Below are 63,399 nucleotides of genomic sequence, written 5' to 3' on the forward strand. Positions count from 1 at the left end.
CAAACGAGTGAACAGTCTTCACTCTCTCGACGGAGCAGGTCGGGGCTGCTTGGCAGTGTCTGTTTGTAGACGCGGTTACGTGTGTTTTACAATTTAAATTTAATTTTTCTTGTATCCATCAATGTAAGTTTTTGTGTCCATTGCTCCCGATGCGATCTCTATAACATTGGGGAGACAGGAGAGTCAAGTCACATCTGCGGGACTCTCCTGCGCGCATTTATAGGAAGAGAAACCTACCCAAGGTTAGCTTGCGCTACACCAGCTTCCGGGTCCACTCCGCGCTTTTTTGCAATAAAGGCGCGCAGGAGAGTCCCGGAGATGTGACTTGACTCTAAGTCTCCCCAATGTTATAGAGATCGCATCGGGAGCAATGGACACAAAAAAGTTACATTGCTGGATGCACCGGTGATTGTCTTCTGACTGCTTCAGCCCGGGTTCGATTCCCGGGCAGCGAGGCCATTTTCAGCAGAGCTACAAGGGCGGCTTTGTGTCTCCCTGGTGGTCTAGAGGTTAGGATTTGGCGCTCTCACCTCCCCGGCCCGGGTTCGATTCCCGGTCAGGGAAGCTGTTTTTAGCTGGCCTACGGGCTGTCCATTCTTCTGAAATGCGCTTTACAGTTGTTTATTGATCTTCACCGTACCTGGGTGCTGCAGTGTGATGTAGCTCGTTCAAATCGCATCCTGATGCAGATTTGTTTGCATGTGTTGGGATGATTGCTTCTGCAGCTACAAACGAGTGAACAGTCTTCACTCTCTCGACGGAGCAGGTCGGGGCTGCTTGGTAGTGTCTGTTTGTAGACGCGGTTACGTGTGTTTTACAGTTTAAATTTAATTTTTTCTTGTATCCATCAATGTAAGTTTTTGTGTCCATTGCTCCCGATGCGATCTCTATAACATTGGGGAGACAGGAGAGTCAAGTCACATCTGCGGGACTCTCCTGCGCGCATTTATAGGAAGAGAAACCTACCCAAGGTTAGCTTGCGCTACACCAGCTTCCGGGTCCACTCCGCGCTTTTTTGCAATAAAGGCGCGCAGGAGAGTCCCGGAGATGTGACTTGACTCTAAGTCTCCCCAATGTTATAGAGATCGCATCGGGAGCAATGGACACAAAAAAGTTACATTGCTGGATGCACCGGTGATAGTCTTCTGACTGCTGCAGCCCGGGTTCGATTCCCGGGCAGCGAGGCCATTTTCAGCAGAGCTACAAGGGTGGCTTTGTGTCGCCCTAGTGGTTAGGATTTGGCGCTCTCACCGCCGCGGCCCGGGTTCGATTCCCGGTCAGGGAAGCTGTTTTTAGCTGGCCTACGGGCTGTCCATTCTTCTGAAATGCGCTTTACAGTTGTTTATTGATCTTCACCGTACCTGGGTGCTGCAGTGTGATCCTGATGCAGATTTGTTTGCATGTGTTGGGATGATTGCTTCTGCAGCTACAAACGAGTGAACAGTCTTCACTCTCTCGACGGAGCAGGTCGGGGCTGCTTGGCAGTGTTTGTTTGTAGACGCGGTTACGTGTGTTTTACAATTTAAATTTAATTTTTCTTGTATCCATCAATGTAAGTTTTTGTGTCCATTGCTCCCGATGCGATCTCTATAACATTGGGGAGACAGGAGAGTCAAGTCACATCTGCGGGACTCTCCTGCGCGCATTTATAGGAAGAGAAACCTACCCAAGGTTAGCTTGCGCTACACCAGCTTCCGGGTCCACTCCGCGCTTTTTTGCAATAAAGGCGCGCAGGAGAGTCCCGGAGATGTGACTTGACTCTAAGTCTCCCCAATGTTATAGAGATCGCATCGGGAGCAATGGACACCAAAAAGTTACATTGCTGGATGCACCGGTGATTGTCTTCTGACTGCTTCAGCCCGGGTTCGATTCCCGGCAGCGAGGCCATTTTCAGCAGAGCTACAAGGGCGGCTTTGTGTCTCCCTGGTGGTCTAGAGGTTAGGATTTGGCGCTCTCACCTCCCCGGCCCGGGTTCGATTCCCGGTCAGGGAAGCTGTTTTTAGCTGGCCTACGGGCTGTCCATTCTTCTGAAATGCGCTTTACAGTTGTTTATTGATCTTCACCGTACCTGGGTGCTGCAGTGTGATGTAGCTCGTTCAAATCGCATCCTGATGCAGATTTGTTTGCATGTGTTGGGATGATTGCTTCTGCAGCTACAAACGAGTGAACAGTCTTCACTCTCTCGACGGAGCAGGTCGGGGCTGCTTGGTAGTGTCTGTTTGTAGACGCGGTTACGTGTGTTTTACAGTTTAAATTTAATTTTTTCTTGTATCCATCAATGTAAGTTTTTGTGTCCATTGCTCCCGATGCGATCTCTATAACATTGGGGAGACAGGAGAGTCAAGTCACATCTGCGGGACTCTCCTGCGCGCATTTATAGGAAGAGAAACCTACCCAAGGTTAGCTTGCGCTACACCAGCTTCCGGGTCCACTCCGCGCTTTTTTGCAATAAAGGCGCGCAGGAGAGTCCCGGAGATGTGACTTGACTCTAAGTCTCCCCAATGTTATAGCGATCGCATCGGGAGCAATGGACACAAAAAAGTTACATTGCTGGCTGCACCGGTGATAGTCTTCTGACTGCTGCAGCCCGGGTTCGATTCCCGGGTTCGATTCCCGGGCAGCGAGGCCATTTTCAGCAGAGCTACAGGGGTGGCTTTGTGTCGCCCTAGTGGTTAGGGTTTGGCGCTCTCACCGCCGCGGCCCGGGTTCGATTCCCGGTCAGGGAAGCTGTTTTTAGCTGGCCTACGGGCTGTCCATTCTTCTGAAATGCGCTTTACAGTTGTTTATTGATCTTCACCGTACCTGGGTGCTGCAGTGTGATCCTGATGCAGATTTGTTTGCATGTGTTGGGATGATTGCTTCTGCAGCTACAAACGAGTGAACAGTCTTCACTCTCTCGACGGAGCAGGTCGGGGCTGCTTGGCAGTGTCTGTTTGTAGACGCGGTTACGTGTGTTTTACAATTTAAATTTAATTTTTCTTGTATCCATCAATGTAAGTTTTTGTGTCCATTGCTCCCGATGCGATCTCTATAACATTGGGGAGACAGGAGAGTCAAGTCACATCTGCGGGACTCTCCTGCGCGCATTTATAGGAAGAGAAACCTACCCAAGGTTAGCTTGCGCTACACCAGCTTCCGGGTCCACTCCGCGCTTTTTTGCAATAAAGGCGCGCAGGAGAGTCCCGGAGATGTGACTTGACTCTAAGTCTCCCCAATGTTATAGAGATCGCATCGGGAGCAATGGACACCAAAAAGTTACATTGCTGGATGCACCGGTGATTGTCTTCTGACTGCTTCAGCCCGGGTTCGATTCCCGGGCAGCGAGGCCATTTTCAGCAGAGCTACAAGGGCGGCTTTGTGTCTCCCTGGTGGTCTAGAGGTTAGGATTTGGCGCTCTCACCTCCCCGCCCGGGTTCGATTCCCGGTCAGGGAAGCTGTTTTTAGCTGGCCTACGGGCTGTCCATTCTTCTGAAATGCGCTTTACAGTTGTTTATTGATCTTCACCGTACCTGGGTGCTGCAGTGTGATGTAGCTCGTTCAAATCGCATCCTGATGCAGATTTGTTTGCATGTGTTGGGATGATTGCTTCTGCAGCTACAAACGAGTGAACAGTCTTCACTCTCTCGACGGAGCAGGTCGGGGCTGCTTGGTAGTGTCTGTTTGTAGACGCGGTTACGTGTGTTTTACAGTTTAAATTTAATTTTTTCTTGTATCCATCAATGTAAGTTTTTGTGTCCATTGCTCCCGATGCGATCTCTATAACATTGGGGAGACAGGAGAGTCAAGTCACATCTGCGGGACTCTCCTGCGCGCATTTATAGGAAGAGAAACCTACCCAAGGTTAGCTTGCGCTACACCAGCTTCCGGGTCCACTCCGCGCTTTTTTGCAATAAAGGCGCGCAGGAGAGTCCCGGAGATGTGACTTGACTCTAAGTCTCCCCAATGTTATAGAGATCGCATCGGGAGCAATGGACACAAAAAAGTTACATTGCTGGATGCACCGGTGATAGTCTTCTGACTGCTGCAGCCCGGGTTCGATTCCCGGGCAGCGAGGCCATTTTCAGCAGAGCTACAGGGGTGGCTTTGTGTCGCCCTAGTGGTTAGGGTTTGGCGCTCTCACCGCCGCGGCCCGGGTTCGATTCCCGGTCAGGGAAGCTGTTTTTAGCTGGCCTACGGGCTGTCCATTCTTCTGAAATGCGCTTTACAGTTGTTTATTGATCTTCACCGTACCTGGGTGCTGCAGTGTGATCCTGATGCAGATTTGTTTGCATGTGTTGGGATGATTGCTTCTGCAGCTACAAACGAGTGAACAGTCTTCACTCTCTCGACGGAGCAGGTCGGGGCTGCTTGGCAGTGTCTGTTTGTAGACGCGGTTACGTGTGTTTTACAATTTAAATTTAATTTTTCTTGTATCCATCAATGTAAGTTTTTGTGTCCATTGCTCCCGATGCGATCTCTATAACATTGGGGAGACAGGAGAGTCAAGTCACATCTGCGGGACTCTCCTGCGCGCCTTTATTGCAAAGAAGCGCGGAGTGGACCCGGAAGCTGGTGTAGCGCAAGCTAACCTGGGTAGGTTTCTCTTCCTATAAATGCGCGCAGGTGAGTAACCCGAGGCACTACAGGGGTAGTCCCTCCCACCCGCCCTCCTCCTCTAACCTTATAATAAGATCCGTTATGGTAAGCAGGTAAGTGCTGCATTTTGCTTGTTCTATTCTTCAGATCTAGTTTTTTTTAAAGCTTACTTTTAGAGGGATGGCAGCGAAGACAGTGCAATGTTCCACTGCAACATGTTTGAGGTGAGGGATGCCATGGTCGTTCCTGCTGATTACACTTGCCATTAGTGCACCCATCTCCAGCTCCTCCAAGTCCGTGTTCGGGAACGGGAGCTGGAGTTGGATGAAATTAGAATCATTCGGGAGGCAGAGGGGGTCATAGATCGCAGCTTGAGGGAAGTAGCAACTCCAAAGATTGCAGACAGATGGGTGATAGTGAGGGGTACTTGGAGATAGCAGCCCGTGCAGCGACCCCTTGCGGTCATTCCCCTGAAGAACAAGTGTATCATTTTGGATACTTGTAGGGGGGACGATTTACCAGGGGTAAGCAGTGGGGTTCAGGCCTCTGGCACGGAGCCTGTTCCCAATGCTCAGAAGGGAAGGTTGGAAAAGGGCAGAGCAAGAGTTATTGGGGACTCGATAGTTTGGGGCACAGATATGTGGTTTTGTGGGGGCGAGAGAGACTCACGATTGGTATGTTGCCTCCAGGTGCAAGGGTACGTGATGTCTCTGATCGTGTTTTCCGGGTCCTTAAGGGGGTCGGAGAGCAGCCCGAAGTCATGGTCCACATTGGCACCAACGACATAGGTAGGAAGAGGGATGAGGATGTTATGCATACTTTCAGGGAGTTAGGTTGGAAGCGCAGAGTTGGAACAAACAGAGTTGTTGTCTCTGGTTTGTTACCCATGCCACTTGATCGCGAGTTGAGGAATAGTGAGAGAGAACAGATAAATGCGTGGCTACAGGGATGGTGCAGGAGGAAGGGATTCCGGTATCTGGATAACTGGGGTTCTTTCTGGGGAAGGTTGGACCTCTATAAACAGGATGGTCTACACCTGAACCTGAGGGGCACCAGTATCCTTGGTGGGACGTTTGCTAGTGCTCTTTGGGGGTGGGGGGGGAGTTTAAACTAATTCTGCAGGGGCATGGGAACCGAGACCGTAGCTTTAGGGTGCAGGAACTTGAGTGTAGGCAGGTTAGGAACATGGCATCAATCTCGAAGGAGGGTGCCTCTAAACAGGAATGTGACTTGAAGTGTATGTACTTCAATGTGAGAAGTGTATGAAATAAGATAGGTGAACGTGCAGCGTGGGTTGGTACCTGGGATTTCAATGTTGTGGCTATTACGGAGACATGGGTAGAACAGGGACAGGATTGGTTGTTGCAGGTTCCAGTATTTAAATGTTTTAGTAGGGTCAGAGGTGGGGGTAAAAGAAGGGGAGGTGTGGCATTGCTTGTCGTCCCTGCTGATTACGCTTGCCGGAAGTGCACCCATCTCCAGCTCCTCCAAGACCGTGTTCGGGAACTGGAGCTGGAGTTGGATGAGCTTAGAATCATTCGGGAGGCAGAGTGGTCACAGATCGGAGCTTTAGGGAAGTAGGAACTCCAAAGATTGCAGACAGATAGGTGACAGTGAGGGGGACTTGGCGAAAGCAGCCAGTGCAGCGACCCCCTGCGGTCTTCCCCTCAAGAACAAGTATACCATTTTGGATACTTGTTGGGGGGATCACTTACCAGGGGTAAGCAATGGGGTTCAGGCCTCTGGCACGACTGATTTTTCTACATCCGACTGCAATATAAATACAGATCATTGTTTCCAGTTTTGGTGGAACAAAAGACATTGTATTGGTGGATAATTACAGTTAGTGCAAACACAGCTAGCCATCGATAAATATTAATCCTGTTCACTTCAATGGCCAATTTCAATTCAGAAACCAAGTGCACTCGGCTGCATGTAACATAGACAACATGACAAAATGGCTGATAGGAGGAGAAACGGGGCATTGAGGAGGAGTGAAATGTTTGCTTTTGGTCACCTCCACAATTGTTAGAAAAACAGGTTGAAAGGATTCTTAAAAGGTGGCTGAAGTAGTGGTGTGGCTTAACACTTCAGACAGCGCAAAGTGGAAGACCACTTTCTAGTGGAAGAAAAAGACATTTCTTATTTCTGAAAGAACTGGGAAACAGAAGAGGGGATGAAATCTGACTTGGGAGCTATTTCCTATTTGTTGAGGATGTTGCTTCATCACAGTCTTGGTTTAGAGCCTAAGCTCTTCATCAGGAATAAAGGGTGGCCCAAAGGGGCTGACAGATAAATGGGAAGGACGTAGGGCTGGGGGAAAGGCAGCTGGGAGTGTAATAGGTAGATGGAGGTAGGGATTGGTGATGATAGGTCAGAGATGAGGGTGAAGCAAATAAGTGAGAAGCAAGGTGGACAGGTATGACAGGTCAAGAGGTTGATGTCGAATTGGAAGGTTGGATCTGAGACAAAGTACGGGAGAGGAAATGAGGAAAGTGATGAAATGTACATTGATCCCATGTAATTGGAGGGTCCCAAGGCAGAAGATGATGTTTTTCCGACAAGCGTCGGGTAGCAAGAGTTTGGCAGTGGAGGAGGCCCAGGACTTGCATGTCCTTGATGGAAGGGGAGGGGGAGATAAAGTGTTCAGCACAGGCGTTTAGTTTCTGTGACCCAGAGCTGTTCCCTCAAACATTCCGCTAGTTGGCGTCCAGTTTCCTAAATGTGGATGAGACCATATTGCGAGCAATGGACATAATCTTATAAATAGATTGCATAAATCTTAGCCTGCTGGAGTTATTTTCTTTTACTAAGTTAAAGAAAACTTTAATTAAATTGGGTGACTGCATGAAACGGTTTGATGGTCAGATTTGAATCATCACACTCAAATGAGACAATGCAATGAATATCAGTGAACTGCTCTTTTTGTTAAAAAACACAAGTTCTTGATTTATTTTCACAACTTACTGGTATTCACACCTGCACATTCAATGTCAAACTCTGACATCAGAAATGAAATTACAGCATTAATTTTGACTTACAATATTCGAACAAACAAATTAATAGCACACAGTGAATACCAAGTCTGATTCATATGATATTAATTTGACCAAAAAAACATAAAATCAAGCTGGGAGATAAGAAATGGGGGAAGGGCAGAAGGCAAGAAATGCAGCATCATAGAAGGTGCTCCTCCAGGGAGTGTATTTTACCAACTACAGCTGCTAAATATAAACAAGCACTCTGACATGATCCTCCGGTTTTAATGTGAACCATACCCCCATACAGTAGGTACCATTTAAATGAGTTAATAGATACAAGTCTTACCCCCCGCTTCTTGGAGCTCGGGCCTTCCTCCAGCTCCGGGGGATTGCTGCCACTGCCACTCCGCCACTGAAGAAGCCTTGGGAAGCAGGTGTAAAGGCAAGATACAGAACAGAGCACCTTTGCAAATGAAAGCAGCTTATAGAGACATTAAGCAACAGCATCACAGGGTTTTGACCCATCGACCTCCGGCTTATGTGCCCAGCACGCTCCCGCTGCACTACTCTGCTTCTGGACACCCAACAGCTGGATTGTGGATCAGATTAAAGTAGGTCCTAAACTCTGATTACATCGATACACAAGGCAGTGAAGAAAGGTTTCAGCACACTGGCCTTCATCAGTTAGGGAATTGAGTATAGATGTTGGCAAGTTATGTTGTAGTTATACAGGACGTGGATGAAGCTGCACCTGGAATATTGTGATCAGTTTTGGTCCCCTTGATGTTCTGACTTCTGACTTCTTCAACTCTGGGTTCGTGTTGAACTTGATGGGATACTTTGCCCAACTCAGCATTTTTAAACAGTATCGTTCTGAGGGATTCATTTAAAACTTTTCAGGAGGTGAGCTCAACAAGACTGAAAAATTCAATGTTACTTGGACTCTACTTTAAACTTACATCAGGACCAGTAGTCAGAGACATGTACAGCATTGAAACAAACCCTCCGGTCCAACTTGTCCATGCTGACCTGATATCCTAAAATAATCTAGTCCCATTTGACAGCAACTGACCCATATACTCTGGCAGCTCATTTCATATGTGTACCACCCTCTGCATGAAGAAGTTGTCACTTTAATTTCGCCTTTCACCCTAAATGTCTACTCTCTAGTTCTGGACTCCCCCATCCCAGGGAAAGGACCTTGTTTATTACACTGTCCATGCCCCTCATAATTTTGTAACCTCTATTAGGTCACTCCTCTGCCTCCGATGCTCCACTGAAAACAGCCCCAGCCTATTCAGCCTCTCCCTGTAGCTCAAACCCTCCAACCCCCAGCAACATTCCCGTAAGTCGTTTCTCATCGAGAAGTCAACGTTTCAGTCCTGAAGAAGGGTTAATACCCAAAACGCTGACTACTCCACATCCTGGTGTTGCCTAGCTTGCTGTATTCTCCCAACCTCCTGCTTGCCTACATCGGGTTGCAATATGTACTGGCTCAGTGGTTACCACTGCAGCCTCACAGCACTGGGGACCCAGGCTTGATTCCAGCCTTGGGTGGCCGTCTGTGAGGAGTTCGCACATTCTCCCAGTGTCTGCGTTGGTTTTCTTTGGGTGGACCTCTTTTCTTTCATAAACCAAAGATGTGCAGGTCATGTGGATGGGCCATGCTTAATTGCCCATAGAGTTAGGTACATTAGTCAGAGGGAAATGGGTCTGGATGGGTTACTCTTCGGAGGGTTGGTGTGGACTTGTTGGGACGAATGGCCTGTTTCCAGACTGTAGTTAATCTCATCTGCACTACTTTTGTCACTAACGAATGGCAGAGTAAACTCGACGGGCCGAATGGCCTAACGTATGCTCCGATGGTCTTGCAGTCTTATTTTCTCTGGATCATTTCATTGGCAATGCACAGTCCCTGGCTCAATGAGCAGCAGTGTCCACTGAAAGCAAAGCTCAGAGGTTCGAAGAACTCCTACAATGTGGAAACAGGTCCTTCAGCCCAACACAACTGCACTGATCTTCCAAAGACTAACCCACTCAGATCCATTTTCCTACCCTCCATAAATTGCACACAGACCCCAAAGGGTGGAATTATTCCTGGGTTCCTGGTGCCATGAGGCAGCAGTGCACACCCTGAGCCACCATGGGGTTGTGGTTGTGGGGGGTGGGGGAGGCAATTGCAGTCCATCAGAAACAAAAACAGCCCACCTACTCTCCCACTGCACCCACTGTCAGAGCTGGCAGGAGATTCAGTCCTGGGGCGTTCCCAAGGCAGCGTCACCAGTAGGATCTGATTGCTGGGAGCGCTGGTGCCCCCGCTGGTGCTTCTGCAAGTTGCAGGAAAACATGAACCTCTTCCCATACTCGGGCCAACTGAAGGGCATCTCCCCGGTGTGGACACATTGGTGCTTCAGTAGGGCGGAGGAATTGCTGAAGGCCTTCCCGCACTTAGGGCAGCAGAATGGCCTCCCCAAACACCCCCCCCCCCCCGCCTCCCTTCCCCCATGTGTGGACTAGCTGGTGCTTCAGCAGCGTGGAGGAGCGGGTAAAGACCTTCCCACATTCGGGGCAGGAGAACAGCTTCTCCCTAGTGTGGACGGACTGGTGCCTCAGCAGGGCCATGGAATTGCTGAAGGCCTTCCTGCACTTATGGCAACTGAACGACATCTGACCAATGGGTCAATAGGTCGGAGGAAAGAGCAAAGCCCTTCCTGCACTCGGGGCAGAAGAGCGGCCTCTCCTCAGTGTGGACCCACTGGTGTCTCAGCAGGTGGGAAGAACAGCTGAAGGCCACCTTGCACTTGTGGCCGGAGAACAGCCTTCCCCGGTGTGGACCAACTGGTTCGTCAGCAGGGCGGAGGAATCACTGAAGGCCTTCCCACACTCAGGGCAGCAGAAGGGCTTCTTCCCCTCTGTGGACCCATTGATTCTTTAGAACCCTTTCAATTTCCACAATATCCTTCTGATAGGAGGAAGACCAGAATTGCACACAATATTCCCAAAGTGGTCTAACCAATGTCCTGTACAGCCACAACATAACTTTCCAACTCCAATACACAGTCAGAGGATTGGGAAACCTCTCAAAACCCACAAAAAACAAACAGGAAAGAATGGAAGGACAAACCGAAGTTTTGAGAGTCAGCTTGGAAGCATCACTGAGAAATCAACGGACTGGGTTTATTGGGTAACCGTTCTCCTTAAATACTCTATATACTTATTTCTCTTGTACACTTCGTAGTTTCTCTGTGCTGCAGTGTGTAGTGGCTTGTTGAAATAATGTCCTGATGCAGCTTCGTTTGTGGGTGTTGGGATGATTGTTTCTGTAGTTAAGTATTTGGTTTGTGTGTGTTGTTTTTCTCTAGACGCTAGTTTGAAGTTCCCCATTGACTGTTCGCTCTACTGTGACAACTAAGAATGGCATTTTGTTGTTGTTCTGCTCCTCTTCAAACCAGGAGCCCCCCTCAGGCCATAGTCTCACTACTTGGAACACCAATACACAGACTATTCAAAGGCATCTACTGAAGACTAAAACACCAAGTCGAAGATTCACGGCACTCCATTTACTCCATCCAAGAATTCTTGAACACAAAAGACACTAAGATAGAAGAGGATGGAATAATGCTGTCCTTTGACATAGAGCCCTGTTCACATCCATTAACATCAACGTGGCCAAAGAAAACTGAAGACACTACTCGAAGAACCAAAGACACAAACACAGCAACAACTTCATCAGCAAAGATAACACTGTCAACCTCGTGGAGCTGTGCCTTACCACCTACTTCCTATTCAGTAACAAGCCCTACAAACAAATAAAGGAAATAACCAATAAACCACCAGTATCAGGATTCCGAGCAGAAGCAATAATGCAGACACTCGAACAAACAGCTCTTCCAACGACCCAACCCAAACTTTGTGTCCGCCACAGTGATGACACTTTTGTCATGAAAAAATGAAACAAATTAGAGGAAACGTACAACACCATCAACAATATACTCACTGGCATAAAATTCACAAAAGAGGAGAACAACACCAAAGTGCGATTTCTAGACGTCACAGTCGAGCGAGCAGTCAATGGTAAATTCAAAACAGCCTCAACAGGAAAACAGCGCACGCGAACTAAGTACTTAGCTACAGAAGCAATCACCCCTACACATACAAACAAACTGAATCAGGACACTATTTCAACGAGCCATTACACACTGCAGCACCCAGTAACTACCAAGACCAAGATGGAACTGAGAGTGGGTAGCCAAAATATCCGCTGAAAATTGCTTCCCTGACCGGGAATCGAACCCGGGCCGCAGCGGTGAAAGCGCCGAATCCTAACCACTAGACCACCAGGGATATATCCGTGCACGTTGGCAGCTCTATTAAAGATTGCTTTCCTGCCCGGAAATCGAACCCACGCCACGGTTTTGAGAAAGCTTCCACCAATGTCATTTCTTGTATCCATTGCTCCCGATGCGGTCTCCTCTACATTGGGGAGACTGGAGACTCCTCGCAGAGTCAAGTCACAGCGCTTGGGGGAGCATCTCCAGGACACCCGCACCAATCAACCCCATCGTCCTATGGCCCAAAATTTCAACCTCCCCCGCCCCGTCCCACTCTGCTGAGGATATGCAGGTCCTGGGACTCCTCCATCGCCGCTCCCTCCCCACCCGATGCCTGGAGGAAGAACGCCCCATCTTCCGTCAGGGATGAATTCAACCCCAGGGCATCTGTTTCCTTATTTTCCCTCCCTCACCTTACCTCAATTCCAACCTTCCAGCTCAGCGCTGTCCTCATGAACTGTCCTACCTGCCAATCTCCCTTCCCACCTATCCGCTCCACCCTCCTCTCTGATCTGTCACCTCCATCCCACCACCATTCACCTATTGTGCTCTTTGCTAATTTCGGCCCAGCACCCCCCAATTTATCTCGCCACCCCTGGAAGCGTCCTGCCTCTATTCCTGATGAAGGGCTTTAGCCCGAAACGTCGATTTTCCTGTTCCTCGGAAGCTGTCTGACCTGCTGCGCTTTTCCAGCACCACTCTGATCTAAACTCTGGTTTCCAGCATCTGCAGTCCTCACTTTTGCCTACCCAATAAACCCAGTGTGCCAATTTCACATCAACAAACTGACACAAGCAGACACAACATCTGCAGAAACGCTAGCCACATTACTTTGCATTAAAGACATCTGTGAAATGATGTCCAGACAACTCAACCCTCTCAGCATTAAACAGCGGCTAATGAACCAGAAATACCCAGTACAAACAACCAGCAAACGTATGTTATTTACAAAATACCTTAAGACCATAAGACATAGGAGTGGAAGTAAGGCCATTCGGCCCATCGAGTCCACTCCGCCATTCAATCATGGCTGATGTATTATCTTGTACGTCTCTATTAAGTCTCCACTTAATCTTCTAAACTCCAATGAATACAATCCCAGGATCCTCAGCCGTTCCTCATAGGTTAGACCTACCATTCCAGGGATCATCCGTGTGAATCTCCGCTGGACACGTTCCAGTGCCAGTATGTCCTTCCTGAGGTGTGGGGACCAAACCTGGACACAGTACTCCAAATGGGGCCGAACCAGAGCTTTATAAAGTCTCAGTAGCACATCTCTGCTTTTATATTTCAACCCTCTTGAGATAAGTGACAACATTGCATTCACTTTCTTAATCACGGATTCAACCTGCATGTTTACCTTTAGAGAATCTTCGACTAGCACTCCCAGATCCCTTTGTACTTTGGCTTTACTAATTTTCTCACCATTTAGAAAGTAGTCTATGCTTTTATTGTTTTTGCCAAAGTGCAAGACCTCGCATTTGCTCACGTTGAATTCCATCAACCATTTCCTGGACCACTCTCCCAAACTGTCCAGATCCTTCTGTAGCCTCCCCTCTTCCGGACTACCTGCCTGTCCACCTAACTTCGTATCATCTGCAAACTTCGCTAGAATGCCCCCAGTCCCTTCATCCAAATCATTAATATATAATGTGAACAGCTGTGGCCCCAACACCGAACCCTGCGCGACACCACTCGTCACCAGCTGCCATTCCGAAAAAGAACCTTTTATCCCAACTCTCTGCCTTCTGTCAGACAGCCAATCCTCAATCCATCCCAGCACCTCACCTCGAACACCATGGGCCCTCACCTTGCCCAGCAGCCTCCCGTGTGGCATCTTATCAAAGGTCTTTTGAAAGTCTAGACAGACCAGATCCACTGGGTTTCCCTGGTCTAACCTACTTGTCACCTCTTCAAAGAATTCCAACAGGTTTGTCAGGCATGACCTTCCCTTACTAAATCCATGTTGACTTGTTCTAATCAGTCTCTGCTCTTCTAAGAATTTAGAAACCTCATCCTTAATGATGGATTCTAGAATTTTACCAATAACCAAGGTTAAGCTAATTAGCCTATAATTTTCCATCTTTTGTCTTGATCCTTTCTTGAATAAGGGGATTACAACAGCCATCTTCCAATCATCCGGGACCTTTCCTGACTCCAGTGACTCTTGAAAGATCTCAACCAATGCCTCCGCTATTTCCTCAGCCACCTCTCTCATAACTCTAGGATGTATCCCATCGGGACCAGGAGATTTATCAATTTTAAGACCTTTTAACTTTTCTAGCACTATCTCTTTTGTAATGGCAACCATACTCAACTCAGCCCCCTGACTCCCTTTAATTGTTGGGATATTTCCATGTATTATACCATACAAGAAAATATGTACATGAACTCTGCCACACAGTTCCCTGTGGCAAGAAATGCTGGGATGAGATAAGGAACATTTTTTTAGCCAAAACGAATCGGCACTGACTGGACAGCCATTTAAAATCAACACTGTCATGTCACGATAGAAGATGCAAAGGGATGTACGGTTTTCTTATTTTCTGAAGATTTACAAAGCTGAGACTGGGTTTTGGTGATTGTTCCCTTTCCACTCCCAGGAACCACAGTGGTTGGGGCGGTGAGTTAAGGAGAGTGAAATGTGCTCGTGAGCAGCGTGTGGGGCTATTTCAGCTTCCTCTCCTCTGACAGCGCTGTGACTTGACTCCGATGTTCTCAGGGACACTTACTGAAGCGAGACAGTGAAGAGTCTCGTTCCTGCAGATCAGGAATTCAAACCGAATGCCGGCTTCGAACCGAATGCTTTCAATAGTCCAAACTTTGTGAAGCAGTATCTTTCACTAGCAAATAAAACACCCTTGTCCTCAGGTGCCTGCTTCATTTCGATCACGATTTCCAGCCCCTCACTGTTCTAGTCTCATTTCCAAACACTTGACTCATTGCCTCAAAAGCAGCTCTGTGGGTATCTGCTTGTTCCACCCTGACAGGCGGTGGGTTGCAGATTCCCGACCAGTCCCAATGTGATTGAAATATTTCAACCCCTCCACTGATTTGCATCTTTAAAAAAAACGTGGAGCAATCTCCCTTTCTTTTTGACGACGTTTCTCAACTGTAGTCGGCAGGGTTCACACCTGCGTGGGGAAACCGCAATGGGTTTCATGTCCATCGCATTAACCACTCGGCCCACCAATACAGAACCACACTGACAGCTTCACTTCCCAAGTCTGTCTGCCTGTGGAGCTGAGAAAGAGTGAATCATTGCAGAGTTTGTTTGAATCCAGTCACTTCACAGGTTTTGAAAGGATTAAATATCTGCAAATGGCGAGTCTGTGTGTTTCATCCCGAAAGATGAAATGGACATTCAGTTAAAAACAACAACAGAAATTGCAGGAGCAACTCAACAGGTCAGGCAGCATCCGTGGAAAGAGAATCAGAGACAACATTTCAGAACTTTTTTTTCCTTCTCCAGGTACAGCCAAACCCGCTGAATTTCTCCAGCAGTTTCTCTTTCTGTCTTGGATTCTCAGCATCCGTAGTCCTTTACGTTAGAAATTCAATCAATTCAGAAACTCCTTTGTACTTCCTCAGTAGAGAAGATTTCCGTTTGGGAAACATTTTCCTGACACCATTAAAAACGCGAAATTCGCAGCGGTCGGAGCGAGAAACACGCAACACCCTGTCCCTCGCTGGTCTGGAACCACCAGCCTTTCGATTGATAGCCGAACGCACTGATTTATTGAGCCACAGAGACAGGATTGGCCAGCCTACCCCCGCAGTCTCTTTGAGGGAGCTACTGTTCAATTCATAATTCAGCCTGCCCCGCCCAGAATTACCATTGTCTTCTATCAGTTTTACTTTTCCATAATAAAGCCTTGGACATTCACTGTGGAGACACCGGGGATAGTCTGATCCCACCACCTGCAGGCACATCTATGTCACAAGGAACTAGCCCTCCTACACCGGGGCCATCACCCTCCGAGCGTTTCAGTGTTTTGCCTCTTACCGAATTTTCTCATTGACCCCCAGCCGTGAAGGGGTTTGAATTCCTGATATGCAGAGAATTCTTTCAATGTCTCAGATCAGTTCATGTCCTGAGAATATCAGAGCTGAAAATGTGTTGCTGGTTAAAGCACAGCAGGTTAGGCAGCATCTAAGGAATAGGGCTTATGCTCGAAACGTCGAATTTCCTATTCCTGAGATGCTGCCTAACCTGCTGTGCTTTAACCAGCAACACATTTTCAGCTGTGATCTCCAGCATCTGCAGACTTCATTTTTTACTGAGAATATCAGAGTCCATCTCCCGGCCTCTTAAACAAGGGGACGGTGTCTGGACTGTCTCTGCTCAGTCGGACAGTTCATCCTTCATTCTCCTCTAATTCCACTTCCCAAAGAGTTTCTAAAGCTTCACAAAGCTGGAGACTGGGATTTCTCTTTTACTTCCTGAGAATTATTCCACCTGCTAACTGACAATATTTTGCCAAAATCTCCTCCCTATTGTAACACTTGCATCATGTCCAGGGATGAGGAATTTCCATTTTGTTGAGACATTCCCAATTTGGGAATGTTGTCTTTGGAACAAAGAAGGTTAACTGGAGATTTCTAGGGGCTGTTGGCAATGATGGGAGAAGAAGTGGTGGGACTGGGCAGGTTAATGATCAGAAGAACCTATTACCACTGACCAGGGTCAGTTACCAGAGGGCAGGGTTTGAAGTTCTTTAATGGAAAGCAGCATTTGTGTAGAACAAGCACAGCGAATACTGCAGAAAGCCAACGGGTCGAGCAGAATCTGTGGAAAGGTAAACAAAGCCGATGTTTTGAGTGTGCTACGGTTTTTGTTCAGAACTCAGTGATTTGCCTCTTCCCGAAGTTGGTCCAGGTCTGTGTCTCAATTGGCAAACACATGGCAAGTGCAGTGCCGCAATGTGGCTCGGGGCCAATGAGAAAATTCGGTAAGAGGCAAAACACTGAAAGGCTCGGAGGGCAATGGCCCGGATGTAGGAGAGCTAATTCTTCGTGACATGGATGTGCCTGCAGATGGTGGGATCAGACTGTCCACATGTCTCCACATTGAATGTCCAAGGCTTTATTATGGAAAAGAAAAACTGATAGAAGACAATGGTAATTCTGGGCGGGGCAAGTTGAATTATGAATTGAATAGTAGCTTCCTCAAAGAGACTGCAGGGGCGGTGCTCGTATCTGTCTCTGTGGTGCAATTGGTCAGCGCGTTCAGCTGTTAACCGAAAGGTTGGTGGTTCGCGCCCATCCAGGGACGGAGTGTTTGGATTTTCTTAAAACAAAATCAGTGAATTGTTTAAATGGTGATATATTGGAATGTGGAGAAAGTGAGGACAAGAGGTGAAAGTCGAAAAATGTGGCACTGGAAAAGCGCAATAGATCAGGCAGCATCTGAGGAGCAGGACAGTGAGTTTTGGGCACAAGCCTTTCACCAGGAATGATGTAAGGATGCCAGTTGTCGGGCAGATGCAGCAGGCAATGAGCAAGGCAAGTGATATATTATGAAGAGGAATTGAGTTCAGAAGTGGGGTACAATTACAATATTTAAAGGCATCTGGATGAGTATATGAATAGGAAGGGTTTAGAGGGTTATGGGCCAAATGCTGGCAAATGGGACGAGATTAATTTTGGATATCTGGTTGGCACAGACGAGTTGGACGAAGGGTCTGTTTTCGTACTGCATGACTCTAATGATCTTTGATGAAAGCAAAAATGTCGCTGTGAAGAGTGGACTTCCAGAAGCAGCTTTCAACGATGTTTTGCCCTTACGAGGAGCATAAATCTTCATTTTTTTGAAGATAGCAGCTGAGTGAGTGACATCCAGGACTTTGTTAGAAAGTGGGAATTCATTGCACTGTGGGGCTGTAGTGTTTTAAGGTTTACCGGCAGTAAGTACAGTGTGCTGAGCGGGGAGCCTAGTGAAGGGTTAGGTCGGTTTTTGTTTAAACTGTTCATTTCTGTCAGGCTCCAACATTGTATTTCCAATGCTGTCAATCAGAAGGTGCAGTGAATCAGTAACTGGTATCGTTAGAAGCCTTACTATTTTCAGTACTGCAGGTATTGCATTGTTTCATCAGCATTGTAAAGGTCACTGACAGCAGTGGGAGGTGTGGGCTGTATTCACCAGAAACGATTAAGCATTTAGATAATACACATACAAGAGGGCAGGGTGGGAATTGTCTTTCGATTTGTGGAAGATGGGGCATTCTGGGTGCTGTGATCGGGGGCAAACATAACTGCAGTATATCATTGAATCCCTACAGTGTGGAAGCAGGCCATTCAGGCCATCGACTCCACACGGAGCCCTCCAAAAATACACCAACCAGACACACCTCCCAACCATTCCACCATCACCATCCCATCAGGTCTTTTCTGCTGGCGGTTGAGACTAGGCTGCAAGATTAGGGGGGAGTAGAATTCGGACAGAAATGAGGAGGAGCTGGTTTTCCCAGAGGTCGGTGCATCTATGGAATTCTGTGCCCAAGGAAGCAGTAAAAGCAGTTTCATTAAGACACTGTTGCATGGGTTTTTGCGTGGTAGGGGAATTAAGTGTAGTTGGGATAATGCAAGTAGGAGGAGCTGAGGTGATTGATAGATCAGCCATGATTTTAATGAATGGCGGAGCAGGGTCGATGGGCCAAATGGCCTACTGCTTCTATTACTTTGAAACGATTACCCTGCGTTTCCCATGTCTACCCCACCTAACCTGCACATCCTGGACACTGGGCAATTTAACATGGCGAATCCAAATCAAGGCCGGTGAGCAATGTAGTGATGTGGAAAATAAACATCAGAGAATGAGAGAAAGGGACAAGGAGAATAAATGTACTAGCAATCAAAACTGGATTCTAACCATCACAAAAATTAAAACTAAAAGCTCAGTATGTGAATGTGCGCTGCATTGTAACAAAAGCGAATTAATTGACTGCACATGTTGAAGAGAATAATTCTGATCTGAGACTCCTTACAGAGATATAGCTTCAGAATGATAAGGATTGGATCCGGAATATCGAGGGGATACGTGGCATTCAAGACGAGTGGGAAGCTCAGTAACGGTAGAGGATGGGTACTGCTAATCAAAGCACTGATAACACGGTAGTCTGATGTCAGCTCGGATTTCAGGTCCTGATTTCTCTGTCAGCTGATCTCCCTGTTCCCACAGAGCTGGATGTTGTCTGTTCTCAGCTCTGCTTGATTTCTGCTGAAGCTTTGACCCCCTTTTACACCTTCTGGGGCAATAAAATATTCTGAGCCTCCTGAAAATGACACCTTATCTATACCTCTCCTGATTTTAAAAACCTCTATAAAGTTATCTGTCAACTTGCTAGGCTCGGTTGGAAAAATGTCCCAGCTTCTTCTTAACTCAAACCCTCCATTCCCAGCAACATCCTGGTAAAGTAGGGAATAAGGAATTGTATCAAATCACATAAATGTACTGTCTGAAACTATCTGGCTGTGTTCTTGCCTGAGATATTGAGAGTCCCTGGTGTAAGTAATTACGAATGCAATTATTTTGGTCACAGAATTGGGCAATCATTTTGCAACAAAGTGATCTACTCTGATAAGGAGGTAGTGGTCATTTCTACGGTAAGTGAACAGTTTGTAGATCAGTGAGATGAAGTTCCAAACACTTGGGAAGGGCAAGAAATGACTGTGATAAATAAGACAAAGAACTGTGGATGATGGAAATCTGAAACAAAAACTGAGAACACTGGAAAAACTCAGCAGGACTGGAAGCATCTGTGGAGAGAAAGCAGAGTTAAAGTTTCGAGTCCAACAACTCCTCTTCAGGATTCTGAAATAGTTTGTGAGAACCCCTTAAGTCATCTGCCCAGCTTTAAGACCATAATATACAGGAGCAGGATGAGGCCATTTGGCCCATCGAGTCTGCTCCATCAGTCGATCCCGGCTGATATGTTTCTCCATCCCATTCTGCTGCCGTCTCCTCATAACCCTTGACCCCTTCCTAATCAAGAACCTATCTCTGTATTAAATGCCCTCAATGACTTGGCATCCTCAACCCTTCTCCGAGTGGAAACATCATCTCCACATCCACACTATCCAGTCATAGAGTAGCACAGCGCTGCCTGACCCACCGTGATCTCCAGCATTGGTTGTTTTCAAGAAGCATTCCAGCATCTACAACAACGCGCTTCTAAATTTTTGTACCCAGTTGGTTAGCTCTCCCGAGATCCCGTGAGATTTATCCTTACTCCACAATCCACTGTGTGGTACAATTAACAAAGGCCCCAGTCCCCACCTCGTTCTGCCCACAGTAGTAGCACGATCGCTCAGTGATTAGCACTGCCTCATAGTACCAAGGACCCGTGTTCGATTCCAGGCTTGGGGCGACTGTCTGTTTGGAGTCTACATGTTCTCCCCGACTTATCTGCGTGGGTTTCCTCCGGGTGCTCTAGCTTTCTCCCAAAATCTAAAAATGTTCTGGTGAATTGGCCGAACTAAACGGGCCCTCAGTGTGCATTAGTCAGGAGTAAATGTGGAATAACGGGATAGAGGAATGTGTCTGGATGGGTTACACTTTGGACAGGCGGTGTGGACTTGTTGGGCTGAATTGCGTATTTCCACATTTTAGGAATTCTACGTGGCATTCCCCCAACTCCAGAATCTCAGAGCTCTTGGCTTTTCCCATGGATAGTGTGGGGGGAGGGAAACAGTGTTTTACACGGGAGGAAGGTTCGGTGAGTGTGAAGCTACAACTAAACGTAGTGCATTACTTGAGCTGTTTCCCCGGTATACCAGAGGCTGCAGGTTGACCTTACAGACGTTTATCGAATCATGACAGGCAAGCATAGGGTAAATAGACAAGGTCATTTCCCAGAGATGGGAGAAGTCCAGAACAGGAGGGTAATATGTTTGGTGTGAGGGAGGCAAGTGTAAGGAATGATCTGCCGGAGGAAGTGATGGGTGTAGTTCCAATTATAACATTTAAAAGGCAGTTGGATGGGTATATGAATAGGAAGAGTTCAGAGGGATATGGACCAAGTACTGGTAAATGAGACGAGATTAATTTAGGCTATCTGGCCGGCACAGATGAGTTAGACCGAAGGACCTGTTTTTGTGCTGTGTATCTCTATGACTCTGGCTTGCCCGTAATGTTCGCCATGCCTGTGTGTTGAGTTTCTGTCTGGTGTCGGTGCCAATGCCTTGATATCTCATTTCCCCCAGCTCCCCACTTCCACCTCCCCAGATGTTAACCATTTCGTGTCTGGTGGTTTCTCAAGAAGCTGCATTGAAGGTTCATCCTGAATTGACTTTTTTTTTGCTTCCCAAAAGCAGACTTACTCACTCCTAGATGTCGTGAAAGATGCTAGCTTTCAGGTAGATGTAGCCAAAATTCAAAGGTGTCTATCTTGATGTTTTCACTTTTCGGTCTCTGTAAGTCCCTGAATCAGTACCGTCAGGAGAATTGGTTAGAGCGGAGTGAGAATAGAGGGGTGAGAGAGGGTGGGATGGTGCTTTCAATTTTTTGGAAAAAGAAAAGAATCTTTTGCGGAAAGTAGAATTGCTTGTTTGGAATTTCTAACCTGGACTGACAGTGATGATTTTTGTAATCTCTTTTTACAGATTATTTGAAGATCTGAAGACAGAAGTTTCAAAATCAATAGCTGAAGGGCTTTGCCTGAAACATTGACTCTACTGCTCCTCAGATGCTGCCTGATCTGCTGTGCTTTTCCAGCATTGCACTTTGATTCTGACTCTGACTGTCCAGTCCTCAATTTCACGTCAGTGTCTGACAGTCACTGAATCCATCGGCACTATAACAATTTTCGACTCTGATTCTGTGAGAAGGAACCAAGCTTTTTGGTTCCTGTTTCAGTCCGTTTTCAGCGTCAGTGAGACTGGAAGAGAGACCCGACTGTTGCAGCACTCTGATTGTGGAGCCAGAAAACGTTATACAGACTGGGAAGAGGAATTCACGGCAGGGAGATGCTGTACTCGCGTTTGTGTGCAGCTGAAGCTTTGGTCATGGAGAAAGCCAAGGAATCCCGTCCCTTGGAGAAGCCATGGAAGTGTGGCGACTGTGGGAAAAGCTTCTGTTTCCCTTCTGACCTGGAGTTTCATGGGTGCAGTCACACCAGGGAGAGGCCGATCTCCTGCCCTGAGTGCGGGACGGGCTTCAGCAATTCCTGCCACCTGCTGGGCCATCAGCGGGTCCACATTTGGGAGAGACCCTTCAGCTGCCCTGAGTGCGGGAAGGTCTTCAGCAATTCTTCCGTACTGCAGAGGCACCAGCGGGTCCACACGAGCAACAGGCGTTTCCCCTGCCCCGAGTGTTGAAAGAGCTTCAGCAATTCCTCCTGCCTGTTGAAGCACCAGGGGGTCCACACGGGAGAGAGACCCATCAGATGTCCCAAGTGCTGCAAGATCTTCAGCAGTTCCTCCATTCTGCAGAGGCACCAGCGGGTCCACACAGGCGAGAGGCCATTCGCCTGTCCCGAAAGCAGGAAGGTATTCAGCTATTCTTCCGTCTTGCTGACCCACCGCCGTGTCCACATATTGGAGAAAACCCTTCAGCTGCTCCAAGTGCGGAAAGGCCTTTAATGATACCTCTGCCCTGCTGAGGCACTAGCGGGTCCACACCGAGGATAGGCCATTCTCCTGTCTGAAGTGCGGGAAGGGTTTACCCAGGCATCCCACCTTCGGGTCCATACGGGGGGAGGCCCTTACTCTGCCCAGAGTTCGGGAAGACCTTCTGCAATTCCTCCCTCCTGCTGAGACACAGGCGGGGCCACACCGGAGAGAGGCCGTTCACCTACCCCAAGTGCAGGCGGAGGTTCTCATCATTCTGCACCTAGCAGAAGCACCAGCGGGCACCCCAGTGCTCCCAACAATCTGATTCTGCTGGTGAAACTGCTGTGGGTCACTGCAAGGACTGAACCCCTGCCCAATCTGACAGTGCTTATAATGGGAGAGTTGGTCGGATTTTTTTAGTTTTATGCTGTCGTGCTCCCCCACCCCGCAACTTTGCTTCCAGTGGGCGTTGCTGCTCGTTGAGACCAGGAGCTGTTCTCTCTAGTTTTTTTTCTGTCCAGTTAAAGAATTATTGGCTCTGTCAGGGAACTAGCCCCAGTCTGTAAGAAATAGCTGAATGCTTCAGAGTGTCGATTCGCATTCAGCAGTGACTTTGAAATTAAATTTATGGTTATGTGCCTGTGAACAACTCATTGTCGAAGGATTGCCCAACGGCTTGGCAATCCAGTGTTGGAAACTGTTTGCTTGAATTGATAATTTTTAAAATTCTCTTCCTTAATTTATGCCTTAAGTTTCTGTCTATGAGATGGTGTGGGACTTGATCAAGGGGCTTAAATCATTGCTATTAACTGAATTATCATGTTTAATTTTGCCCTAGTAAATTTGTGGTATTCATAATTGTTTGTTTTTGTTTAAATTATAATTCTGGTGTGCAAGATCTGTTCATCAAGTGTGGTTCTCTTGATGAAACTGCTGTGGGTCACTCCCAGGACTGAGCCCCTGTGCATTCTGACAGTGTGTGTTGCAGTGGGAGAGTCAGTGATCTTTTTTGATTTATGCCCTTGCCTCGCCTTGCCCCGCCGCCAACTTTGCTTCCATTAGGCATTGCTGCTTGTTGAGTCCAGGCACTGTTCTCTCTTGATTCTACTGTCCAGTTAAAGAATTGTTGGCTCTTTCTGGGAATGAATCCCAGCCTGTAAGAAATGGCTAAATACTTTGGGGTGTCTATTCACATTCAGTAGCGGCCTTTAAATTAGATTTTCAGTTACGTATCTGTGAAAAACTCATAGTCCAAGGATTGCACGAAGGCTTGGCAATCCATTGTTGGAAACTGTTTCTTTGAATTGGTAAGTTTAAAAAAAATCTTTCTTAATTTGCCGCTTAAGTTTCTGTCTCTGAGATGGTGGGGGACTTGATCAAAGGATTTAAATCATTGCTACTAATTAGATTATCTTCTTTAAATTTGCCCTGGAAAAGTTGCCGTGTTTAAATTATAATGTTGGGTTTTTGTTTAAATTATTATGTTGATGTGCAAGGTCTGTTCTTCATCAAGTCTGGTTAAGAACAGTTGAGAAATAGAGGGACATTGCATGTTTTAATTTCACTCTGTTGTGAATCTGGTGACAGTGACATTCATTTGTATTAGGTTGCTTACCCTTAGTTGTAATGTCTTCCAACCCAACTATTCACTGTGGTAGGAAGTTCCACAGTCTCACCACACTCTGAGGTTTTTCATGAAATTCTTAGTACACAATTGTAAGGGAAAAAGTTGACGAGGGCGGAATATAGGGTGTTAACTGCAAAAGCCAGGAAGACATTCGACAAAGTAAAACCATGACAATGTAGGGACAAATAAGGAACTTTGGCAGAAATGAAGAGGTCACACGTCAGAGTTCAAGATAATGGTCGTGACAAAAAGAAAAAGTACTCTGAAGATATTGGATATTGTAATTAAGCAAGTTTCTAGATGCTGTAGTTGGTTGAATACGATAACGTAACAGATGAAATAACCAAAACCACGAATGTAATTTGATGTCGGTAACCATAAAGCAAGTGTACACTATTGACTAATGTAGGTCAATTGCGTGCAAGAAGGCCATTCAGCACATCGAGTCAACATTGACTGACCATCCCACCCCAGACCCAGTTCGTTACCCTATCCCTGTAACCCTGCATCTCCCATGGTCAATCTACCCTCACCCGCATATCCTTTGGACTGTGGGAGGAGGCCAGAGCACCAGAGGAAATCCACGCAGACACAAGGGGAGAATGTGCAAACTCCACACAGTCGGCCCGAGGGTGGGATCAAACCCAGGTCACTGATGCTGTGAGGCAGCAGTGCTCACCACCGTGCCACCACGACATGCTGCTCTCTAAAGAAGTGAATTTCAAAGACTCGGGAACACTTGAGAGAAAAACAAGACTCTCTTATCTGAAATGAGAGGCTAGTCTCTGGGTGGAAGTGAGTGGACATTACATTTACATTAAGTCCTCTCCAGATGTTGTACAGCTCCATAAGATCATCTGTTTCTTCTAAACTCAAACTGATACAAGCCCAGCCTGACATCCCCTTGTCCCCGATTATAAGTTGAGTAAATCAGCGACCCTCGACCTCACTGGCATGACACAGGATGCCCTCAATCTAAGTTGACCTTAACTGTCTAACCTCTTGACCCCCCACGCCACTATGTGCAACTCAGCCCTAAACGAGAGCAGGGGAACTGAACAGACAGTAGTGAGGTGGACATTGCATTCCCAGAGAATATTATTCACGTGAAAAAGTTGTTCAGCACTCATTCGGATCATTGCGGGTACAATGTTTCCTGTCATTTAAATATCTTTGATCTCAATAACAGTCTAGTTTTGTTGTACATTGTGTGTGTTTTATCTGTGTTTCACGACATGATTTTCTGTTGCTGTCATTCCCATTAGGGGGTGTGAATTCAGTTCCAGATAATATTCTCAGTTCTGAATTTTCCTTGAGGACTAGTGTAGAACGTACTCAGTGTCAGTCATAATGGAAGAAGCTCGACAGTTTATTTAACCCTTTGCTGTCATTGTCTTGGAACTATATGAATGGGGAAGTGTAGAGGAGGTTTTACTCTGTATCTAACCCAATGCTGTCTCTGTCTTGGCTGTGTTTGTTGGGGACAGTGTTGAAGTAGTTTCACTTTCAAATTAAGAGTAGAGGAAGCTTTATTCTGATTGTGATCCCATGCTGTCCTTGTCCTGGGAGTTTTAGATGGCGTCTATAATTGCAATGAATGCAGACTTGGCTGTGGGAGTGGAGGGTACTTCTACCTGAGCAGACCCATCTTTGAGATTTCTGTGCTGATCAAGACAATCTCAGACACCTTCATTCACTTTTCCAACCAACCACAGGGTGGTTAAGGATGGTATAAATGCAGGCATTGCCAGCGATGCCCACACCCCATGTATGAATAAATACTTTCTGTTTATAAGTTACATTCACGTTCCAAACCCTCTAATGTATGATTACTTACATGGAAAATTCCTGTATGGTTGGAATATCATTTTAAAACATAGGAATGTGTCAACCATGTAGAAATATAACAAGAACAACAAATGGAGCAGGTAACAGGAAATGAGCGGGACCAGAATGCTGAATCAGTCTGACCTCCATGCCTGAGAGAGTTCTCCCAGATGTTGAAGTTACACCAGTGCCTTTTACTCTTGCAGCTTCCCAAACGTTTGTCTCTGATGTAAGATCTTTCAATGACCCGAAGAACTAACTGTTTTTATCTCCATAGCTGCTGCCAGACTTGCTGAGTAATTCCAGCCCTTCTGCTTTTTTCTTTTATGGGATTTGAGCTTCCCTACATCAGTGTAATGAAGAACTGCAGATTCTGGAGACCTGAAACACAAAAGTGCATAAATTGCTGGAGAAACTCAATAGGAATGGCAGCACATGTGGAGAGAGAAGCAGAGTTAGCATTTGAAGTGCTGTGACCCTTCCTCACAACAGTTCTGGACTCAGGCCAGGATATTGGCTCTGTTTCTTTCTCCCTCTCTCCACCGGTATTGCCAGACTGGCTGAGTTTCTCCAGCAATTTCTGTTCTGACACTTTCACAAGGTTGATATTTGTTATCCAACCCTAATTGCAAGGTATCTTGTTTGAGCCAATTCAGAGGGCAGTTTAAGAGTCAACCACATTGCTGTGGGACTGGAGTCACATGTAAGTCTGATCAGATAAGGATGGCAGTTTCCCTCCTGAAAGGACATTGTGAACATGGATTTTTATGACAATTAACGTCAGTGCCACCGATACCATACTGAGACTAACTTTGTGTTCCCCATTTATGATTTGAATTATTCACATCTCATCTCTTGCTGTGGTGGGATTATGAACTCATGTTCCCTGGATTACTCATCCTGTGACATTATGTCTAAACTGTTGCTTCCCATCCTTTGTTATTTTGTGTCTGCTCTTTACGTCTTTGTCCTCTGATGTTTGGGAAATTGAACCTGTTTAAAAGATTGCTCGAAACCTGCCCCTTTGACCAAGTCTTTGGTCACCTGTCTTAATCTGTGTTCCGGTCTTGTGATTTTTAAAGGAATTCTCATTATGTTTACGTGAAGCACATTGAGATAGTTAACTGTACCACAAGTATTATTAGAATGCAGCTTCTATCCCTATCTTAATATCTGAAAATAGAGGGTCATATTGTAAAAGTAGAAGACAAAAATTAGGATGATTTCTTTTCTTTGTGAGGGTTGTGTGTCTTCCTCAAAAGTTAAATATGTCACATCGATACACAAGTCAAATTTACACAGTTGTGCTGGCACGCTTGTGGAGCTCTGAGTTGTCTTGTCCTGTTCTCTGTCGGTGTGTCCTGATCTCGTGTGAAACATCTTCGCTCAGATGGCAATGAACCGGTGAAGTGTAACACATGACTTGCTGGTTTGCCCCATTTCCTGCAATAAAGAAACCAACGCCCGTGTAAGAAAAGACTCTCTGCAGGATTGCTGTGTCAAGACAAATTCTGAACACTAAGCAGGCTGCACAAAAATGCACTCATATCAATTTACCTGAGGGAAGAGTCTCCGGTGTCCATTTCTCTCTGTCCCGACAGCACAGTATCTTCCTATCTCTCTGTTAACAAGACCTTTGGAACACGTTCAAAGTTGCCCATTTCCTACGCATTAGTGTAACCGACTTCTCCTGCCTCACGAAATAGAGAGAGAGAGCAGAAGAGCGAGTGGGCTCCTTCTTCCACCAGACACAGCTTGCAAGTCGAAACAAAATGGTTCAATATCCACCAGTAGTCCTGCGAGCAGGGAGACAGAGTGAGAAGCAGATGTTCTTGAAACTCTATGCTGCTTGTAATTCCCGGAGTAATGTACAATGTATTTCGTACTCAGCAAGTCTCAGTTGCTTCAGGAGCTGGGCGCGCCCATGGTTCTTGGCTAGTTGGTCTCGGAGTATGATGCTAGCTTTGGGTTTTCTAGCATATACAGACGGTGGGAGGGGCTGGGTTCCAATCTCAGGCGAACCCTCATTTCTTAAATTGACCTGAGCAAAAATGCTGGGTCAGTTTTCTCAAAAAGCTGCTTCGTTAAATCAGATCGTACTGCCTGAATTAGGGATGGGACAGAGGTACCATTGCAGTGAACACGGCGAAGGGAAACACTTGCTCAAAGTGAAAACAAGTATTGCAGATTTTTCGCCCGTGCAATCCGAGTCTGAATGAATCCTCCACCTGTATTACGCTCAATTCTGAGGGTGATACTTCAGGAAGCGGGGAAGTGAAGTGATTGCAGACGGCGCTGAACAGGTTGAAGTGAATGGTACCGTGTACGAGGAATGTCAGCAATGAAGGGAGATTGGAAAGTTAGGGCAGCTCTCTTTGGTGAACAGAAGGCTGAAAGCTGGTCTGATTGAAGTTTTCCACATCATGAGGGTTTTAGACAGAGGAAATAATGCAGTGAAAATGCTCCCAGGCCTGAAAAGATCGAGAACGTTTTGGCAGAGATTTAAAGTCATCAGGAAAATAAGTAAAAGTGACATTAGGAAGACCGTTTTCGCACAGGGAGTGGGGTCAGTAAGTCGCTGTCTGACAGTGACAAAGAGGCAGATTCAATGGACACAAAAGGGAATTCGGTGGGCATGTTCAATGTAACAACGTGCAGATTTACAGGGAGAAGGCGACAGAATGAGACACTTATTTACATATTGTGTTGAACCAGCAGAGCTAAGGTGGGCTGCATGGCCTCAGTCTGCGCTGTCAGACATTTTGTGATTCTGAGTGAAATCGGAGTTAGACCAACAGAACGTGGAAAATTTGACAACGGGTATATTCTGCCCAACAGGATACTCCATCACAGCAATGAAGGTGTTTTGACATCATTCTCGAAGATACATGACACAATGCAGATTCAAAACTGAGTATTCCTTTGAATCACTGAGTAATTTGTTACAGTTATTCAGTTGGGGTGAGCGGAGTTGCGCATTGGGCACCACTCCAGTTGATCTGTCGAAGCCGTTTTCTCCTGTGTGATAGTCCCACCAGCACTCCAATTTGCTGTGCTTCCAGTCAGTAGATGCAGATTACTGTCCCATACTGATCCACGGGCCACGATGACCCAGCTGTGGTGACAAGCTTGTGAAGGTCTGAGTGCTCTTCTCCTGTTCTCTGTCGGCCTGCTATGATCCTAATCATCAAACCTCTCTTCTCCGAGATGGGAATAAACTGATGAAGGTGAAACACATCAGTTGCGGTGTGTTCCATGCGCAGGAGGCCCTGCAGTAATTCCCCACGCTGTCTCACACAGCAGCATCCTCTCGGTGAATTACGCTTGGCAAATAAAAACGATTGAACCAAATCAGTGTCCTCCATTGGATTTTACTGACACCGTTTATACAATTCAGGCTCACCGTTAACGTGGAGAGGGGCCGTCAGACTGTAGTTTCCGCTCCTTCTGTTGAATAAAGATAATTTTAACTGTGTCCAGTGAGAGGAAAGGATTTGCTGTTGGTGGGAAACATTTCTATCTGAACTCGTTTGTCACTCTGCTATGACAGAAGGAGCTGGGACCTCCTGATAGTTTGAAACACAAAGCTGATAATCTCTAGATTATGTTGTAAAAATATCGGTATAATGTTATTCACACCGCGCTGTCACCAACTGAATGAAACGGCTGTGTGTTTGAATCCCGTGATGAACAGTTTGTCTTTTATTTCTCACATTGGGGGTAGCTGAGCATTTACCCAAACACTGGACACACCACCTCCCTGATTCAGTGTTCACAAATCAAACTGACAGAAAAGCTTTACTGTGATCGAAAGTTTCCGGAAAGAAGATTTGGCTCAACAGAAAAACGGAGTAAACATCCTCCTTCCTTGGTTTGAAACATCAATGGTCGACTTCAGTGAGCCTGACGTGATTTGCACACGCAACCTTCTGATCTGGAGTCAGACGCGCTACCGTTGCGCCACAAGCTCACAGATGGCCAGTGGTCTCTATTCATGATTAAAGGAAATGATCGCACTTCAATGATTTTACGTTTTGAGTAGCAACGGAGATCAACAGTTCATATCTGTTCTGTTCCTCCCCCCTCTCTTTCTGTCTCTCGAAACAATTTCCAACTCTCTCTCAATGAAAATCTGAAAGAATTGTGGATGCTGTATATCAGAAACAAAAAAAACAGGAGTAGCATGTGACCCTTCCACAGAACTGATGGTGATTGGGAAAATGTCGGTTTATATGCTGGAGATATTGTGGGAGGAAGGCGGAGATCAGGACAGAGCCCAAAGCGAAGGAAGAACTGTTGGACAGATAAAGGAGTTGATAACGATCTGCGTGGGAGGGTGAATAACTGTTAATGGAGACTGTTCGTGGCTAAGTAGTGTGGAATGACAGACGATGTGATAACAAGGCTTGGTGTGTGTGGGAGGGACGAGGATACTATGGAGTTCAGGCCCTAGAATTATTGAATTCGATATTGGGACCGGAGGGATGTATGGTCCCCAAGTGGAATATCCGGTGCTCTTCGTTCTGCTGGTGCTGAGCTTCACTGGAACAATACAGCAAACCTGAGACACAGATGTTGGCCAGGGAACAGGGTGGGGTGTGGAATTGGCAGGCAGCTGGAAGCTCAGGGTCTTTTTTGCAGGCAGAGCGCAGATGTTCTGTTCAGCAGTCACCCAGTTTATGCTTCGGTTCCCCAATATAGATGAGACCACATTGTGAGCAGCAAATGCAGTAGACTGGTCGTGGGAAGTGCAGGTAAAGTACCACTTCACCTGGAAGGTAAGTTTGGGCGCTTAGATAGTGAGGAGGGAACAGGTAAATGGGCTGGCGTCACACATTCGGCAGTTGCAGAGGAAAGTGGCGTTGGACTATTGGGGTAGGAATGGGGGTAGGGTTGATGGGAATGAATGAAGTGTGGACCCAAGGCATAACTCCTGCCCATTTACCTATCTGTCAAAAAGAGGAATATGTTAAGTGTGTACAAGGAAATTTTCTAATTCACAATGTGGATGTACCTACTGGAGAGGGTGCAAAACCTAAGGCCAGCAACCCCAATTCTATTAACATTAGAATCGTGATTGAAAATAATATATCAGATCTAAAAGTTGAAGTTCTAAATTGGAGGAAGATTCAGGTATTAAGCAAGATCCTACAAAAGCTGATTGGGGGCAGATGTTCGCAGGTTGCTGGAAAATGGAAAGCCTTCAGATATGAGATAACAAGAGTCCAGACAAGTATATTTCAGTTAGGGTGAAAGGAAAGGCTGGTATATGTAGGGAATGCTGGATGACTAGAAAAAATGAGATTTTGGTTAAGAAAAACAAGGAAGCATATGTCAGGTATAGACAGAGAGATCGAGTGAATCCTGAGAGTATAAAGGCAGTACAAGCATACTTGAGAGGGGAATCATGAGGGCAAATAGGGGGCATGAGATAGCTATGGCAAATAGAGTTAATGATAATCCAAAGGGTTTTTATAAATACCTTAAGGACAAAAGGAAAAAAGGGAGATAATAGGGCACCTGAAAGATCAGCAAGGCGGCCTTTGTGTGGAGCTGCAGTAGATGGGGTGGGGGGGGGGGGTGGGGGGGAATACTGAACGGATATTGTGCATCAGTGTTTACTGTGGAGAAGGGCATGGAAGATATAGAATGTGAGAAAATAGATGCTGACATGTTGAAAAAATGTCCATATTACAGATGAGAAATTGCTGGATATCTTGAAATGCATAAAAGTGGATAAATCCCAAGGACCTGATCAGGAGTACCCTAGAACTCTGTGGGAAACTAGGGAAGTGATTGCTGGGCCTCTCACTGAGATATTTGTATCATCCATAGTCACAGGTGAGGTGTCGGAAGGCTAGAGGGTGGCTACTGTGGTGCCAGTATTTAAGAAAGGTGGCAAGGAAAAGCCAGGGAACTATAGACCGGTGAGCCTGACATCCGTGATGGGCAAGTTGTTGGAGAGAATCCTGAGAGATAGGATTTACATGTATTTGGAAAGGCAAGAATTGACTAGCCATAGTCAGCATGGCTTTAAGCTTGGGAAATCATGTCTCACAAACATGATTGAGTTTTTTGAAGAAGTAACAAAGTGGATTGATAAGGGCAGAGCAATAGACGTGATCTATATGGACTTCGGGAAGGCGTTCATCAAGGGTCCTCATGGGAGACTGGTGAGCAAGGTTTAATCTCATGGAAGCTGAAAATGTGTTGCTGGAAAAGCGCAGCAGGTCAGGCAGGATCCAAGGAGCAGGAGAATCGACGTTTCAGGCATGAGCCCTTCTTCAGGAATTCATGGAATGCAGGGACAACTAGCCATTTGGATACAGAACTGGCTCGAAGGCAGAAGTCAGAGGGTGGTGATGGAGGGTTGCTTTTCAGACTGAAGGCCTGTGACCAATGGTGTGTCAGAAGGATTGATGCTGGGTCAGCTACTTTTTGTGATTTATATAATGATTTGTATGTAAACGGAGGAGGTATAGTTAGTAAGTTTATAGATGACACCAAAATTGGAGGTGTAGTGGACAGCAAAGAAGGTTACCTCAGATTGCAACGGGACCTTGATCATGGGCCAATGGGCTGAGAAGTGGCTTTTGGAGGTTAATGTAGATAAATATGAGGTGCGGTATTTTGGAAAAACAAATCGTGGGTGGCACAGTGGTTAGCACTGCTGCCTCACAGTGCCTGAGACCCGGGTTCAATTCCTGACTCAGACGACTGACTGTGTGGAGTTTGCACGTTCTCCCCGTGTCTGCGTGGGTTTCCTCCCACAGTCCAAAGATGTGCGGGTCAGGTGAATTGGCCATGCTAAATTGCCCGTAGTGTTAGATAGGGGTAAAAATGTAGGGGTATGGGTGGGTGGTGGGTCGGTGTGGACTTGTTGGGCCGAAGGGCCTGTTTCCACACTGTAAGTCTAATCTAAAAAAAATCAGAGCAGGACTTTTACACTTAATGGTACGTTCCTTGGAAGTGTTGCTGAACAAAGAGACCTTGGAGTTCAGGTTGATAGTTCCTTAAACGTAGAAACGCAGGTAGATAGGATAGTAAAGAAGGCTTTTGGTGTGCTTTCCTTTGTTGGTCAGAGCATCGAGGATAGATGTTGGGAGCTCATGTTGCCACTGTACAGAACATTGGTCAGGCCACGTTTGGAATATTGCATGTAATTTTGGTCTGCTTCCTATTGGAAAGATGTTGTGAAACTAGAAAAGGTGCAGAAAAGATTTACAAGGATGTTGCCAGTGTTGGAGGGTTGAGCTATAGGGCGAGGTTGAATAGACTGTTTTCTCTGGAGCGTCAGAGGCTAAGGGGTGACCGTATAGAGGTTTATAAAACCATGAGGGATATGGATAGGGCAAATAGACAAGTTCTTTTACCTGGGATGGGGGAGTCCAGGACTAGAGGGCATAGGTTTAGGAAGGGGAGGGGAAAGATATAGAAGGGACATAAGGGGCAACCTTTTCACGCAGAGGGTGATGCATGTACGGCATGAGCTGCTGGAGAAATGATGGAGGCTGGTATAATTACAGCATTTAAAATGCTTCTGGTTGTGTAGATGAATAGGAAGGTTTTATGAGGATTTGGGCCAAGTGCTGTCAAATGGGACTGGATTAGATTAGGATATCTGGGCTGCATGGACGAGTTGGACTGAAAGGTCTGTTTCCATGCTGTACATCTGTGTCACTCTGTGAGACTCCATGGGATTATCTGCCTAACAGAGCAGTTGAGACAGCTTCATGAAGTATATTGAAGACACAGTTGGATGGGTTTTTGCATGGTAGGGGAATTAAAGGTAGTCGGGATAATGCAGGTTGGTGGAGCTGTGATCATAATGAATGACGAAGCAGGCTTGACCAAAAGGTCCTCTCCTCCTGCTTCAGTTACTATGAATCTGCAATACTGCGTTTCCCGCGACAGCAGTTTTCCCACGGCACAAAGGAGGTTTTCTAAAATAAATTTAAACCCATTGCTTTGCTTGAACTCAAACTGCATTGACTTGGAGGAGAGTGGGATTTGCAAAGTGTCCTCCCCTCCACACGTGCCTCAACCTCAGGGCAGCTGTCCGGCCCGCCTCCATTGTTGACGTCACAATGCGGATGCAGCCCCGTCAGTTTCAGAGTGAAACTTCCTCTCTCTGGGCAGTATCTTGGAGCAAAGCAATGTCTCCCTCTTTCCATATACCATCCTCCAGCAGCGAGGGGGGAGGAGAGGTAGGGGTGGGTGAAACACTGTTCACGTGTAGCAACTGGAGTGAATCCAGGGAGGGGGCAGACACTCCAAAGGTGCTCAAATACTTTCTATCTCTCTTAAAACTATTTTCCTTGTGTATTCACTTAGTTTGGCACGTGTACAGTTTGCACCCTCGAAAAGGATTGCTTCTTTACTCATGTTCACAACTAAAAGGTTAGATTCTCATGGATCTGAGCAGAATTTAAGGGATTGGCACGTGTTAAAAAATTGCAGGCCTGCTGGGGCATGTGGCTCGTTGGTCTAGGGGTATGATTCTCGCTTCGGGCCTCCTGCTGCGTGGACGTGCGAGAGATCCCGGGTTCAAATCCCGGACGAGCCCTTGCTTCTTACATTGCCTTGTGCGAAAACGGCCAATCAATTCTCTCAAGAAGCAGCTTCGTTAAACGAGATCCGACTTCCTGAGTCGGGGATGGAGCAGAGCTACCATTACAATGAACGTGTCAAGGGCAACACTTATTCAAAGCGAAAACAAGTTTTACTTCACACAGAGGGTGGTGGGCGGTTGGAACGCATTGCCAGCAGAGGTGGTAGAGGCAGGCACGGTAGATTCATTTAAGATGCGTCTGGATAAATGCATGAATGGGTGGAGTAGAGGGATACAAATACTTAGGAATTGACCAACAGGTTTAGACAGTACATTTCGATCGGCTCAGGCTTGAAGGGCCTGTTCCTGGGCTATAAAACTTCTTTGTTCTTTGTTCTATATGATGTATATCTGATATTGTTGGCTATTGTAAAAGTTTCTTTGTAATTATTATTCACCTTCTAATGTAGTAATGGAGTTACGTCCTTTTTTGTCATAATTTTTTATTTAATAGGCCAGCAGGAAGTCATTCAGCAATTTTACTGCCTTTCTTTTCTCCAGCAGTCTTAACATTTCATTTTCATATCCTTGATTCAGCTCCATTTCCAGCATCTTTGTAGGCAGTTTGTTCCATGTTATTGTCACTGAAATGAAGTTTTCCTCCATACACACCTAAGCCTATCTGTCTGCAAGATAGGCTGTGGCCTGGATAATATGTGATCAGCAGGCATCTGGCAATCTACAGGAATTGCCACCTTTGTTATGTTCATTTAACTGTACTGACAGTGATCACTTAATTTGTGATTTTTCTTTGCAGGAAGACGTGCAGAAAGAAATCTGAAAGCAAATGATACATCAACTTCTGACAGAGGCACTTGATTCATTGGGTCTTGAATATCAGCACCCATTCCAATCAAGAAGACATGTTTGCTTTTGTTTGCTTGAAAGATTTTGGATACTGGTGTGGCAGGAAGAATACTGAGACGCCGGAGTGAGGGAGATTCATTGCGCTGACTGTGAAAAGTGCTTCAAACCATTTACTCAGCTATAGGGAATCAAAATCTCACCCCTCACTGTGGGAAAGACTATGTCCCCGTTCTGTTTGTAATTTCAAACCCAGAGCAACACAAGGAAAGCTCCCTCAATGGGGGAAGCCGTGGAAATGTGGGGACGGTGGGAAAGGATTCCTTTCCCCATCCCTGCTGGAAACCCACAGACTCATTCACACCGGGAGAGGCCATTCACCTGCTCAGTGTGCAGGAAGGGCTTCAGTCGGATCAGCCATCTGCAGACGCACGAGTGGGTCCACAAGGGAGAGAAGCCATTCACGTGCCCCATGTGCGGGAGAGGGGTCACTCAGACAGCTGCACTGCTGACCCACCAGCGGCTCCACACCGGAGAGAGGCCATTCACCTGCTGTAAGTGCCGGAAAGGATTCACCTGCTCCTCCCACCTGCGGAGGCACCAGTGAGTTCACGCGCCATCGCAGGGGGATTGAAGGAGCGATGGCCGAGTGCCAAGTGCTTATGCACGAAACGCGATTCTCCTGCCCCTTGGATGCTGCCTGACCTGCTGAGCTTTTCCAACACCACGCTCTCGACTCTGATCTCCAGCATCTGCAGTTTTCACTTTCTCCTCGAGGGCAAGGTTGGACTTGTCTTTTATTCACTCATTCACTCCTTACAGCCTCTCCTTTGTTGTGGCCTAACTGCACATACATCAATGCAAGTTTCAGAAAGATTTTTGCAGCTTTTGTTTTGGAAAAAAATAACATTCTTCCCGACTTTAACGAAGTTTCTGAATATACGGTTTTAGTTATTCTCAATTTTAAACATCAACTATTTCCCACACGCCGTGTTTCCCAGGTAAAGTCATCACCATCCATTCTCTATCTCCCCTGAGAAAGACTTCATACCGCGATCAAAGAGGGTTGAGGCACGAGAAAGGACGATTGTGGGGGTACAGGGGATGAGGGGGTCGCTGGTGATGGTGGAGAAAGGAGGGAAATGGACAGGGGAACAGAGTGGGGTTCAGAGCGTTGGGGGGAGAATAGAGGGTGCAGTGTGAGGAGAGAGAATGGGCAGGGGGCAGTGAATGGGGAGAAAATGGACAGGGGGGCAGAATGTGAAGAGAGAGACGGCACAAATGCCACCTTCTCCAGGCCTGGTGTCAATGTCCCACGAACTGGAACCCACTTCTCCTACATTTCTTAAAATATGCTTGGCTAAGGCAGTGGAACCATATCATCCCTCCAGGCCATTCACACCAACCTTCCCAACAGCATCCCACTTAGACTCACTCGGTTACGCTACAGCCCTGCAGTTCCCCATGGCTATTTCCTGATGAAGGGTTTTGCCCGAAACGTCAATTCTTCTGGTCCTCCGATGCTGCCTGACCTGCTGTGCTTTTCCAGCTCCACACTGTCGACTCTAATATCCAGCATCTGCAGTCCTCACTTTCGCTCAGTAAGGGGTGAATGTTCTATTCCTAGTCTTTTAGATCTTTTAAAATCTTTCCCCCATATCCTAAGCCTCTACCCTCTAGTTTTGGAATACCTCTACCCTGGGGAAAGGACAGAAACGTTGAACAGACAGACAAAATGCAAAAGAAATAAAATGTAGAGGCACAGGGGAAAAAAATCGGCCAAATAAAATAGCGTCGGCATTTGTCTCCCGTATTCGCATTTGGACGCTTAATATTTGTTATGATCGGGAGGTGCCTGTGTTGGACTAAGGTGTACGTGCTCAACGTTGGACTGCTGTGCTGTATCAGAGTTGAATATTGTGGCGCTGGAAAACCACAGTCGGTCAGGCAGCAACTGAGGAGGAGGAGGGTTGACGTTTCAGGCACGAGCCCTACATCAGGAGTGATGTGTGGATAGACAAAGGGGCCTCAGTGTCCTTCTACACCAGTCACTGCCAGTTGTCAGAAAGTGCAACAAGCAATGAACAAAGCAAGTGGTATATCAGCGAGAGGAATTGAGTTCAGAAGTGGGATGTCTTCCTACAGTTAGGTCGGTTATTGAATTTATTCAAGGCCGAGTTCATGTGACTTTGAAGAACGAAGAAGTTATGGGAGGAGGCAAGAAAATGGTTTTAAGACCAGTACAGAACAGTTACAGAGTCATACAGCACAGAAACAGACCATTCAGTCGAACACGTCCATGCTGATGGTGTTCTGAAACTAAACTGGTCCCACCTGCCAATGACTGGCCCATATCCCTCCGAACTTTCCCTATTCATGTACTTATCCAAATGCCTTTTAAACATTGTAACTGCACCTGCATCCAGCAACTCCTCTGGACATTGATTCCGCACACGATCTACTCTTTATCTTTTAGAAAAAAGGTGCCCCTCATGTCTTTTTAAAATATTTCTTTCTTCACCTTCAAAATTTGCTCCCTAATCTTGAAACACCCACACTAGGGAAAGAATACTTGCCGTTCACCTCATTTATACCTCTCATGATTTTATAATCCTCTCTAAGGTCACCTCTCAATCTCTGATGCTCCAGTGAAAAAAGTCTCAGCCTATCCATCTAGATGCAGGTATGTTTATATCCAGTTATGAACTGTTCAATGCTGGTGCCAGCTGGAAATATAAATGACCTATTGCTGCTTCCAATTCTCTCACTGTGTCCAGGACGGCAGGAGACCATACAACATAGGTGCAGAAATTAAGCCATTTAGTCCATCAGATCTGCTCCACCATTCAATCACGGCATATATGTTTCTCAACCCCATTTTGAAATATGGACTTTGGAAAGGCAGATCAGGGCAGGATCTACACATTTAATGGGGAGTGTTGTTGAATAAACATACCTTGGAATGCTGGTTCATATCGGAGTCGCAGGTAGACAGGATAGCAAAAAAGGTATTTGGTATATTTGCTTTTATAGGTCAGTGCATTTCTATATAGATGTTGGGAGGTCATGTTGCGATTGTAAAGGACATTGATTAGGCCACTTTTGGAATACTGCATTCGGTTCCGGTTTCGCTGCTACAGGAAAAGTGTTACAAACTTTTGCAAGGATTTGGAAAAGATTTACAAGGCTATTGCCAAAGTTGGAGGGTTTGATCTATCTGGAGAGGCTGAATCGGCTGGGTTGTTTTCTCTGGATCATTGGGGGCTGAGGGGTTACTTTATAGAAGCTCATAAGGAGCATGGATAGGGTGAATAGCCAAAATCTTTTCCCCAGAGTAGGGGTTTCCAAAACTAGAGGGCATAGGTCTGAGGTGAGAGGGGAAATATTTAAAAGGAACTTTACAGGCACCTTCCTTACGCAGAGGGTGTTGTGTGTATGGAAAGAGCAGCCAGAGGAAGTGGTGGAGGCTGGTATAATTAAAGTATTTTAAAAGGCATCTGGTAATAGGGAGAATTGAGAGAGATATGGGTTATGTGCTGACAAATGAGACTATGTTAATTTGGGATATCTGGTCAGCAGGGACAATTTGGACTGAAGGAAAGCAGAAGTGTCATTGTGAAGACTGGACTTTCAGAGCAGCTTTCAAGGATGTTTCATCCTTACTGGGAGCAGAAGCTACAATGAAATCTTTCATTTGTGAGACAGCAACTGAGTGAGTGAGGACATCCAGAATATTGGTGGAAAGTGGGAATTTGTTTTAATGTGGAGTAAGTGATTCTATGATTTACTGCAGTTGTGTTTGCCATGGACCGCAGCACCAGAAACTCCCACCTTCTGCAAATCGAAAGTCAAGTCCCACCCTGCCCTCTTGTACGTGTGTTATCTAACTGCTTAATCATTTCTAGTGAACACAGCCCACACCTCCCGCTGCTGCCAGTAACCTTTACAATGCTGTTGAGACAATGCAATACCTGCAGTACTGAAAATCGTAAGGCTTCTAACGATACCAGTTACTGATTCACCGCTCCCACTGATGGACAGCATTGGAAATACAATGTTGGAGGCTGAAAGAAATGAGCAGTTTAAAACAAAAACTCACCTAACCCTTCACTAGGCTCCCTGCTCAGCACACTTTACTTCAATCACTTCAACAGCGTGGAAGCAGGCCATTCATCGCATCAAGTCCACACTGACCCATCCAACGAGCATGCCACCCAGACCCACGCTATCTAGTCGTTTCTGCCTGTGAGTGAGACTAGGTCACAAGATTAGGGAGTAGGTTTAAGACAGAGGAGAAGGAACTGCTTTTCCTGGAGAGTGGTGAATCTATGGAAGTCTCTGTCCAAGGAAGCAGTAGAAGCAGCCATATTCAAGACTTAGTTCGATGGGATTTTGTATAGTAGGTGAATTTAGGATAGTCAGGATAATGCAGATAAGAGGAGCTGAGGCGATGGATAGATGAGCCATGATCTTAATGAATGGTGGAGTAGCTCGATGGACCAAATGGCCTACTCCTGCTTCTATTACTGCGAATGTATAAACATGCATTTTTCATGGCCAATCCGAATCAAGGCAGGTGAGCAATGTAGTGATGTGGAAATTGAACATCAGAGAATGATAGAAAGGGACACGGAAAGTAAATGTCCCAGTCCAAAGATGTGCAGGTCAGGTCAAATGACCATGCTAAATTGTCCATAGTGTGAGGTTCATTAATCAGAAAGAAATGGGTCTGGGTGGGTTACTCTTCGGGGTGTCAGTGTGGACTTGTTGGGCCGAAAGGCCTGTTTCCACACTGTAGGGAATCTAATCTAATTAATCAAAACTGGATTCTACAGAACACAGAAATTGAAACTGAAGACCGTATGGCTGCAATGTGTGCTGCAATGTAACAAAACTGAACGAATTGACTGCACACATTGAAGAGAATAATTATGATCTGAGACTCCTTACAGGGACATGGCTTCAGGATGACAAGGATTTGATCTGAATATTGATGGGATACGTGACATTCAAGTTGAATAGGAAGCGAGGTGAAGATAGAGGTTTGGCACTGCTAATCAAAGCACTAATAACATGGTACTCTGGTGTCAGATTAGATTAGATTAGACTTACAGTATGGAAACAGGCCCTTCGGCCCAACAAGTCCACACCGACCCGCCGAAGCGCAACCCGCCCATACCCCTACGTTTACCCCTTACCTAACACTACGGGCAATTTAGCATAGCCAATTCACCTGACCCGCACATCTTTGTGACTGTGGGAGGAAACCGGAGCACCCGGAGGAAACCCACGCAGACACGGGGAGAACGTGCAAACTCCACACAGTCAGTCGCCTGAGTCGGGAATTGAACCCGGGTCTACAGGCGCTGTGAGGCAGCAGTGCGAACCACTGTGCCACCGTGCCGCCCACGGCTCGGCTTTCAGGTCCTGATTTCTCTGTCCTCTTCTCCCTGTTGCCACAGAGTAAGATGTTGTCTGTTCTTGGCTCAGCTGGCTTTCTAATGAAACTTTGAGCCCCTTTTACACCTTCCAGAGCAATAAAACATTCAGTCGATCAAGGCCCAATCCACAATATTCTCAGTCTGATAACCATCCAGACTGAGAGAGTAATCGGAGCAGGGAATAAAACAAGAAACATGAGACAAAATTAGACATAAATGCACATTTGGTGCTTAAAGTATGTTAATTAGATAGTAGAACAGAATTAGGGGTCTCCCAGGATTATTATCATCCCCTACTTGAGGAATTCTCTCTCCCTAAAAATATTTACATCAACAGAAATAAAACATTTGTTATCAAATAGACATAGAGATATACAGCACGGAAATAGACTTTTTGATCCAACACATCTATGCTGACAAGATGTCCTATATAAATCTAGTATCCCATTTGCCAGCATTTGGCCCATATCCCACCAAACCTTTCCTATTCACACACCCATCCAGATGCCTTTTAAAATGTTGTAATTGTACCAGCCTCCACCACTTCCTCTAGCCTATTTACCCTAAACATGCCCCTCAATTTTATAAATGTCCATAAGATCACCCCTCAGCCTCCGACACTCCAGGGACACTCCCCATCCTATTCAGGCTCTCCTTATACCACAAACCCTCCAACCCTGGCGACATCCTTATCTATCTTTTCTGCACACTTTCAAGTTTCACAACATCGTTCCTATCCTGTCGTAGGGAGACCAGAATCGAATGCAATAATCCAAAAGTGGCCGAACCAATGTCCTGTACAGCTACAACATGACCTCCCAACTCCTATACCGAATGCATTCAATGGGCCAAATGGCTTATTTCTGCACCGCAGCGATTTAATGATTTGATTTTGTATCAGAGTCAATGTCAGTCACTATCTCTGGTTTATGGTGTGTCAGGGTGGGATCACTGGGACCAGAATTGCATGCAATACTCCAAACGTGGCCTAACCAATGTCTTCTACAGTCGCAACATGACCTCCCGACTCCTGCAGTCGTGCACTGACCAAGAAAGGCAGGCATATCAAACACCTTCTTCACTATCCTGTCTGTGTGCGACTCCCCTTTCAAGGAACTATGAACTTACCATCGACCCATACAGCATGATCATGGACCTTTGGTGCAACCAGTCCATGCCAACCATAATCCCAAACTAAATCAGTCGCTCCAGCCTGCTGTTGGCCTGTATCCCTCCAAACCTTTCCTATTCATGTACCAAAATAAATGTATTTTTATTGCACCCGCATCCACCGCTTCCTGAGGAGGTTCATTCCACAGATCAACCACCCTCTCTGTAAAATTAGTATTTGAATGGCAAGGATGAAATGGTTCATTAAAATAAACAGCTTCTACCAAACCCCCTATAGCAGATATTTTAGGAAATCTGGAGTCTCTCAAATCGGTATTTCCATGGAGTGGAGGAGGGAGTAAAGTGTTGGATTCACAGAGGTGGGCGTCTTCTGAGAGTGTAAAGCTAAAATTGCTGGAACTCAAACCGCATTGAGGTGGAGGAGAGCGAAAAGAGTTTGCAAAGTGTCCTCCCCTCCCCACCTGCCTCAGCTGCAGGGCAGCGCAGGCGCAGTGCGTGCCCCCACCCCATTGCGGATGTCACAATGTGGAGGGAGCCCTGTCAATTTCAGAGTGAAACTCCCTCCATCTGGGTAACATCTGGGAGCAAAGCACTGTCTCCCCCTTTCCATTCCTCATGCTGGGAGGGGAAAGAGAGGCGGCGGGTGCGAGGGGAGGGGGTCGAGTGGAGACTGTTCACTTGTAGCAACTGCATGGAGGGAGCAGGCTCTCCAAGGGTACTCAGATGCTCTCTGTCCCTCTCAAAGGTATTTTCCTTGTGTATTCCCTCAGTTTGGCACGTATAGAGTTTGTACCCTGGAAAAGGTTTGCTTCTTACCTCATGTTCAGAATTATAAGGGTAGTTTCTCATGGAACAGAGCAGTATTTAAGGGATTGGCACATTTATTTCAAATGTAGATATATGTTGCTTCATATGGTGTATATCTGATATTGTTGGCTGCCATAAAAACTTTGTGGCTATGATTTTACACCTTCTCATGCAGTAATAGAGTTATGTTCTATATTTCTTGTCTTTTTTATTTACTAGGACAGCAGGAAATCATTCAGTAACTTCACGGGCTCTTTTCCCAAGCAGCCTTGACATTTCATTATCATATTCTTGATTCAGCTCCATTTCCAGCACCTTCGTCGACAGCTTGTTCCAGGTTATTGCGATCTAAATTAAGTTTTTCTCCATACACACTTAAGGCTATCTTGTTGCATGAGGGTTTTCTGTGTCCTGCATAATATATGGTCAGCACTCATCGAACAATCTACAGGAATTGTTATGTTCATTTAACAGTACTGACAGTGATCACTCAATTTGTGACTTTTTTTGCAGGAAGGCATGCAGAAAGAAATCTGAAAACAAATGATACATCTTCTGACAGAGGCACTTGAGTCAATGGGGCTTGAATATCAGCAGCCATTCAATTCAATAAGAAATGTTTGCTTTTGTCTGTGTGAGAGATTTTGAACACTGGTATGGCAGGAATAATACTGAGACACCTGAGTAAGGGAGATTCAGTACGCTGTCTGTGAAAAATGCGTCAAACAATTTACTCAGCTTGGGGGATCAAAATCTCACCCCTCACAGTGGGGAGAGACTATGTATCCATTCTGTTTTTAATTTCAAACCCAGCACGACACAAAGAATGCTCCCCTCATGGGGAAACCATGGAAATGTGGGGACTGTGGGAAAGGGTTCCCTTCCCCATTGGGGCTAGACACCCACGGATGTATTCTCACTGGGGAGACGCCATTCTCCTGCTCAGTATGAAGGAAGGGGTTCAGTTGGCTGTGCAGCCTGCAGACACACCAGCAGGTTCACCAGCAGAAATGACTGGATAGGGCACGGCTTCATCCCCACAGTGCAATGAATCCCCACTTTCCACCAAAATCCCAGATGTACTCACTCACTCAGTTGTTGTCTCACAAATGCAAGATTTCATTGTAACTTCTTCTGTTCCCAGTCAGGGAAAAACATCTTTGAAAGCTGCTCTGAAAGTCCAGTCTTCACAACCACACTTCTGCTTTCTCCAAAGACAATTTGTGTTTGTGTCATATAGCACGGAAACAGATCCTTTGGTCCAATTCGTCCAATCAGATATCCTAAAATAATCTAGTCTCATTTGTCTGCATGTAGCCCATATCCCTCTGAACCCTTCCTATTCATATCCCCATCCAGATGCTTTTTAAATGTTGTAATTGTACCAGCCACAATCACTCCCTCTGGCAGCTCATTCCATACATGCACCACTCTCTGCGTGAAGTTGCCCCTCAGATCCCTTTGAAATCATTCCCCTCTCACCTCAAACGTATGGCCTCGAGCTTTGGACTCCCTTATTCTGGGGAAAAGATCTTGGGTTTTCACCATATCCATGCCTCTTACAAAGATCTGTAAGGTCACCCCTCAGACTCTGATGCTTCAGGTGAGGATCTAAAATTTGAATTTAGGTTATTGTCAGACGCAACAAGTATATGTAGATTTTTACTAAACACAAAATGGCTTTTCAATTTAAAATAATACAACAAAATGGCTGAGAATAATGATTGAACTCTGAACTTGTCCTGCTGTTTTGCAGAATTAAGCTAAAATCCAAAGATAAGAGGACAATGGACTTTTCTTAAAATGAATACTGACACATTAATTGACCATTTGAACTAACCTTAAATTATCATGCCATGGTAGCAGTTCATGTAATTAAGATCCCTTTCCCAGGAAATATCATTGGATTAACCTGCTGTAAATCATGTTATCTTAATTACAAAAGACTAATCAAATGTAATAAGACTGTACTGTCTCAAAAAAAACACAAATAAATAATGTGTAATTTTCTAATGTAATCACACATCGCAATGGAACACAGAAGCTTTAATCATTGCGTTGCTGGACAGAACTGCGTCAAGATGCCTTATTAAACTGATAACCTTGCTTTGTACAGACTGCATTTCATTGATTCTTTTGAGCGATCTCAGACCAAAAGGCCCCTTGAGAGGTCAAGACCTTCACGATGGCTAACTCAGCCTTGCCAATTCACCATACCCGCACATCCCTGAACACTAATTTAGCACAGCCAATCCACACAAACCTGCACCTCCTTGGGCACTATGGTTACTTTAGATGGTCAATCCACCCTAAACTGGACAAAGTTAAAAATCACACAAACCCGGGTTATCGTTCAACAGGTTTATTTGGAAGGAACAGCATTTGGAGTGCTGCTCCTTCATCAGGTGGTTGTGTAGAATAAGGCACAGAATTTATAGAAAAACATTAGTGTCCTGCCACTGAAGTGATATATTGAACAAACCTGGATTGTTAAGCCTTTCAACTTTCAGAATGGGTTGCAGATATTTCTACTTTGCTCAAAAAGTGCACAAACTGCAGGCAATCAATCCGTGTAATATTTTATAAATCCCTTGTAAATACTTTGAATCAGACTGGTTCTAGTTCCAAGATTGGGATACTGACAGACTCGAATCTCACACTTTTGATGCATTGTCTGGGCTGAGATGTCACTTTTTTTAAAAAAAAAACCTAAAGTCATCTCGACAATGTGAATTAATAGTAGTTCTGGGATTCACAGATTAATGAACTGAAACCTGCAACTCATTCTAAAAGGTGAAAGACTTAACAGCAATCTTGGTTTGTTCAATATGTCATTTCAGTTGCATGACCCTGTGATCTTTTGCTATAAAATCTGTGTCTTATGATCCTGCTCCACAGTTACCCGATGAAGGAGCAGTGCTCCAAAAGCTCATACTTCCAAAAAAACCTGTTGGACTATAACCTGGTGTTGTGAGAGTTTTAACTTTATCCAGCCCAGTCCAACATTGGCTCCTCCACATAATTTCTTGCGAACACTGCCCACACCTCCTGATGCTGCCAGGAAACTTTACAACGCCGATGAAATGACACACTCTGCACTCCTGAAAAATTGACAATTTCTCATGATACTGGCTGCTCATTCATGACTCCATCTGATACGCGACTTTGGAAGCTTAGTGCAGGAGGCTGAAAGAAATGAGCAGCTTTAAAACAAAAACCCCCTTGGCGCTCAAAGCTTTCAATGAGAGTCTGAACCCAGCAGCAAGTTCAGGTAACCTTTATTGCAACCCAACTTTGTTACAGCTTCAGATCCCCTCAGCAAAAAGGCAGAGAAAAAGTAGCTTTTTAAACAGCTCAAAGTCAAAGCGCACACTCTTCCCCTCCCACCACTTTCTTTACTATTGGTCACCACTGAGTTGTCCCTTTGTAATTGGATCCTTGGTACAGCCTTAACCTGGAGGAAGTATTGCCTCACTCAGCAATTTCAACCCAGACCCTGTATAGCGCCATCTGCCGCAGTGGGATTCAAATCCGGGAGTCCCTGGAACTGGGTTGATGGTCCAGTCGATAATGGCACTCGGCCGTCGCTCCTTCAATCCCCCTGCGACGGTATGTGAACTCTCTGGTGCCTCCGGAGGTGGGAGGAGCGGGTGAAATACTTTCTGCACAGGGGGCAGCTGAACGGCCTCTCCCTCGTGTGGACCCGCCGGTGGGTCAGCAGGTTGGAGGCCTGGGTAAATCTCTTCCCACACTCGAGGCAGGAGAACGGCCTCTCCCCCGTGTGAATCTGCTGGTGGGTCAGCAGGTGGGAGGAATCGCTGAAGGCCTTCCCGCACTCAGGGCAGGGGAATGGTCTCTCCTTGGTGTGGACCCGCCGGTGCTTCAGCAGGGTGGAGGAATTACTGAAGGCCTTCCCACAGTCGGGGAAACTGAAGGGCCTCTCCCCCGTGTGGACCTGCTGGTGCCTCAGCAGGTGGTAGGAATCGCTGAAGGCCTTCCCGCACTCAGGGCAGCTGAAGGGCCTCTCCCTAGTGTGGACCTGCCGGTGCCTCAACAGGTTGGAGGAAGTGTTGAAGGCCTTCTCGCACTCGGGGCAGGGGAATGGCCTCTCCCCGGTGTGAGCCCGCTGGTGCCTCATCAGGGCGGAGGTGTGGGCAAAGCCCTTCCCGCACTCTGGGCAGGAGAATGGTCTCTCCCTTGTGTGGATGCGCCGATGAATCTGCATGGCAGACGGGAAACAGAAGCCATTCCCACCATCACTGCACTTCCACTGTTTCTCCACGGGGCAGGATTCCTCGGGTTTCTCCATGGTCGAAGCTTCAGCTGCACAGAATACCTTTCCAGTCCCTCCCGGCCATCAATTCCTGCTGCTACACGCCCCACACTCGATGTGCTGCATCAGTAGGGTCTCTCATCCAGGAACCAAAACGCTTTGCACCTTCTCACAGACTCACGGTTAAAAATTGTTTCCGGTCCCGCTGGATTGAGTGACTGTCAGACATTGACGTTAAAGTGAGGACTGCAGACGCTGGAGGGTCAGTGTCAAAATGTGTGGTACTGGAAAAGCGCAGGTCAGGCAGCATCCGAAGAGCAGGAGAGTCAACGTTTTGGGCATCAGGACTTCATGCGTCGATTTTGAATCTTCTATCTTCAAATACACTGTTAAAAAGAGATTACAAAGGTCATCACTGTCAGTGCAGGGTAGAAATTCTGTACAAGCAATTCTACTTTCTATGGAATATTCTTGTCTTTTGTTATTCCACAAAATTGAAAGCACCATCCCACTTTCACTCCCCTTCTTTCTCACTCTGATCTAATTCCCCTGAAGTTGCTGATTCAGGGTCTTACAGGGGCAGATGAGCAAAAACAGAAAGACTGACATCTCTCTGAATTTTGGATACCTCCACCTGAAAGTTAATATCTTTCACAACACTGGGATACTGCTGAGAGTGAGCAGGTCTGATTTTAGGAAGCAAAAAAAAAGTATCAATTCAGGGTGAACCTGCAATGACAAAATAGTTAACGACCCGAGAAGGTGGGAGCAAAATGAGATGTCAAGGCATTAACACTAATACACTTCAGTCAAACTCTGCTGCTTCCCAGTCAGGGCAAAACATGCTCTGAAAGTCCAGCCTTCACAACCACACTTCTGCTTTCACTGAAGACAATTAGAGTCACACAGCACAGAAACAGACTCTTTGGCCCAACCTGCCCAGATTTCCTAAATTAATCTAGTCACGTTTGCCATCACTTGGCCCCTATATGGGCTGGGTGCTGGCAGCTGGGACTAAATTGGGTTGGCTATCTTGTCAGCAAGGACGAGTTGGATCGCAGGGTCTGTTTCCATGCTGTACATCTCTATGACTCCAGTCGCATTTGCCACCACTTGGCCCCTCTCCATCTGAACCCTTTGTAATCATCCGCCCATCCAGATGCCTTTTAACTGTAGGAATTGTACCAGCCCCCACCACTTCCTCTGGCAGCTCATTCCATGAACACATCACCCTCTTCATGAAAACGTTGCCCCTTTTACATTTCCCCCACTGCCCTCACCCTGAACCTATGACCCTCCAGTTCAGGACTCCCCATCCCAAGGGAAAGACCTTGTCTATTTATCCTATCCATGCTCATGATTTTATAAAAGTCTATAATGTCACCTCTCAGGCTCTGGAGCAATGGGGAAAACAACCCCTGCCCATCCTTCTGTCCCACCTCACCCGGGTAATTAAGACAAATACCTGAGTTTGCAGCATCTGCTCCCTCCCCGGATTCACTCCAATTGCCACAAGTGAATAGATTTCCCCCCTCTCCCCCTCCCAGGATGAAGAGTTGCCCAAAGAGAGGGAGTTTCACTCAAACTGACAGGGCCACTTCCACGTTGTGACGCCATCAATAGGTCGAGGGTGGGGGGACGAAACAAAAGGGGCGGGGCAAGGTGCACAGTTTGCAGGAATCCCTTCCCTTCACGGAATCCCCACAGCATGGAAGCAGGCCACTCGGCCCAACAAATCCAAACCAATCCTCGAAGGGGAACCCACCCACACCCATTCCCCTAGACCTGTTGCTCTACTCCCTGACTATCACACCTAACCTGCACATCCCTGGGCACTATGGATAATTTAGCAACCTAACTTGGACAAAGTTAAAAATCACAACACCACATTATAGTCCATCAGGTTTATTTGGAAACTCTAGCTTTTGGAGCGCTGTTCCTTCATCAGTTGGTTGTGGAGAATAAGATAAGACACAGAATTTATAGAAAAACATGACAGTGACCTGCCACTGAAATAATACATTGAACAAACCTGGATTGTTAAGTCTTTCATCTTTTCAAATGGGTTGCAGGTATCATTAATATGCAAATCCCAGTCTTCCTGGAAGGCACCTTCTCCATAAAACTTAAATTTTGATAAAGTGACATTTCTGTTCAGCTCTGCAAATGTAATTCTGCAAATATACATTCACTCCTGTGGACTTGTGTGGGCGCGCGCATGAGGGGGGAATGTCTATTTCCATCCTGCTTATCTCTGTCTATTTGAGAACAGATGTCTTACTTCTGTTGGTGTAAATATTGTTGTAAATCATAGCTGGGTTCTCAGTTAGATGTAAGAGAGAGAGATTTCCTCAAGTAGGACAGTCCCAGAATCCTGGGAGACCCCCATTTCTCCTTTACGTCCGAATGAACAAACATCAAACACGAGCACCTATTTGCTTCAAATTTGGTTTCATTTTTCTTGTGTGATTCCCTGCTATGATTACACTGTGTGTCTGGATGGTTGACAGGCTGGGAGATTGTGGATTGGGGCTTGATTGGCTGAATGCTTTATTGTTCCAGAAGGTGAAAAAAAAGGGGGTCAAAGCTTCAGCAGAAATCCAGCAAAGCTGAGAACAGACCGACATCTTACGCTGTGGGAACAGGGAGATCAACACAGGACCAAGAAATCAGGACCTGAAATCTGAGCTGACACCAAACTACCCTGTGATCAGCGCTTTCATTAGCAGCACCAACCCTCTACCTTTACCTCGCTTCCCATTTGACCGAACCCTCGATATTCAGGATCCAATCCTGGTCATCCTGAAGCCATGTCTCTGTTAGGAGTCTCGGATCATAATTATTCTCTTCAATGCGTGCAATCAATTAATTCATTTTTGGTGACAATACAGATAGATACTGTTTCTGGTTTCAATTTTTATGATCTTCAGAGTCCAGTTTTGATTGCTGGAATATTTACTCTCCTTGTCCTTTTCTATTGTTCTTTGAAATTCATTTCCCACATCAATACACTGCTCACTGGCCTTGATTTGGATTTTTCATGCTAAATTGCCTATAATGTCGAGGTTAGGTGGCATAGCCGTGGGAAATGCAGGGTTGTAGTTTCATATCCAGCCCGCTCCGCCATTCATTAAAATCATGGCTGATCTATCCATTGTCTCAGATCCTCCCCTCCCTGCATTGTCCCAGCTACCCTTAATTCCCCTACCATTGCAAAAACCCATCCAACTATGTCTTGAACATACTTAACGAAGCTGCCTCTACTGCTTCCTTGGGCAGAGAATTCCACAGATTCACTAAACTCCAGCAAAAACGGTTCCTCCTCATCTCTGTCCTAAATCTACTCCTAATCTTGAGATCTGTTTCATTCACCAGCAAAAATGACTGGGTAGGGTAGAGCTTCATCCCCACAGTGCAATGAATTGCCACTTTCCACCAAAATCTCGGATGCTGTCAGTTGCTGTCTCACAAATGCAAGTTTTCATTGTAACGTTTTCTGCTCCAATTAAGGGCCAAACATCTTTGAAAGCTGCTCTGAAACTCTAGCCTTCACAATCACACTTCTGCTTTCACCAAAGAAGATTTGAGTCATACAACACGGAAACAGACTCTTTGGTCCAACTTGTTCGGCCAAACAGATATCCTAAATTAATCTAGTCCAATTTACCTGCATGTGGCCCATATCCCTCTAAACCATATCCCTCTATTCATGTACCCATCCAGATGCCTTTAAAAATTCCCACTCACCTCAAACATATGCCTTCTAGTTTTGGACTCTGCTACATTGGGGAAAAGACCTTGGATATTCACCCTATCCTTACCCCTTATGAACGTCTATAAGGTCACCCCTCAGCCTTCAATGCTCTCGGGAAAATATCCCCAGCCATTTGAGCCTCTCCCTGCCACTCAAACCCTCCAACTCTGACAGCAGCCTTGTAAATCTTTTCCGACACCTTTCAAAGTTTCGCAACATTTTCCCTGTAAAAGGGTGACCAAAAATGAATGCAGTCTTCCAAACGTGGACTAATCAATGTCCTACACAGCCACATTACCTCCCAACTCCTATACTCAATGCACTGACCAATAAAGGAAAGCATACCAATTGCCTCCTTCACTATTCTGTCCACAGGTGACTCCACTTTCAAGGAACTATGAACCTGCACTCCAAGGTCTCTTTGTTCTGCAACACTCCCCTTAACTGTGTCAGTCCTGCCTGGATTGCTTGACCAAAATGCAAACCACATTTCTCTCCATCTACCACACTTTGGCCAATCAGCCCATCTGATCAGTTCTAATTTATAGTGAACTCTCTTTCCTTGCTTATTCTTTAGAAGTTGAAAATCTCTATCCCACACACACTCCCTCCATTCTCAGTTTGCTGAACCTAATCCCTGCTGTAACTCATCCTGAAGGATGTCGTTGACACTGGTTAATATGCCCACAAGCAGGAGGGTTCTAACTGAAACGTTATGAATACTGAACAGCCTGGAAAGAGTGGAAGTTGGGAAAAAAATTCCATTGACTGGAGAAACTAGAACTACTGGGCACAGCCTTAGAGTAAAGGGAAGACCTTTCAGAATGGAGGCAAAGAGAAACTTCTGGCATTTTGGAAACAGAACCAGTCTGACTCAAGATTGGGATACACACAGGCTCTGAGCTCACTCTTTCATTGAATTGTCTGAGCTAAGATGTCACATTTTGTTATAAAGCTTTATGTTTTGTTGAAGGTGCCTTACAGGAAGTTCTGAGATTTAGATTAATGATACCTGTAACCCATTCTAAAAGATGAAAGACTCAACAATCCAGGTTTGTCAAGATATCATTTCAGTGGCAGGACTCCATTATGTTTTTCCATAATTTCTGTGCCTGATGACCTTATTCTCCACAACATCTGATGAAGGAGCAGCACTCCAAATAAACCTGCTGAACTCTAACCCGGTGTTGTATACTTATTAAACTTAGTCCAGGTGAGGGTGCATTGACCATGTTAAATTACTCATAGTACCCGGGGAAGTGCAGAGTGGATTGGCTGCGCTAAATTACCCATACTGCCCGATTGGGTGTATTAGTTGGGGGTAAATGCCAAGCAATCGGGATAGGGGAACGGGTGTCTGAGAGTTACCCTTTGGTGAGTCAGTGTGGACCCGTTGGGCAGAGTGACCTGCTTCCACAATGTGAGGATTCTCTGAAGGGAAGGGATTTTTGCAAACTCTGCAAGGCAGTGCGGGCCATCCGGCCGGCCATGTGCAGCAGGTGCAGTGTGGGGGCCCGCCTTCAGCTTGGCCCTGCCCCTTCCCAGCACATTACCCAGACACATCGCCCCAACCTCTTGCTCCATTGTTGATGTCACTGTGTGGAAATGGTCTTCTGAGTTTCAGAGTGAAACCTCCTCCTTCTGGGCAACTCTTTTTCCTGGGAGGGAGAGAGGGAAGGTGGGGGTTGGGGGAACCTTATCAAGCAGAGGATGGTGCGTGTATGGAATAAGCTGCCAGAGGAAGTGGAGGAGGCTGGTACAATTACAACCTTTAAAAGGCATCTCGAAGGGGATATGAATAGGAAGGGTTTAAGAGGGACATGTGTCAATTTCTGGCGAATGGGTCACTAGGTTAATTTAGGATATCTGGTTGGCATGGACTGAAGGGTTTGTTTCCATGCTGTACAACGCTATTACTCTATTTCTGCATCGTCAGAACCAATATCACAAGACTAGGAATAGGCCATTCACCCCTTCCAGCCTGTCCTGTGCTGTGGCCTAAGTGCACATACTTCAGTGCAAGTTTCAGAAAGATTCCAGCAGCTCTTAAAAAATTGACCTTGCTTTCAGACTTTAATGATGTTTCTGAGTGTATAATTTTACCTGTTCTCAATTTTAAATATAACCTATTTGTGGCCCCGCCTGTCTTCCGGGTCAACTTGTCAGCATCCATTCTCTCTCTCTTCATCAGCTTGATACACAGCGATCAAAGAGGGCTGGGGGAGGGCGCACAGCAGGGAAAGATAATGGACGGGGTGGGCTGAGGGAGGGGGACAAGAGAGAGAAAATGGACAAGGGTGCAGAGGGTGGCATGACAGAGAGAATGGAGGTGGTGTTGGGGGGAAGAGATGGAATGGACACAATGCTGTGGTTCATGGAGGGCAGTGGACTGGGGGCACAGTGGGTGGCAGGCGAGAATGCACAGGTCGCCGTGGGTGGTGGTGTACATTTCATTTCAATGCAGAACATTTCTAACAATAGTTGTGAATTCTGTCTGGGCCCCAATGTCATGTCAGACTTGACATTTTTTGTTAGAAAAGCTCTTCATTTAAATTACATTCTTGAGAATGCTATTTAAAACACGTTCTGGGATTAACAAACCAAAGAGCAGAAATCCATTCTAAAAGATTTAAATCTAGAATTGTTTAATGTATTACATCTGTGACACTGGACTCCTTTGGATATAAATTATGATCATGATCCTATTCTCCACAACCACCTGATGAAGGAGCAGAGCTCTGAAAGCTAGTACTTCCAAATAAACCTGTTGGACTATAACATTATATTGTATGATTTTTAAGTTTACCCACCCGAGTCCAACACCGGCTCCTCCACATTATTTCTACTGATCACAGCACACGCCTCCCGGTGCTACCAGTAAACTTTACAATGCCAATGAAACGACAAACTCTGCACTCCTGAAAAAATTACATCTGATACACAACATTGGAAACTTAGTGCAGGAGGCAGAAAGAAATTAACAGCTTCAAAATAAAAAGCTTTGTGGTTCAAAGTTTTCAATGAGAGTCTGAGCCCAGCAGTAAGTACAGTTAACCTTTATTGCGATCCAACTTTGTTGCAGCTTCAGATCCTCCCAGCAAAAAGGCAGAGAAAATGTCGCTGCTTCTTAAATAGCTCAAGATCAAACACCCCTTCTCCACCTCCTCCCCACCCACCGAGTACCCGGGGGCTGGAAGGATCGGCAGGGGTGATAAGTCAAAAGAACTACAATTCCTCTATTACAGTCCGACTATTCTAGGGAATAAGACTAAAGAGGCTCTGGAACAGAACAAACTGGGATTATCAAAGCTGCGTCTTTACTCTATGCAGAATCGGTATGCTTTAGACTATACACTCGCCCAGGAAGGTGAGGTCTGCACCACTGTCCAAGATAAATGCATTATTTACATTCCTGATTGCACTGGCAATTACTAAGATACAACATGAGATCCAGGTGCTCCTTGAAGGTACCAGTTGGAGAAAATGGGGATCGGGGTTTTGGTACAATTGGCTTATCAATTTAGCTACATATGTCAGAATAATTTTCTTCTGTTTGTTGGTATTGGTCGGTATTTATTTGCTAGGCTTATGAGGACCTTTAGTGATATAGATTTGCCCCAGAAGATGCTCTGTTTGCAATGCCATGGCTCACCCACTTGTTGATGGCAATGATAAATATGACCAGATGAGCTGCAAAGATGGTGGTGCCACTCTACAGGATATTGAAGGCTGGTCCACCTTGAAGGGCATTTAGAGTCATAGAGACGTATAGCATGGAAAGCGACCCTTCGGTCCAACCCGTCCATGCTGACCAGATATCCCAACCCAATCTAGTCCCACCTGCCAGCAGCTGGCCCATATCCCTCCAAACTCTTCCTATTCACATACCCATCCAAATGCCTCTTAAATGTTGCAATTGCACCAGCCTTCACCACATCCTCTGGCAGTTCATTCCATATACGTACTACCCTCTGCGTGAAAAAACCTGTCCCTTAGGTTTATTTTATATCTTTCCCCTCTCACCCTAAACCTCTGCCCGCTAATTCTGGACTCCCCAGGGAAAAGACTTTGCCTATTTATCCTATCCATGCCCTTCATAATTTTGTAAACCTCTATAAGGTCACCCCTCAGCCTCCGACGCTCCAGGGAAAACAGCCTCAGTCTGTTCAGCCTCTCCCTGTAGCTCAGATCCTCCAACCCTGGCAACATCCTTGTAAATCTTTTCTGAACCCTTTCAAGTTTCACAATATTCTTCTGATAGGAAGGAGACCAGAATTGCATGCAATATTCCAACAGTGGCCTAACCAATGTCCTGTACAGCCGCAACATGCCCTCCCAACTCCTGTACTCAATACTCTGACCAATAAAGGAAAACATCCAAACTATCCTATCTACCCGCGACTCCACTTTCAAGGAGCTATGAACCTGCACTCCAAGGTCTCTTTGTTCAGCAACACTCCCTAGGACCTTATCATTAAGTGTATAAGCCCTGCTAAGATTTGCTTCCCCAAAATGCAGCACCTCGCATTTATCTGAATTAACCTCCATCTGCCACTTCTCAGCCTATTGGCCCATCTGGTCAAGATCCTGTTGTAATCTGAGGTAACCCTCTTCACTGTTCACTACATCTCCAATTTTGGTGTCATCTGTAAACTTACTAAGTGTACCTCTTATGCTCGCATCCAAATCATTTATGTAAATGACAAGAAGTAGAGGGCCCAGCACAAATCCTTGTGGCACTCCACTGGTCACAAGCCTCCAGTCTGAAAAACAACCCTCCACCACCACCCTCTGTCTTCTACCTTTGAGCCAGTTCTGTATCCAACTGGCTAGTTCTCCCTGTATTCCATGAAGCTAACCTTGCTAAACAGTTTCCCATGTCGAACACCTTGCTGAAGTCCATCTCGATCACATCTACTGCTCTGTCCTCAATCTTCTTTGTTACTTCTTCAAAATACTAAATCAAGTTTGTGAGACATGATTTCCGAAGCACAAAGCCATGTTGACTATCCCGAATCGGTCCTTGACTTTCCAAATACATGTACATCCTGTCCCTCAGGATTCCCTCCAACAACTTGCCCACCACCGAGCTCAGGCTCACAGGTCTATAGTTCCCTGGTTTGTTCTTACTACCATTCTTAAACAGTGGCACCATGTTTGCCAACCTCCACTCTTCCAGCACCTCACCTGTGACTATCGATGATACAATTATCTCAGCAAGAGGCCCAGCAATCACTTCTCTACCTTCCCAAAGAGTTCTCGGGTACACCTGATCAGATCCTGAGGATTTATCCACCTTTCACCATTTCAAGACATACAGCATTTCCTCCTCTGTAATCTGGACATTTTTCCAAGATGTCATCATCTATTTCCCTAGTCTATATCTTTTTTATCCTTTTCCACAGTAAATACTGATCCAAAATATTCATTTAGTATCCCCCCATTTTCTGTGGCTCCACACAAAGGCCGCCTTGCTGATCTTTGAGGAGCCCTATTCTCTCTCTAGTTACCCTTTTGTCCTTAATATATTTGTAAAACCCCTTAGGATTCTCTTTAATTCTATTTGCCAAAGCGCTCTCATGTCCCCGTTTTGCCCTCCTGATTTCCCTCTTAAGTATACTCCTACTTTATTTATACTTTTCTAAGGATTCACTCGATCTATCCTGTCTGTACCTGACATATGCTTCCTTCTTTTTCTTAACCAAACCCTCAATTTCTTTAGTCATCTAGCATTCCCTATAGTTACCAGCTTTCCCTTTCACCCTGACAGGAATATACTTGCTCTGGATTCTTGTTATCTCATTTCTGAAGGCTTCCCATTATCCAGCTGTCCCTTTACCTGTGAACATCTGCCTCCGATCAGCTTTTGAAAGTTGTTGCCTAATACCGTCAAAATTGGCCTTTCTCCAATTTAGAACTTCAACTTTTAGATCTGGTCTATTCTTTTCCATCACTATTTTAAAACGAATAGAATTATGGTCACTGGCCCCAAAATGCTCCCCCACTGACACCTCAGTCATCTGCCCTGTCCTATTTCCCAAGAGTAGGTCAAGTTTTCCACCTTCTCTAGTAGGTACATCCACATACTGAATCAGAAAATTGTCTTGTACACACTCTCCTCTCCATCTAAACCTGTAACGCTATGGCAGTCCCAGTTGATGTTTGGAAAGTTAAAATCCCCTACCAAAACCACCCCATCATTCTTACAGATAGCTGAGATCTCCTTACAAGTTTGTTTCTCAATTTCCCTCTGACTATTGAGGGGGGTCTATAATGCAATCATCCCTTTCTTATTTCTCAGTTCTACCCAAATAACTTCCCTGGATACATTTCCAAGAATACCCTCCCTTAGCACAGCTGTAATGCTATCTCTTATGAAAAATGCCACTCCCCCTCCTCTTTTGCCTCCCTTTCTATCCTTCCTATAGCATTTGTATCCTGGAACATTAAGCTGCCAGTCCTGCCCATCCCTGAGCGATGATTCCGTAATTGATATGATATCCCAGTCCCATGTTCCTAACCATGCCCTGAGTTCATCTGCCTTCCCTGTTAGGCCCCTTGCATTGCTATGTTCCCCTGAGAATCCATCACCCCCAACATTTTTCAAAACAGCATACCTGTTTGGAGTCTTTTGTGGATATACCCATTTCAAACAAGTATGCGGTTTTGGAAAATGTAGAGGGTGATGGATTCTCAGGGGAACGTAGCACAACGTAGAACGTAGAGGATTCTGTAGTCCGAGGTACATACAGATGTTTCTGTGGCCAGCAGAGAAAAAGCAGAATGGTGTGTTGTTTCCCTGGTGCCAGGATCAAGGATGTCTCAGAGAGGGTGCAGAATGTTCTCACGGGGGAGGGGGGGCCAGCAGGAGGTCATTGTCCACATTGGAACCAATGACATTGAAGAGAAAAGGTTGAGACTCTGAAGGGAGATTACAGAGAGTTAGGTAGAAATTTAAAAAGGAGGTAATATCTGGATTACTCCCAATGCTACAAGCTAGTGAGGGCAGGAATAGGAGGATAGAGCAGATGAATGCATGGCTGAGGAGCTGGTGTATGGGAGAAAGATTCACATTTTTGGATCATTGGAATCTCTTTTGGGGTAGAAGTGACCAGCACAAGGAGGACAGATTGCACCTAAGTTGAAAGGAGACTAATATGCTGGCAGGGAAATTTGCTAGAACTGCTTGGGAGGATTTAAACTGCTTGGGGAGGGGGGGGGGGTGGGACTCAGGGAGATAGCGAGGAAAAAGAGATCGATCTGAGACGGGTACAGTCAAGAACAGAAATGAGTCACACAGTCAGGGCAGGCAGGGACAAGGTAGGACTAATAAGTTAAACTGCATTTATTTCAATGCCAGGGGCCTAACAAGGAAGGCAGATGAACTCAGGGCATGGTTAGGAACATGGGACTGGGATATCATAGCAATTACAGAAACATGGTTCAGGGATGGGCAGGACTGGCAGCTTAATGTTCCAGGATACAAATGCTACAGGAGGGATAGAAAGGGAGGCAAAAGAGGAGGGGCGAGTGGCATTTTTGATAAGGGATAGCATTACAGCTGTGCTAAGGGAGGATATTCCTGGAAATACATCCAGGGAAGTTTTTTGGGTGGAACTGAGAAATAAGAAAGGGATGATCACCTAATTGGAATTGTATTATAGATTTGTTTGGATTAGCCTTCCCTTTCCATGATCACGGTGCGATCAAAGGGAGAAATGAGGGTGTGGGCATCTGGGAGGTAGGACAAAATGGCTGAAACAGCTGCACAAAACGGCTTCTGCTTGGCTAATTCAGTTGGAACTGAGTCAGGCAGATACTCATGACTCAGAACAAATATGAAACCATAGACTGACGTAAATCCGGTGAAAAAAAATTGCAACTGCAAAAGCAACAATGTGAACCTAACCACTAATTGCAGAAGTAACAGCTTAGCCCTAATCACCAGACAAGACAAATACAATTCCAAGAACGGACTGCTTACAAGAAATTATGATAGACTCAGTCAAAAGTGGACAAGGACTTTGTGGGATCTGATTGGTTGTTAATATGTGATCATGTTGCATGTCTGACTATAAACAATGTACACAATGCAAAATCTGTAAAAGTCAGCGGATTCTTTTGGCGGTCTAGGAGTTCTCATCCTTCTGGGCTGATCAGAGTCTACCGACCCGGCCGTATCAAAGAAAAGACAATTGCTTGTGTGATTGACAAAGAGTCATTTCCAGGTGTGCTTATTGACAGGATCTGGGGAGCAAAATGAGACATCATGGTGTGGAAAATAAGAAATGTAGCTTGCTGCAGACGATATAGAAAGGTAGTTGTTGAAAGTGCTAGTTGAGTGTAATTTCTGTAGATGGGGGAGGGGTGGGACGTTATACAAACGGTCATGGAATTCTTGTAGTATGTAGTATACTTAAGGCTAAGACTTTAATGAATATATGGGGTCTTTTAAAGAAGTAGTTCAAAAAAATATAGTTTTAAGCTAGGAAATAACTATGGGGTGTTGTAGCTGACCACAAAATAAGGGTATTTTTACAATAAAACTTATAGTAACAAGACAAAGAATGCAGTCATCCAAGGGCAGCCTGGTACAGAGATAAGGAAAGCGAAAAACAAGTGAAGTAATTGTCTTAAGGTTAGTCCCAAATAAGGGAATGAAATGAACTAAATGATTATGATAGGGTAAGAATAGGGAAAGGGGTGTGAGCATGCAACACACAAAGTGTATAAAAATGATTGCATAACTGATATCTTTGCACTCTTTGCCAGGCTAGCAGGGTGTCTGGACTTGCAAGTTTGCAATAAATTGTCCTTGTTTCCATGGCTTTGTCTCCGGCTGATTTATAAGTGAGCTTTGTTTCTAACAATGGCATTTACACTAACAGCAGAGAGAAACTGAGCATACAGACATGACAAACATTAGTGGCAAGCCAGAATCACAGATGTACAGTATAGAAACAGTCCCTTCAGTCCAACTTGTTCATGGCGACCAGATATCCTAAATCAATCTAGTCCCATTTGCCAGCACTTGGCCCATGTCTCTCTATCCCTTCCTATTCATATACCCATCCAGATGCCTTTCAAATGCTGTATTTGTACCAGCCATCACCACTTCCTCTGGCAGCTCATTCCTTGCACGCACCACCTGCTGAATATATGAGTTGCCCCTTTTAAATGTCACCCTTACTCTGAAGCTATGACCTATCCAGGGAAAAGATCTTGTCTATTTACCTTATCCATGTCCCTCCTAATTTTGTAAAAGTTTGTAGGGTCACCCCTCAGCTTCTGGCGCTCGAGAGAAAACAGCCCCAGCCTGTTCAACTGAAACGATTGACAAGTTTCACAACATTCTTCCTCTAGCAGAGAGACCAGAACTGCACACAACATTTCAAAAGTGGCCTAATCAATATCTGGTGCAGCTACAACATAACTTCCCAATTCTTATAATTAGAGGATTGGGAAAGTTTTCAAAACCCACAAAAAAGAATGGAGGGACAAACTAATCTTTTGAGGGTCAGCTTGGACATCAGGGCGGGGGGATGGGAATGAGGGAAGGAAACTGAATGCGCTGGAGCCAAGGCGTAGGAAGAACAGAGGATACAAAACCGGCTTGAAGCTGCAATGAGGAATATTGCATGTGCTGTACTTGCAGCTGTTGCAGTTACTGGTGGGAATCGGGTGCATTTTAAACATAAAAACAAAAAAGCTATCTACCCCTCCGCCATCCCAACGTCGATTCTTCAGTTCCTCTTCACCTGGGTAACTAAGACACATACCTCAGTTTGCGGAGTCTGCTCCCTCCCTGGATTCACTCCAGTTGCTACCAGTGAACAGTTTCCCCTCCTCCCATCTCTGTTTCCCTCCCAGGATGAAGAGTTGCCCAAAGGTAGGGAGGTTCACTTTGACATGGCGACTTCCGCGTTGTGACGTCACTAAAGGAACGAGGGGCGGGGCGAGACCGTCAGCGGACCACCGCACTGCGCATGCGCTGCCCTGCAGGTCGGGGAGGACGACACTTTCCATAAACCCCTCACTTCAGAGAATTCCCAGAGTGCGGAAACAGGCCCCTCGGCCTCACCGCCCCGACCCTCCCAAGGGTGACTCACCTACACCCACTCCCCGATCCCCACTGCTCGACATTTAACCCTGAGTCATGCACATTACGCCGAATTTAGCATGGCCAATCCACCCGAACCTGCACATCCCTGGGCACGATGGAGAATTTAGCATGGCCAATCCACTTTATCCTGGATAAGCGTTAAAATTACACAACTCCAGCTTGTGGTCCAACAGGCTTCTTTGGAAGCAGTAACTTTTGGAGTGTCATAGAGATGTACAGCATGGAAACAGACCCTTCGGTCAACCTGTCCATGCCGACCAGATATCCCAACCCAATCTAGTCCCACCTGCCAGCACCCAGCCCATATCCCTGCAAACCTTTCCTATTCATATACCCATCCAAATGCCTCTTAAATGTTGTAATTGTATCAACCTCCACCACATCCTCTGGCAGCTCATTCCATACATGTACTGTCCTCTGCGTGAACAAGTTGCCCTTTACGTCTCTTTTATATCTTTCCCCTCTCACCCTAAACTTATGTCCTCTAGTTCTGGACTCCCCGACCCTAGGGAAAAGACTTGGTCTATTTTTGGAAGCAGTAACGTTTGGAGTGATTTGGGTTCAATTCTGTTTCGGGCAACTGCCTGTGTAGCATTTGCACATTCTCCCAGTGTCTGAGCGGGTTTACTCCCACAATCCAAAGATGTGCAGGTTAGGTGAATTTGCCATACTTAATTGCCCTGTCGTGTTAGGTGCATTCGTCAGGGGTGAGTGTAGGGGAATGGGTCTGGGTCGGTTGCTCTTCGGAGCGTCGGTGTGGACTTTTTAGGTTGAAGGGCCGTTTCCACACCGGAGGGAATAATTATTTATATAAAATGCCCCCGATCCATTAGAGTGCCCAACATTAGTTTTAATTGGGTAGTAGAAATCTGAAGTATAATTGTTCGCTTCAGGACATTCAGACTTGAATGAATTTGGCACCGGACACATTGGGAAAGCATTAAAGACTCCGTTGTATTTCACCGGGTGTGGACTCATGCAGAGACACGAACAACTTACTTTGAAAACAGTGTTTGAGTTGCAAATGGGACGGCTGACAGATATTGAGAGTTTGCACACTTGGTTAAGCAGCTATGTGTCATAGCCAGGACTTAGGAGGCTCATCTCCCTAATTTGGACTGTTCTGGAAAGCGTGTGCTTCGTTAGCCTTGAAAGGAAGGAATAAACAAAAGCTGACAAACTGAGATATGAAGAAAGTTGCAAAATGTTACAGAGATACACACACAGGCAGAAGTTTGCAGAAAAGTTAACACTACATAATCTGGTTTCAATGCACATTACCCTGGGTATGGTACTGATATCGCAAGGGCCTCAAAGGGTACTCCCTCAATACACAAACCAAAATGTGGTGACCCTTGCTGAACTGGTTTGTGTTCATTTTTTGCTGCTGCCTATTGCCTAGTCCCTCCTACCTACCTTTTATCTTAGCTTGCTTGGCACACCCTCCTCATTCCTGAAGAAGGGCTTCTGCCTGAAACGTCAATTCTCCTTCTCCTCTGATGCTGCCTGACCTGCTGCGCTTTTCCAGCAACACATTTTTAGGCTGCTGCCTACTTCAGTTGATGATGTACATTATTGTTAACACTCACAAACCTGGTAGCACCCAGATTTTCAGAAAGCAGCTAGAAAAGATCTGAAGCCTGTTTAATTTGTAAACAAACAAGATGCATACTCTAAGAGGGATGCCCTGGGTTTGTTAACCACCTCCTGGCCTGGTTGGCCTTTTTTACTTGGCTACAAATTGCTCATATAGTATCACCTCCCATACATTGTCATGAATATTGTCTAATAAGAGTAGATTTATTTAGTAGATGAATCAAAACCATCTCAATGACTGAAACAGCTGACGCTGGATTGTTGGACAAGTGGGAAATATTTGCATCGGTTAACCAAACACTTCAAAGCTTACAGTCATGGGTATGTCAAGTCGAAGAGTTAGGACCGGGGCATTTTGGAGCCTGCTTCCTCGGTCAGAATTCCACAGATACACGACTCTCTGGGAAAAGCAGCAGCCCTCACTTCCTCCTCCTCATCTCTGTCCTAAATCTACTCCCCCAAAGCTTGGGGCCTAGTCTCAGCCACCAGCAGAAATGATGGGATAGGGTAGGGCTTCACCCTCAAAGTGCAATGAATTCCCACTTTCTCCCAAATTCCCAGATGTACTCACTTAGTTGCTTGCTGTCTCACAAATGAAAGATTTCCTTGTATCTTCTTCCGGTCCCAGTCAGGGCAAAACATCTTTGAAGGCTGCTCTGAAAGGCCCGGTCTTCAAAACCACACTTCTGCTTTCACTGAAGACAGTTAGAGTCATACACCACAGAAACAGATCCTTCCACCCAACTCCTGTATGCCAACTATATATCCGAAATCAATCTATTCCAGTTGCCAGCATGTGGCCCATATCCTCAAAACCCTTCCTCTTCATGTACCCATCCAGATGCTTCTTAAATATTGTAATTGTACAAGCCTCCACCACTTCCTGTCAGCTCGTTCCATATATGCAAACCCTCTAAGATAAAGTGGTCCCTCAGTCCCTTTTAAATCTTTGCCCCCTCAGCCCAAA

At 45.8% G+C, this 63,399-nt stretch overlaps 1 protein-coding gene and 4 non-coding genes across 5 annotated transcripts; 2 read left to right on the top strand and 3 right to left on the bottom strand.

Moving 5' to 3' along the window:
- Positions 1–11,828: 11,828 nt before the first annotated feature.
- trnae-uuc (transfer RNA glutamic acid (anticodon UUC)) lies at positions 11,829–11,900 on the bottom strand. The gene has a single exon. It is a non-coding gene; the product is annotated as a tRNA-Glu (tRNA).
- A 5,188-nt stretch (positions 11,901–17,088) lies between these two features.
- On the top strand, positions 17,089–17,162 carry trnan-guu (transfer RNA asparagine (anticodon GUU)). The gene has a single exon. It is a non-coding gene; the product is annotated as a tRNA-Asn (tRNA).
- Positions 17,163–29,790: 12,628 nt separating this feature from the next.
- Positions 29,791–29,862, bottom strand: trnaw-cca (transfer RNA tryptophan (anticodon CCA)). Its single transcript has one exon. It is a non-coding gene; the product is annotated as a tRNA-Trp (tRNA).
- Positions 29,863–34,368: 4,506 nt separating this feature from the next.
- Positions 34,369–34,458, top strand: trnap-cgg (transfer RNA proline (anticodon CGG)). The gene is given in 2 exon segments: positions 34,369–34,404; positions 34,423–34,458. It is a non-coding gene; the product is annotated as a tRNA-Pro (tRNA).
- Positions 34,459–45,948: 11,490 nt separating this feature from the next.
- Positions 45,949–60,639, bottom strand: LOC132807613 (gastrula zinc finger protein XlCGF7.1-like). Its single transcript, XM_060821666.1, has 2 exons — positions 60,493–60,639; positions 45,949–47,345 (listed from the first exon to the last, which is right to left on the bottom strand). The coding sequence occupies exon 2, from the start codon at positions 46,993–46,995 to the stop codon at positions 46,279–46,281; it is 717 nt and encodes a 238-aa protein (XP_060677649.1). The 5' UTR covers positions 46,996–47,345; positions 60,493–60,639; the 3' UTR covers positions 45,949–46,278.
- Positions 60,640–63,399: the final 2,760 nt, after the last annotated feature.

This window comes from Hemiscyllium ocellatum (genome assembly GCF_020745735.1).
Source record: "Hemiscyllium ocellatum isolate sHemOce1 chromosome 27 unlocalized genomic scaffold, sHemOce1.pat.X.cur. SUPER_27_unloc_19, whole genome shotgun sequence".
Taxonomy (NCBI): Eukaryota; Metazoa; Chordata; class Chondrichthyes; order Orectolobiformes; family Hemiscylliidae; genus Hemiscyllium; species Hemiscyllium ocellatum.

What these genes read in the sequence shown, in the direction of transcription:
- LOC132807613 (XM_060821666.1), bottom strand. Translation starts at nt 46,995, where the DNA reads ATGGAGAAACCCGAGGAATCCTGCCCCGTGGAGAAACAGTGGAAGTGC.